Here is a 70,210-nt window from a genome sequence, read left to right on the forward strand (position 1 = left end):
GAGGTATAACTCATTTGTCTTTATAGATAAATAGCACTGATTCGCATGGGTATTCCAGAGTTCATATAATCATTAACAAACTAAAGTGTATTTTATATTCTTCTCGATTTTGGATATTAGAAATAACCATACCATAAACATACGCTCATAAATTGTGTAAGGACATATAATTCTTTCAGCCAGATAAATTCCCAGTTGTGTAAATATTGGATCATGTGGTAAGGTAACTTTAAGTTTTCCTTAAAAGCATATTTTGCTTTAAAAGTTTGTCCTGGTGATATAACTAATAGGCTAATGTTATGCCTGTGCCCCCCCCCCCATATGTGAGGAGATGCGTGTTTGTCCACTTTTGATCCGACTCCCTGTTTTGGCCTAAGGCAGAGAAGGACGTCCCAGGTCCTTGGGTCCCTGAACCCACATGGGAAATGGAAAGAAGCTCCAGGTTCTTGACTTCAGATTGGCTCAGCTCCTCCAATTGTGGATGTGAAGGGAGTGAGCCAATAGATGAAAGATATCTCTCTGTCTCTCCTTTCCATAAATCTGTCTTTCAAACAAAAGTAAACCAAATCTTAAAAAAAAAAGCAACATCAATTTGTCTTTCAAAGTGACTGTAACATTTTGCATGTTCACTGACAAGGATTGAAAACTTCCTTTGCTCCCCATTTTCATCTGCATCAGAATACACACACACATATACACATACACACATACCACATACACATATACACATATACATACACACATACATACATGCATATATACATATACACATGTATGCATGGATATACACATACATATTTACCAACCATTCTAGAAAATATACAGTAGTAAGATTGTGATTAATATTACGATTCTGTGATGCCAAGAGATGATTAAGAACTTGTTGTTTGTACTTTTTTTATAGGAATCTGGTGAAATTATTTTACTGTATTTAAGTGGGATGTTTGTTTCTATTTGTTGAATCTTAAGAATTTCTGCTACTTTGAGGCAATGGCAAATATTCAATTGAATTTCACTGTACTTAAACACTGATTTTACTCAAAAGTCACTGTTAAGCAAATTAAAGGTCATTCATTGAATCTAGATGGCCATTTGTTAACCTGCGCAGTACTGTCATTACTGGACTATACGATAAGTGGGAAGCTGAGCAGTATGACTTCTCATCCCTTTTATCATTGTTGCTCTTTGTGTCAGGCCTTTCCATTTCAATTTAGAATCTTGTTATTGATAACTACACAACAATCACTCATATTCCTGTTTGGGAATGTTCTATTGACATTTAAATTGCTAAACTTGAGCTGTGGTTATGCAACAAGGTGGAGGAATCCACCATGGTGGGAGGGTTTGGGGAGGGGCGGGGAGAACCCAAGTACCTATGAAACTGTGTCACATAATACAATGTAATTAATGAATTAAAAATAATAAATAATGAAAAAAAAGAAAACAGTACATAAGTAATCTCATAGGCAAAAGGGAAGACATATATTAGATAAAACCGACCAGAGTACTAATGTTTACAGCAAATATTAGCACAGCTCCAGTTTTTATTATATGAATACATCAAACCATGTCAAATCTTCAACAAGAAGTTCAAAAGCATGCTAAAGACATGAAAAATACTGCGTGACAAGATGAAGAAAGCATGAGAACCAGCCTCAGAAATATCTTATGTTTTTGAATGGTGAGACTTTTTGTTAAATGCACTTATGATTGGTATGTGAAATCCTATAGGGGACAGGGTGTATCATGTAAGAACCCCTCTGTGGTCTTCTGATAGAAGACAAGTCAGCACACATTAGAATCCTTTCAGAAAAGAGGAAGGATTTAGTCAGATCATGGATTTTCCTGTCACGCCTGTCAAATGAGATGGTTTCCTGTGATGTCATGGATGATTCAGAGATGGCATGAGGCAGGTGTACAGGTGTTCAAACTCTTCCGTGCTGTAGGTGTGGCCCAGTCATCGCCACCTGGAATAACAGGAAAGTCACAATGTTGAGAATGAGAATTCTCTAAGAGGATGGTGATTGGTGGGATGGGGAAACGACACTCAGGGTAGAGGGCCCTAGAAAATTGTGTATGTTTGTAGGAATTAATTTCAGTCTTGAATTGACTCTTCCTGTAAAAGCCCTCATCTCTGTATGTGTGATGTATGGGTGTGTGTGTGTGTGTGTATGTTTATATTCATCACATTTTAAAGTCAGTCAAATTGATCTTCCATGTGTTGGCCCATTGTCCAAATGCCCTTAATAGCCAAGACTAGGCAAGATCAAAGCCAGGAGCTGGAAATTCGGTCTGAATCTCCCATGTGGGTGTTAGTGACCTGAGTGCTTGAACCATCATCTGCCGCTTCCCAGGGAACATATTAGAAGGAAACAGAAGTGGAAAACAGCTGGGATGCAAACCCTCAGATGTATACTCTAATTTGGGATGTGGGCTTCCAAGTAGTTTGACTTCTGTGACAATCAGCAGCCTCAGTTGAGTATGTATACTAATAATAATTCTTAGTCATAATATATCCACCTATAGAATTTTAGTACACATTTCCAGTGTGTTATCAATTTATACTCTCCTTTGTACTCTCATTTATACATGGGGCTACAGTTTGAAATTTATAATGGTGCTATACTTTATTTTTTTATTATTACTTTTTATTGTCATTTTATGATACAGTGCCGTAGGCCTTGGGATTTCCCTCACCGCCTCCCTAACTTTCTGCTCCCCACTGAGTTCCAGTATATTCATTACTATAGAATAGTTCTTCATAAACGGTCATGTCTCCATCATAGTGGGCATGGACAATGGCAAAGAGTCCAGCATCCTGTTGTCGAGATATAGTAAACAGTTTCATTGGGAGTGTATCTTTGATCTGGAAGTAGAGATGTGTAGTGCATTGAATCCTCACATCTGGATATGATAGTCTGCATTACACAGTTACTGTACATCCCCTTAAATGAAAAGCCACAATACAAAATCAACAACAGGAAGAAAGGAAGAAATTAAAAATGCCATGAAGTTAAATAAGATGCTACTGAATGACTAATGGGTCACTGAAGAAATGAAAATGAAATCAAGAACCTTCTTGAAGAAAATGATGCTACTGTATGATCTATGAGTCAGTGAAAAATTTAATGAGGAAAAAAGTGTTTTGAAAAGATGAAACTAAATTTAAAAACCCATCAGAAACCACGAGGTATGGTTTCCACTGATCTTTGTTGGTGAGATATGTTTCCTGCAGACAACAAATAGATGGCTTTTGTTATTTTAATCCAATCTACTAATCTATGATGTTTGATTGATGAGTTTACATCATTTACATTAAAGGTTAATATGAATAGGTGGTAATTTTGTCCTGTCATTTTTGCAGTGGGTTGTTCATTGATTTAGTCTTCTATTGTTATTTTACTGGGATGTTCTTCACATTTGGTTTGGTTTTGGTGGGCACTATTCCTTTTCTCTGTCAAGAGAATATCTTTAACTATCATTTCTAGGGCAGGTTTGGAAAAGGCATATTCTTTCAACTTTTCTTGATTGTGGAAGAATTTTATTTCATTTTCAAAGACAAAAGAAAGTTTTGCTGGATATGTTATTCTGGGCTGACAGTTTTTTGCTTTTAGAATCTGGAATATATCACTCCATTTTCTTCTGGTCTGTAGAATTTCCTGTGAGAGGTCTCCTGTGAGTTTAGTTGGCATTCCTTTATATGTCAGTTGATTTTTTTTTCACATGCACATTTAAGGATCTTTTCCTTATGTTCAGTTGAAGAGAGCTTGGTAATCATGTGTCTTGGTGAAGATCGCATTTGGTCAAGCCTGTTAGGAGTTCTGTGCCCCTCCTGGATGTTGTTTCCCAGTTCTTTCTCTAGATTAGGGAAATTTTCCTTTATTATTTCATTGAATACACCTTTAATCCCAGTTTCTCTCTTGTACCTTCTGGGACTCCCATAGCTCTTGTGTTTGGCCCTTTAATATTGTCTTTCAGTTCTTGATTTTTTTTTTTTTTTTTTTTTTTTGCTTGATCCAGCTCTGCTTCCAGCTTTTTGTTTGTTTCCCCCTGGTGACAGGAAATATCTTCAGAGATTCTTTTTCTGCCTCCTTCATTCTGTTTTGGAGACTCTCCACTGTGCTTTTAATTTGCTCCATTGTGTTCTTCATTTCTGATATATCAGCTTTGATTTGATTCATTTCCTGTGTGACATGTTCCTTAAACCCTTTGAATGACTGTATTATGTGCTTCTCGTTGTTGATAAGAAGGTTTATAACAAGTGTTTTGAATTCTGTATTCCCCATTTTCTCAATGTCTTCCTCAGTGAACTCTGAGGTTGGTATAGGATTTTGCTCCTTTGCAGGGGAGTCTTCAGTAATATTCATTGTGCCTTTGTCTCTTCTTTTGCTCTTGTCATTGTACTTCTGGTTATCAGATTCTTCTCCTTGGGGCAGGTTTCTTAGCACTGTCACCCACAGGTCTACCATTTGAGTTTACTTATTGCAGTAGGTACATGGCTCTTTGTTTCCAGCTGCTTGTGCTACTACCTCCAGCGAGTTCCAGGTCTGGGTTCTTATATTAGATTTCCACCATGGTCTGTAGCCCCAGCTCTTGGCTCACCAGTCTCCACCTCCTGTGATACTGTGCTGAGGTTGCACCATTGTCTGTACAACCTTTCTCTCACTTTCTATTAGAGCAGTCAAGGATTAGGGACACGTCAGGAGTCCTATATAACTATATTGTTGGTGGTGCTGATCTTGCCTGGAGCTGTTGGATGTTAAGTCTGAGGGCCACCTGGACCTATTTTGACCTGTAGGATGCCACAGTTGGTATGATTTTCCCTGTGGGACCAGTGCAATACATTGAGCTCAGTGAGTTAGCTCCCAGATCAGTGCATGAGCAGCTCACAGTTGTCCCTACAGTCTTTTTTTTTTTTTTTTTTTTTAAAGATTTATTCATTTTATTACAGCCAGATATATACAGAGGAGAGACAGAGAGGAAGATCTTCCGTCTGATGATTCACTCCCCAAGTGAGCCGCAACGGGCCGATGCGCGCCGATCCGAAGCCGGGAACCTGGAACCTCTTCTGGGTCTCCCACGCGGGTGCAGTGTCCCAATGCATTGGGCCGTCCTCAACTGCTTTCCCAGGCCACAAGCAGGGAGCTGGATGGGAAGTGGAGCTGCCGGGATTAGAACCGGTGCCCATATGGGATCCCGGGGCTTTCAAGGCGAGGACTTTAGCCGCTAGGCCACGCCGCCGGGCCCATCCCTACAGTCTTGAAGTTTTTCTACACTATACAAAATGACACCTGATGTGCCATACTAGAATTCTTGATTTGCTGGCTGTCAGGTCTGAGGGTTACTTGGACCTATCTTGGGCAGAACCTGTAGGATGCCACATTGTTGCAGTTTACTGAACCAGAAATGAGTTCACTCCCAGCCTAGTGCATGTGCAGTACTGTCCATAGCCTTTGCCTCCCTATAGGAAATGACACCTGATTCAGTTCTAAAGGGTGGAGTGGGCTGTCAAATCTACCCTGTTCCCGTACCACCTGTCTGGGACCTGCTACTCTGTCTCTGCTCCTGGTGAAATTAAACAGACCAGCAGGACAGGCAGTTCTTTGTCAGGGTTCACCTCCTGAGCTCCCCGTCAATGCTCCTTCCCACCTTGATGCTGGTGGAGTTTCAGGTGCTGGTGTAATTCAGATAGCTACTTGCTGAATGCTGCTGGGGTATCAGTCACTGTACTGTTGTTGTCTCTGCTGCTTTCCTGTGCCTTTTGGTCTCCAGGTAGTCCTCTGCTGTTGTTCTGTCCTCTCCTATTTCCCGGAATGTGTCCTCTCTGCTTCAATTGGCTAATGTTTCTCCATCTGTTTAAACATGTCCTTATCTTATTCCGTCATCTTGATTATCCCAGTGGCGCTGTACATTAAAATGCATCAAGCCTCTAGAATCTCCTGTCTGATCAGATTGTTTAGTTAGCTGAGTTTGTGAGCTGAATGTATGTATCCTAAGGCCACGTATGGCCTATTGTCAGCAAAATGGTTGCTTTATCCAGTGATTCTTTCCTTTTCCCACCCCTTGTTACTTCCTGAATCACTGCTGAAGTTACTGAGACTGATTCTCAAAGGATTAGAATTATAAATGAATTAAAATTGATATGAAACAGATTAAAAGCTGCTGGGGAACTCCATTCATTAACTTGTCTACATAACAGTTTTTCCTCAGGGAATGAGGGTACAATTTCTGAGAAATGTATTGACATATGGGTGACAAAAGTTACAAATAGTACTTGTTAATTTGTTCTTCAAAGAAATAGAATGCCCACAGGCAAACAAAGACGATTTTGCTACTGTTGCTGTTTTTTTTATATGATTTTAAACATAAAATACTGAAAGAATAGCATTTTAAAAAGTTAATATTTTTATTCTGAAATGATTATTTTAATTTTCCCCAAAACCATAGTCAAAGAATTATGAAACCTGTAGAAATTAGAAAATTGTTCTTTTCATACATGTCTAAGTAGATCAGGATGATAATACTATCCATTATATTTATTGGATTTTTAAAATTTACTAAGTTGCTTATATAGGCAATGTCTTATTCAATCCCAGAACATCCCTTGTTTGCTATCGCATTTTGAGTACTTAACAATCCTTTGCGTATGATAGGGACTCAAATACATTGGCTGAATTAACAAGTGAAAGCAGTATGTTCAAGGTTCTCGAGCTCATGGACTCAGTATGAAATTCAGAGCATGTATTCTTCATCTCTGTGCTTTAAGGAGAAATACCCTGTCAAGTCCTTCTGCTAATTGATGAGGTTCCAGGAATAGTGATCCAGAGAGAACTGTTGACACCAGAGATGAAAAAAGATTGTAAGCAAATGAGATTTATTAAAAGGAAATCCAAATATTTTCTGGGCTCTTTGAATGTCTGATATGTTAGCATAAATGCATTATGGGCCATCATTCAACCAAAAGCATTTGGCCTCACATTTCATATCCTTCTATACTATAAAAGTAACACAGCTCTGAGTCTAAGGTGAACAAGCAATCAGAAGAAACATTCAGGGTCACTGAGTTATCCCATCCAAGGCTGGTCCCTTCTGCAAACCAGCCTACCTGCTTCTTCAGTCTGGAGAGCACATATGAAGTGCATTTTATTAGTTTGGGTTTTCCCTGTAATATCAGGAGAGGTCATAACTATTCAGGAAAAAAAAAACTTTAAATACATATACTACAGTTTACTTCTCTGGGGAAGAAAAGGAAGACAGAGAAATCTAGGGACCTGTCATCATTTTGTCTTTGGGCATCCTACAGTGTTACTGGATCTCAAGAGAGGGTGAAGAATTTGACAGGTTTCTTAAGGTTTGGGTGCAGAACAGGCACATCTTACCTTTTGCACATCCAAGTGGTCAAAGCAAATAAAAAGGCTATGCCACATTTGTGCAACAGCAGCCTGCAGGCACAGGAATGGGAGAGATGTTTCATGATTTGTCTGGACAGTTCTCAACACTCTTCATAACCTAGCCACTTCAAATCTTTAGTTACATCATTTTGATGACTGTTCTTTCACTTTTGAGAAGGACAAACTGGTCATCAGAGATTCACAGATGAGGGTCAAGTGTTTGTTACAGCAGTTAAAAATCCTCTTGGGATGCTTGTGCCCCTAGCACGTTGCCTGAATTTGAGTCCTGGTTCTGCTCCTAATTGCTAATGATGCATACCCTGGGAGGCAGCAGGTGATGGGTGAGTTGGTTGCATCCCTGTCCCGCCCATGAGGGATGAGATTGAGTTTCCGGTATTCCTGCCTCGGGCCTGATGTCGTTGCAGGCATTTGAGGGAGTCATCAACAGATGAAAGATCTGTCTGCCTTCTGTGTTTCTCTGTTGCCATCTCTCTGCCTTTTGAGTAAAATAAATGTTTTTAAAAACAAAATTTAAAAAGAGATTGATGGATTGATTGTCCAGAGTCTTCAAACTTGTAACAACAAAACCAAGGAAGATTTTTTTTCTTGCTGTTTTTGAAGATAGTGTTCTTTGTAGCTAAGCCGCAGCATTTGTTTATTTTGAAATATTTGATTAGGGTCCAGTTTAGATGTGAATTGAAACAACTTTGAAACCAGCAGCCTGCCATCCCACACATAATGAAAGTGAACCCTAAAAAAAAAATTTAAGTTCACACAGGAAGCCAGATCAGGAACTTGAAACCTTGTGTTCTAAAACTTACTGTCTGGACCAAGATTTAAGGTTTGACCCAGAACTATGATTCCCCAGACAAACATGTGCTACTGGAGCTCCTAGCCATTCAGCATCCATGCCTGTGCCTTCATGGATTTCTCCATTGTTCTCTCTGAGTGTTGGGACCTGCCAGGTGCTAGCTCCCTTGGGTGTGCTCAGCTATCTAGAGACAGGATCAAGTAGTAAGTGGTTTCTAACTGTGCTTTGTAATCATTAGCAAGGGTTTTGGGGTGGGGAGAACAACCAGGAGGTGAGGGGCTGGGAAAGCACACAGGAAACCTACCATCAGCACCTGCTAATTAGGCCTTGATATTGGAACATCTGCAAAGGATGTGGCCTCCTGCTGGTTGACTCCAGGCTAGTGTCTGGAGTGCTTTGCTCTGAGAGTGAAAACTCTTAAGAATTAGAGATCTATCTACTGTGCTATTTATGTGGTTAGAGTTAACAATCCCAGTGTTACCATACAGCAGGACAATATAGCTAGTCCAATTGGGATTTAAGGTCAGGGAGGTCAAGATCACAATGAAAAATACTTATACAAATATAGTTTTTCAAAACTTTGTTTTGTACCTTTGTTAAGCCAAAGGTTAACAATGTTACACTATTGTAGTTTTAATTATCAATGATTAATTTAAAATGTACTGTATATTGGTGAAAGTCATTTTCCACTCAGTTTTTGTTTATAGTTGCTTAAACTAATTCCTTTTGCCTCTTTTTAAAGCTCTTTTTATTTTAAAGGCAGAATTACAGAGAGAGAAAGAAGGAAAGAGAGACATGTTCCATCTGCTGGTTCACTCTCCAGATGGATGCAACAAATGGAGTTAGGCTGGTCCAAAACCAGGAGCCAGGAGCTTCTTCCTTGTCTTCTGTGTAAGTGCAGGTGAAGGACTTTCTTAGGCTATTAGCAGGGACCTGGATTGCAAGTACAGCATTCCAGACTTGAACCAGTGCCCATATGGCATATTGGTGTTGCAGATAGAGGCTTAACTTGCAACACCATAGCTCAAGCCCCAGTTGTTTTTTTTTTTTTTGCTTTTTACATCTTAAACTTTTTTTTAAAAAAAAAGATGATTTGTTTATTTTTATTGCCAAGTCAGATATACAGAGAGGAGGAGAGACATAAAGGAAGGTTTTCCTTCTGCCGAATCACTCCCCAAGTGACTGCAACAGCCAGAGCTGAACCAATCCAAAGCCAGGAGCCAGGAACCTCATCCAGGTCTCCCATGTGGATACAGGGTCCCAAGGCTTTAGGCCATACTCTACTGCTTTCCCAGGCAACAGACAGGGAGCTGTATGGAAAACAGGGCCACCGGGATTAGAACTAGTGCCCATATGGGATCCTGGCACATTCAAGGCGAGGACTTTAGGTATTAGAGTACCATGCTGGGCCCACGTGTTCAACTGTTTATTCAGTGAAATATTAAGCCTTTTTGCTGTAATACAAATTTATAATATGGTATCTTGAGTCATGGTGTAATGGATAAAGCTACCACCTCTGATGCTGGGATCCCATATGGGCATCCGTTTGAGTTCTGGCTGCTCCATTTCCAATCCATCTCCCTGCTCATGTGCCTGAGAAAACAGCAAATGGTTTAAATCCTGGGCTCCAACCCGCATGTAGGAGACCTAGTTGAAGCTTTTGGCTCCCAGTCTCTGCCAAGCCACCCCTGATTGTTGCAGCCATTTGAGAGTGAACCAGTAGATAGAAGATTTCACCTTCTCCCTCTAACCATCTCTGTAATGTTTCCTTCCAAATAAATATATCTTTGAAATTAAATATGTTATCTCTAGAAATAAAAATATAAAAGGAGAGGAAAAGAGGATGGGAAGGAGATAGGAAGGGAGGAAGAGAATATTTTATTCTTACAGTTGTATCTATGAATTCTATAAAATCTGTTAAAAACTAATTAAACTTCAGATAAAGAATATTGAAACATGGGACACCAGATATCTAAAGATGCTTAGGTGACCCTAGCGAACCAAGATCTGGAAACAGTGAAACCATGTGACAGCAAGAAATCTACCTGTCTCTAAGGACCACAGTGCTTTACAGTGAAAAAGCCTGCAGTTTCTTGGTGATAATAGGAGTATACAATAGTGTAGAAAAGGGTTTAGTACAGTAGTGTACTAATAGTGTACAATGGTGTAGTTTAATCCAGACTAACCTGGGTTAAACTTTAGGCTTTGGCACTCGGCCCCTACCATAGAGAATTGCTGGCTGTATTGAAGATGTTAACACATGTAAAACTCTTGGCATATTCCCTGGCTCAATAAACACACTGTGTATGTCTGAGGATGTCATTTGTGTATATATATTGTGTGTGTATAGCAGAATTTTGGGCATATTTTTTCATTTTCCAAGTATTAAAGTTTTTATTCTGAAGATGAAAAAATCAGTTGAAATCAGTTGAAACTAAATCCTTTGCGTTGCACCTTTCTCTGGAACCTTTGTGGCAGTTTTTCCTAACTGTCCCCCATGAAATTTAACTATCACAGATATTCTGTTTACCTTTTATGTCCTTGAAGTGAATCAGAATATTCTACCCCAATTGGGACAAAGATTATTTTAGTGTGAAGACATGTGAGATTTAACCAATCCAGGAAAGAATGAGGGGGCAGACTGCTTGGGGTTTCACATTTCTCACTAAAATAGCAACCTCTGGAAAATTAAGACTCTGTAAAGTCTCTTCAGGGAGTATCTACTCCCAGAATGGAGAAATAAATAAAATCTACCCAAATCTCTTCAGGGGAGTTTCGTGGTCTTGAAAGAAGTGGAAAGACCACCTATGTCTCTATGGAAAAATATTTTAGAAAATTTCCTTATCTCCTGGTTGTTCTTTTGAGAACTGATTGATCCTCCTCAAAAGTTCTTGCTCCTTTTAGCTGTTCAAATGGTCTGTAAGCTGCAAATTCGCTCTGCTTTGAGTTACTCGTCCTTCTGCGCCCCCTTGTGTGCACACGTGGGATGTGTAAACAAATTTTTTCTATCCTGTTAAATCTGTCCTTTCGCGGTTGGATGTGCAAGCCCTGGGACTCAATAGAAGTAGATTGAGGAAATGTTTTTTTCCCTGTCCTATGTGCTTTGTATCGATGTGTGCTATCTTCCTAAATGTTGTAAAACTCTTTTCCTCCCCTTTAAAACAGTTGTCATATCTTGGGGTAAAAATATCACCCTTCAGAGAATGCAGGATGCATCAGTTGAAGGAGGAGACTCATCCAAGTGCTGATCTAAGGAAGAAAGATGGAGTGCTGATGAAATTTGATAGATCAAAATTGTGATGCCAGAAAGCAAGCATTAACCTTTACTTCATGATTTATTTGGCATACAAACAAATAGGCCTCTCCCCAAGTATCCAGACTGAAACGTAGGCATAGCTCTTTCAAGGTGTTAAGGAGAGGGAAACTACTCCTTGTACACCTCATGAACTCACGTAAAGGTTTTAAAAAGTCTCAAAAGCACAAGAACACTTAAACATAAATGTAAAATTGCATTGATGGGCAGATAAAAATAGTCATCGTCTTTTCCATGCTTTGTGTTGGAAAAATAAATCTCCTTTTATCAAAATGACCCTGTATCTCCTGCTTCAGAATCATCTGGAATGCTGTTTAAATGCAGCTCCCAAACTCTTAGCCTGGATATTTGGTGCTTTACCTCTGATGTGGGTGTGGGGTGTGGAGAATTTATGTTCAGTAAGCTCCCAAGTTAGTAATAGCGCCTAGAAGGGAGTGAGACTAATTGCAACACCAGGGAATATGCTTAGAGGGATTCCTGGGTGTCAGGCACCAAGAATTCTTGGCTATTCCAAGGAATAGGAAATTCCAGGGAATTTGACCAATACCTAATTTCTTCAGACTGTGAAAAGTAAGGGTCATACTACATGCAATTTTATTTTAGAAAGGAAAATGTGTGGCATTTCTTATTCTCTAAATGCAATGCAGAATTCTTATCTGTTACTTTCACTAGTTTTTTTTCAAACATTACGTCACATGACAGAGCATAATTTATAGGGCAAGACAAGTAAAAGAGGAGAAAGAGGTAAAAGAACATTGGAAAAAAATCTCCTAATAGTGTGCCCGGTGGCCTCTGTCAAGTGCAGCTGTCTTAGGATTTCTACATCTTTTTGATGATGCATGAGTACTTTTGAAGTAATTTTCAGAGTTACATGGCATAATATTTTATTTCAGTTCAGTGAATTGGTCTGTTCCCTTGTTTTGGTAGGTCTGTGATCTAGGAAGAGGGAGATCTTTTGATTTGATAGTGTGGTAGATGTTACTACTTCTTTCAGGTCCTGCCTTTATTCCATGATAAATGGATGACTGCAGAGTTCTGGGCATTATCAAGAACTGGGGAACTAGGTTAGTTCCTAAAAAACAAAGGGTGTGACTCTGGTCAATAGAAGCTGCCAGCCGTGACCTTAACAACATTTTAGTTTAAAAACTAGAAAAAGGAAACAAGCCCTTCCCTCTCAACCTAATTCTTTACTGTTCCCAGAAATGCCCGGTGGGTTCTTTCCTCAGTTTAGTATAGAAATAAAAAGCTGGGAATCTGTTGCGGACAGAAAAGTTTATTTGCAAAAGGACCAGGTGACCAGGGAAGGGGAAAGCACCTCCCGAGAGAAAGGCAGGAGGTGGGGTGCCTCTCAGGGAGAGAGACACCAAAGGTTTGAGGAAGGGTCTTGGGATTTTAAGCATTCCCTGACCCCTCCTTGTTGGGCGGTGAGCCTACAGGTAAGATGTTCCCCATTGGTGGTCGCTTAATCAGTTAGTAAGTGGGCGGGCAGTGCTGGTGCTGCCTACCTGAAGGTGTGGCCAAGACCTCAGGAGGCCTGGATGGTCTCCTTACTACAGAATCCTTAAATACAAATGCTTGAGACAGCGTTTCACAGGCTCGATGTTCTGTTGTGGGCTTCAGTGATCATCACAGATGATGGTCCACAGGAAACTAGGATATATCATCTCTTTATTTAACACTAGGGTGCGAGGAAGAAGAGAAACCTGTAGTGAAAAATTTGAAGTAGCGGCACCCTCCATTCCAGGTCAGAGTTTTTAACTCAATGTAATCTATGGGGTGGGATTTTAGCTTGGTGATGAAGTTGCTGGTTAAGTGCATGTCCCTTTGTGGAGTGTCTGGATTCAAGGTCTGACTCTAGGTTCCTGCTAACACAGAGCCTAGAAGGCAGTGATAACAGCTCAAGTAGGATCTTGCCACTGCAGGAGGTATCTGGCATGTGCTGCTTGTGGCTGCTGAGTTTGGCCCAACCCAGTCCTCTTTATTGGCTTTTGGGAACTGAGCAAGTGAGAGAGAGCTCTCTCATCTATCCACCTGCCTGTGCAGTGCAACACAATTCTTCAAGAATAGAGTTCTTTTCCTTCTTATGTATTTTTCCCTGAAGAAATATAAATAGACTCCCTTTTCTCAAAATTGTTAGGAGTCCCAAAAGTTAGGAAAAACAAGTCACAGCCTTCTAATGACTTTGGGACCTTGAGCATGAGTTGTACTCCTTACGCTGTCATTAAATAACATGGGGATAATTAGTATTGCAAGTACATGGTAGCGATTGGCACAGAAATAAAACACACCATGAAATTAACCATTGCATAAGTGCTAAGTGATTAAATGACCTATTTCACATTTAAATTGACAGTGTGTGCATTTTTAGTAAGGGGTGACTAACACCATTTCCTCCAAGTTACCACAAATTTTTTTTTCTGGGAAATGCAAAGTTGATTTGAATTTGATAAAAGTTTTTTATGTCTTCTGAGTATGATAGTAAATTTAATTGAGAATCCCTGAGCAGATAAAGCCCAGTTCGGCTTCTTACATAATCCTAACCTTGCTTGATTTGCAGACATACACAAAGTTGGAGAGGATTAATTGTGAGTTCATCAGTTTAAAAAAATGAAACATAGGGCAAGCAATTAGGCAGTGCCTGCTAGCTCATACACCTAGGGACTTTCCCGCATGGTCAACCGTGTAAGGCTACTGGGTAAGTGTAAAAGTCCTTTTCTTAGCTTTGCTTCTGTGTTCACCCTATACTTTGAAGAGTCATTGAACTGCTTTTGGTTGATGCTGCCTAATTCTTGAGTCATTGTTTGCTTAAAAAAAACCATTCTGAAATCTTGCTGTGTCTCATTTTTCCTTTTAAAAGGAGGAATGTGAAAACAATGGTCTTACCCACTTTCTCGTAGCCCTTGACCCTTTGCATCCTAATCAACTATGTAAAGATCATCAAAATAAAATAATAATAAAAGAGAAAAAAAGGTCTCCAACAGCAATTTTACATATCTTTTTTTCTAGTCATTTTTACCTGTTTTTTTTTTTTTTATGATGTTTATGTAGTTAAGAAGATGCATGCCCTTGTGGACCACTGATTAGGGTCCTTTCGCCTTTAATTCCCCTGTTGGTTTAGGCCAGGATTTCCCTTTTTCAGCCTTTTTTTTTTTTCTGCTTTTTTCTGGGCAGAGGATTCTCTATTGTGAGAGGCCCTGCTGTACCCCAAAGGGTGTTTGGCAGTGTTCCTGGACTTCTTCCCCCAGATATAGCAGCATGCTCCCATGCCTGATAGTGACTGCCAAAAATGTCTCCATTATCACCAAATGTCTTTAATTTTCAGTTAAATAGCTCTCAGCTTTTTAGTGTATGGATGTCCCTGAAATAGTTCAGAAATGTACTTGAAATCTGAATTTAATTGAATGTCTTGCATTTTTGTTAGCTAAATCTGGAGGTGTTCCTGGGGTTGAGATGAACTCTGAAGAGACCCATTGGCCTAATATTGTTTTGCCAATTGTAATGTGTCAATTGTCGTTAGTATTGGTTTAACAATCAACTTTACATGGAAACAATCCACTTTTTACAGTTACAATAAGTACTCTGTTTCTATTACCTGGTGCCACCAGGAAAGAAATGAAGAGTCCAATTAAAGAGTTCAGCCAGGGTATGGGGAAAGAACTTGCAGGAAGTTGGCAGCATCTTTAGCTAACAGGCAGTGAAATAAAGGGCTGTATCCCTACAAATAAGTAAAAGCAGTTTACAAAAAGAGGCTGGAATGGTTTACTAAAGATTTGCTTAAGTACCTAAGGTAGATAGCTTTGTTTTTCTAAGTCATTTGGAAGGCAATCAAATCCTTCAGAGGCAAAACTCATGCAAAATCAAACCTAGTGGAAGAGCAAGTGAGCTGCTGCAATCTGGTTGGGTATTACAGACTTCCCTTTGCTCCAACAGAGTTAGCTAATTCTTAAACTTTTGAGTTCAGTGCTAAGTCCTTACTAGAGTACGCCATCCTGGGTTACAAAGCACAGTATGTCTGTCTATCGGTGAAGCAGGAGGAATTTCCCTCTGTGTGTCTAGGCACAGGCATCAGATCCTAGTCTCTAACCTTTGGTCACTAAAGAATCTTAATTTATTGGGAGCATATCAATTTGCTTGGGTTGTTTGTTTCATGGGTGGACATGTGTATATGAATGAAGAAGTGAATAGATTAATTGTGGGAAACTTTTTAAAAATTATTATTATTATTATTATTACTTACATTGCATTATGTGACACAGTTTAATAGGCAGTGGGATTCCCCCCACCCCTCCCCAAACCCCCCAGACCCCCCATGGTGGACTCCTCCACCCTGTTGTGTTACCACAGTTCAAATTCAGCTGAGATTCTTTCATTGGAAGCATCTATCAGGCATAAAGTCCAGCATCATATTGTCCAGATAAGTTCATCAGTTCCTTGGGGAGACCATCTCTGGTCTGAAGGTAGAGCTGGCCGAGTGTTTTTGACATTTCAAAGGATCTGAATCGCTGCCCTTCTCACCACTCCAAGCACAGTGCGGTCTCTGGGGAATCCACTGATTGACATAATCCATCATAGAGTCTCCATTTGCCCAGCACTTACATTGCCAACTCATAGCTGAGGTGGTTGATCGACTTGCTCTGTCCTCCGTCAACTGATGGTTAGCGTGCTGAGTCTGAAAGCTCTACTGGGGAACTCCCCATAGAGCCTTTCTCCGAGATGTTCCCGGACCAAACTCCTCTATGTACCGGCAAGAACCAGGCCCGTCACAGCCCATCGCCCCGATCAGCTGGCGGTTGCAGTTGCTGGGCTGGTTCTGTCTTCAGCGCCGCCTTCCACTGGAACCAGTAGGCATCCGCAGTCCAGACTGGCTCTACCCAGCACATACTCGGCTCTAGCCCAAGCCAGCGGGGGCTGCTGTCCAGTTGGAGCAACAATTGTGGGAAACTTTTAAACTTACTAAGTTCAGATACAATGTAGAAGTGGTATTATATAAAGTATACAAAATGTTTATATTGTTTAAAAGATTTGGTGTATTGCCTGGCCAGGTTTGGTCGCGATAAAAAAAAAAATGCCAAGGTGAAATGGCCTGTGTCAGTAGGGAATGCAACACCCGACCAACACACCTCCCACTGGTTTAGGTGAGGGACAAGAGTGTGATGGGCAGAGCCGGGAAGAGCTGCGATACTCATTGGTTCCAATGGAGGTCGGGGCTCAGAATAGAACCAACCCAGGGGGTAAAACCACCAGCTGATCGGAGTGATGGACGGTGGCGGGCACTGTGCTTACTAGTAGTACATGTAGGAGCCTGGACTGGGAATGCCTCAAAGTTTTTTTAGGGGATTCCCCTGAACAAAATGGAGGAATCAACACATTAACCAAGAAAAGATGGAAAATGGAGTAGATCAATCAACCACCTCAGCTATAGGCTTCCAGCGGAAAACTGGACAAGGGGAAACTCTAAGATGGACTATGTCAATCAGTGGACTCTGCACCAGCCTCATCATACCTGGACTGTTGCTGATGATATGTTGGAGCTTCTAATTGATTGAGGTGACGCTCTGCTGTCTCTGCCTTCAAACCTGAGAGGGCCTCCCTAAGAGGCCGTTGAACTTGAACTGGACAAGTGGGATGCTGGACTCTGTATGGTGTGAACTTTTAATTAGGGAATCTCAACGGAACTTGAGCTGTGGTTATGCATCAAAGTGAAGGAATTCACCATGGGGGAAGGGTTTGGGGTGAAGGGGGTGGGGGGAATCCCAGTACCTATGAAATTGTGTCATGTAATACAATGTACTTAATGAATAAATGAATATATATTTAAAAAAAAAATAAAAGATTTGGTGTATTAGCATGATTAACCAAATCAATTGTTCATTCAATTTAAACACCAGAATGACTCCTTTTAGATAGTGAATGTTGGTTTTAGACAGTGCATGATTTTTACTGCAGTGGAATGATTGATTTTAGACATTTTTAAAAGTTTTTTTAAGTTTTTTTTATTGGAAAGGCTGATATACAGAGAGAAAGATCCAAGTGGCCGTAGCAGCTGGAGCTGAGCCGATCCGAAGCCAGGAGCCAGGAGCTTCCTCCAGGTCTCCCACACAGGCACAGGGTCCCAATGCTTTGGGCTATTATCGATTGTTTTTCCAGGCCACAGGCAGGGAGCTGGATGGGAAATGGAGCAGCCAGGATTAGAACCAGTGCCCATATGGAATCCCAGCATGTGCAAGGCGAGGACTTTAGTCACTAAGCTACTGCAGCGGGCCCAGACATTTCTCTTGAAGATTTATGTTTATTTGAAAGGCAAATTTTCTAAAGAGTAGAGACATATTGAAGGTCTTCCATCTGCTAATTCACTCTCCAAATGGCCTCAATGGCCAGAGCTGAGATGATCCCAATCTGGGAGCCAGACCTCTTCCAGTTCTCAAGGACTTAGGCCATCCTCCACTGCTTTCCCTGTCTCTTTGCAGGGAGCTAGATTGGAAGTGGAGCAGCCGGAACACAAATGGATGCTCACATTGGAAGGTCAGTGCCACAGGAAAGAAGGATTAACTTGCTGTGTGACCGTACCACCCAGACACATTTTTATATATACTCACAAAGGGAGAGTGAGAGAGAAAGAGCAAGGGAGGATAGTAGAGGAGAAATGCTCTTGGTTACTCCAACAAATACCTACAAAAGCCAGGACTTGGGCCAGGCCAATTTCTTATATGAGTGACAGGACCAATCACCCAGGGCATCATCTTCTTCTTCCCAGGAGTATTAGTAGGAATAGGAATCAGAAATGGGGAACCAGGACTTGAACCAGCATTCCAACTGAGGATGCTGATATTGAAAGTGGCGACTTGATCTTATGTGCCACAACACTTGCTCCAAGACTTACACTTTTTAAATGTAAGGATACAGAATACTTTGGCTTAATTTATACACCATATTGTAATATTTCAGACAACTTCAGGCTTATTATATTTTTAGCTGGAGAGTAAAATCGTGCTCATTAGGAACCAGGAAGAGCAAGGAGGAGGGGTTAAAGGCTATTCTGTGGTTAGCAGAATTCTCATGTTTTGTGACCCAGTAGGGTGAATGCAGTTTACAGCAATTTATGATGCATTTTATAAAGGAATAGAAGACAGAAGTCTCACTTCACAACACGAAATTCTCATTTTTAGTGACTTGGAGAAAATACCTATTCTGATGCTTTCACCTCACACTTTGTACTTGTGTGTTTTGAATTAACATATTGTATCCCATGAACAGATGTAGTTATTATGTGCCAATTAAGAGTTTAAAATATTTCATTGGTTTACAGGGATTTTTGTAAATGGCAGGGAAAGTATTACTTGTTGGGCTGAGAATTTTGAAAACTCTTTGCCAGATATATATGGGCTCTAGCCTTTCTCAGTGGCACAGAAAACTGTATTTCAATTAAGAAATATCCTGAGCATAGTATCCTATTTTGAACCGGAGTCTTTCTCCCTTCCCCCAGTATTACTTCCCTGTTTTGTGCATGCTGCCACTGGCAGGGTAAACATGAGTCAGAAACCGGCTCCTTGGGGCTGTAACATTAGATGATACACCTCTTGGGTCATTACTGAGTAAACCAATGCCTTCGTTTGGGCTGGGCCCTCTAAAAGGTGTTGCTGCTGCCTGTGTAGCTGAAAGAGCGCTCACAAGGAAAGAGACGGTTGGTTTGGGCTGTTGGGACCTTTGTCAACCAGGAAGGAATTTGACGTTCATTAGAAATAAACTCTGAAAGATTCTAGAAGCTCTAGAAATCAAGTCAGCCTGTGAAGGACCAGCATGGGAATCCTGTACTCTGAGGTATGTCCCCTCTCTGGGAGTAGGAGTCCCAAGGTGTTAGCTGTTCAGACTTTTCAAAAAGCAATTTCCTCTACCTGTGTCCTTTTCCTCTGCTTAACTTTCTGTGTTAGAGATAAGTTATTAAAAAAAAGAAGCAGCAGCAGAGACTTGAGTGTTAATTTTTTCGATGGGGAAAGAGAAAATTGTCACTAACCAGATTTTCTAATCATTTCAAAGACCAACAGGTTCCTCTGTTGGACCATGTGAACAGAGTAACCAGCTTTCTGGTGATGGTTAAAAAGGAAAATGACCTCTAGCAATGGTCAAGCTATCACTGTAGAGAAATGGGCTAAAACAATATGTTTGCAATATGTTGAGTTTTTTTTCACCTTTGATGTGTTCAAAAATAGTTGAAATAACTTCTTGGAATCAAGTAGATTTTTAGTAGTTTTCAAAAGCGTGTAAGAGAGTAACATCTAGCCTAAGTAAGTGCAAGAGACTTAGCTGCTTTGTTACTCATTACTCAATCTGCCGCCTCTGTGGCATAAGAACTTGTTAGTCTGCATTCCACTGCAGCTGTCCAAGGGCACCTCCATGGGTGAGTCTGAACTTCCAGTGTTAAAGGCAATATATTCCCAGTCATTTCCATAGGAAATACACTGCTTGGCTTATCATTTTTAAGGTCTTGCTCAGTGCCTTTGGTATCAGGAAGAGATCCTATTATGAAAATGACAAAAACGAGTAATGTTGTAAACTGCTGCTCCCGTAATTCTTGCAGTTGAGATTGCTCAAGTGTCAGGGAGAGGAACTTGTGTAAAATGCAGCTTCAAGAATCTTTACCTGGAGAGTCTGTGTCACTTGTCTTATGTAGGATCCAGAAATACTATACTAGCCTGGTGCTTTCAAGTTGTAGTGTGCACGTGGATTGCCTGAAGATCTTGTCAAGTATAGACTGTGTTTTTGTGGGTGTGAGTAAGGCAGATTATGTATTTGAGTTCCCTGATGCTTTTACTGGTGGTCTATGGACTCCATAGTGAGTAGCCAGGCAGCCTTGGAAACAGCTTCATTGTACAGCAGTCTCAGGGTGGGTGTTTGGCTCAGCCATTGAACTGCTACGCAGGATGCGCATTGCCCATCCTGGAGTACCTGGGTGTGAGACTAGCTGCTCTCTCCAATCCGTCTTCCTAATAATGCACACCCTGAGAGGTAGCAGATAACAGCTCAAGTCCATGGATCTTAGTCACCTATGTGAGACATCAAGAAGGAGTTCTGGGTTCCTGGCTTTGCCCTGGCCCAATTCTCGGTATTAGGGGAAATTGGGGGTGGTGGTGGCAGTGAATTAGTGTATAGGAGATTTTCTGTCTCTCTCTGTCTGTGCCCTTCAGATAAATAAAATGATTTCTTATAAAGAAAAGTTTGGTAGAAGTAGTGCAGTTATATATTGGTTGGTTGTTGCTTCATCAAATGATTAAGTTGAGCCAAGGGAAAGCAAGGCAATTGAAAGAATATTGAATTCCTTCCAAGTATCAATGAAATTATTTACACAAATTTAAGGTGTGTTTAACTTTTTAGATATATTAATAACTGAGTAACTTGGAAATTTTAAAATTAAGTTCAAGAATGCAGCAACTACATACACATACATATACCCACGCTTCTCTTAAAATGCTGTAACTTACCTAGAAGCTCATAGGTAATTATTTAAAACATGTAATTAATAGTGGATCAAGGATAGTGGAAGATAATTGTTGAAATATATGCCATTGCCACGAAACCCAGCATCACAAGTGGAATCAGTCTTGGCTATGTAATTTCATTCTGCTCAACTTGTCCATTTACTGTAATATTAACCATATTCATGTGAAACACCTGGAAAGTCTTAGTCATTTCCAGTCATTTCTCCTTTGGCAAATTATTTCTTAACTGCAGAATTGTCAAATTTTTGATACTCACATTGTCAAATGTTTTATACCTAGACTGACATTGTTCATTGAGATAGGGATGTAAAATGCTAGAGATGAGTTCCTGTAGATTAAAAGAAATTTTTGTTTTTGTTTTTCTGTTGCATGTGGGAGTTATATGTAAATTGGAAAAAAAGTATGTAGTGTCATCTCCAGGTTCAGATGCAGAAAGTGTTGAGTAGGAACCCTTGCATCTGTGCTTTTAAAGTGATTAAAAGCTCTGGAATTATCTCTTAAATACTTGAACAGGGCTTACTCAGATATTGTAGGCCAGTCCCTTAGTGTTTCCTGTGTGTGAGGACTGTGACCCACTGGCCAACGAGGGAAAAGGAGCCTGCACATCCCTGTCCTGTGCTGCCTTGGAGAACTTGTTTGCCATCAATCTTAGTGAAATTCTGATTTCCACTTCTTGGAAATATCATCTAGACTGGACTCCTAGTCTTATTTTTCCTTAGAGCCTTGCATTGTTGACCATTATACAATCTCTGTCTCTCTAAATAAATACATGTATTTATTTCAAAGAAAACCAGCTTTGGAGGCATTAGTTCTAGGGATAGTCCAGCTACAGCAAACCGGAGTTTTTAACAAAACTGATTCGTTTAAGCTGTTATTAGGCACATTTGTTCATGTTTGTCCTTTCCCAAATGTTCATAGGAGCTGAAATCAGGAACCCAGGGCACGGTCTTGTTCCCTCTTGAAGGTGGCAGAGCCTCAGGATTTGAGCTGTCTCTGCTGTTCCCCAGGATGTTTGTTAGTAGGAACTCATATTGGAAGTGGAACTAGGACTGAAACCAAAATCTCCATTGTGGGATGCAGGAATTCCAAGCAATTGCTTGCTCCTCAAATGGAGCATTTCATAAAAAATAATATAATAATAATTTAAACTTTTGGAAGATTAGTGGGAAGAGTCTAGTTGTGAGAAGGACACACAAGAAGACAAATACATTGAATCATACAACCTGATCCTTTGGTAATGGATCCATTATCAGGTAGCAGATTTAACACAGAGAAAAGGGCATGTGTCTCTGAGAGGACTATTAAGAAATACACAAGATCTAGAGACAGCAGCCAGGGTGAGCAGAGCTTCCTTGGAAAGCTGGGGCATCAGAGGAGGAAGGCAAGAACTGAGATGTGACTAAACGGGAAGCATTACACTAAGAGGGAGGAATGCCTGAAATTTAGTTCTGATTGTTCCAGGAGCTCTGTAGGACTTTTCAGGATATCATTTAAGTTCTTGAGTCAGCTTGAAAATATTAAATAAGAGACCTGATGTGGATCTGGTACAGCACTTAACATTGTGCCGTTCTTGATAGTGAAACAATGAAAGGCGAGGAGATTGAGAAAAAGGCCTCTCATAAAATCTTACCAGTTCTGTCTTCCTTGTTCATATATTTAACTCTTGCACTCATTTGGCATTCTAAATGTAAAGAGTACCCAAGAATCTCTATTCCAGTTGATTTGCTAATTTGTTCTTGCTTATTGTAGTTAATTTTAGGAGGAAATGACTATTATATGAAAAGAAATCAGGACTGAAAACTGATATACATTTGTCCATTCGTTCACCCACCCATTTATTTGATCAGCAATATTTATTGAGCAAATACCATAGAGCAGGCATGTGCTAGTTCCTGATATATAATGTTAAATAAAAGAGTGGTCCCTGGCCTCTTGGAGTTAATAATGTAAGCGTATACATATCGATGTATATAGTAATTATACATGTAGTATACAGTCTATATATAAGTAGAGACTGTATGCATATATGTATATATTTTAAATAATAATTATCAACAGTGAAAGAATCAAGGCAGCATCATGAAAATGAGGCACATGTAAGAGGGATGAGGAAGAGTGTTTCTATTTCACTAGATTTGACCCGGAAGGCTCCTGTTGAGTAGTGTCATTTGAACTGAGTCTGGTGAACTGAGTCTAGTCTTGGGAATCTTGGGGAAGCAGTGTCCCAGACCGAGAGATTGTGTGTGTGTGTGTGTGTGTGTGTGGAAAGTCTAACACAAGTAAAGCTGGGCTTGAATAATTTAGGGAGTGGTGTATGAAGTTTGTCTGGGGTAAGATCAGTTTATGTAGGTGCAGAAAATAAGGGGCAGTATGGTCTCTATGGAATTTAAAGACTAATAAATCTTACGAAAATTTGTTGATACCCAGGGTTCTGCCTTACCCTAGCCATTACAGGCGGTGTTAATTAGATGAGGAGACATAGTGGACAGATGGATGGATAACATTTCAAGCTCCACTGCACGTGCTATGTTAGCGAAATACATGAGACTACTGGGCAGTGATGGAAGGGAGATAGAGAAAGATAGCTCCAAGGAGAGGCGAGAAGTAATAATTAGGAGGTATCTGCATGTAGATGTAATTAAACCATGGGAGAAGGTGTGGTTTTCCAAGAGAAATAGGAGAATATTATAGGACAGCCTCTGTTGGAAGTCCTTCCTTGTTCTAGAAATGGAAACTTCTGTCTATGAAGTTAGCTAATCAGCGCTAAGTGCATTTAGAGAGAAGAAATATGAATTTCCCTGGGTCTTTGCAATGATAGGAGTGGACAGAATAGTTTGTTCCCTAGAAATTGGGCTTTTCTAAGAAACTAAGAGAGGTATTATGTGGTAGTTAAGAAGCCAGCCTTTGGGGTAGGGCAGACAGGGCTTCAGATTTCTTTCTTTCTTTATTGGAAAGTCAGATATATAGAGAGGACGAGACACAGAGAGGAAGATCTGTCCACTGAATTACTCCCCAAGTGGTCGCAACAGCCGGAGCTGAGTTGATCCTCTGCCAGGTCTCCCACATGGGTGCAGGGTCAAGGCTTTGGGTTTTCCCAGGCCATAAGCAGGGAGTTAGAAGGAAAGCAGGGCTGCTGGGATTAGAAGTGACACCTGTATGGGATCCCGGAATGTGCAACAGGAGGACTTTAGCCACCAGGCTATTGCACCAGGCCCCAAATTTCATCTTCACTAGCATCAGGGAGAAAGAGGAAGGGAAAAACACCACTTGTCCTTCCACCCACAAGAAGCTTGTTTTCAAGGAAGAGAAAGTAACTTTATTTTAATATACCTCCTGGCAGCTAAAATAAGGCTTCCTTTCATGCATGTATGCATGCGTATCATGCAATAGTAAACCTTGTAAGTTAAATTAATCTAGGGTTTAATAGGTTCAAGAAATTCCACTTGGTTTTTCTTTCCCTACTTGTTTTTTTTTTTCCCCACTTGGTTTTACAAAGGGCCATCAGACTATTTGGACAAGAAAAGGCACAAAGATATTCCTTTCAACATTCTATAAAATCTAAGCAGTCATATTTAATTAAAATCTGTGCTCTTGTTTTGAAAATCTCTTAATACATAGTTGCCCTACTCTTAAAAGCATTAAGGTCACAAAGCCCTTTTATTATTATTATTTTTTAAGAAAAACATCTTAGGAGAGGAGAAGGGGAGATATTTCCTACTTTGGAGCCTGGAATGTACTACAACAAAATGGTTTGCATACTAACTAACCCAAAACTGAATTTCTAGGCTTAAGGTAAGTGAGGATGAGAGCAAGAAACCCATGGCTTCAGAACTGCTCTCCGTGGACACCAGGCTCCGACTGAGAAGTTGTGGTCCTTATACATTGGGATGAAGGACTAGAATGAGAAAAATTAACCTCAGTGTAAGACATAATAAAAACGACTTATCTGTATGTTATTGAAAGTACAAGTAAAAATAAGACCTATGAAATTTCCTGTAAACAGGGATTGGTAAATGAGTATTCATATATTCATATATATATGAAATATATGCATACATATATGTTATACTACTTTTCAATGTGTGAAATGTGTATGGTTGTCTTTATAAGTTTACTTATATGCTGGTCTGCTAGCAGATTTTTTAGATAAGATTTAGGGGATTTCAATGATTTTGCCAGCTTGACTAAAGGCTGGGAAGGACTGTTACTGATTATCATGTAGAATGTGGTGTGTACTATAGTGTTACTCATGTGGGTATAAGCAGGTTTTCTCCATCTTTGTAGCCCTAGAGTCTATCACAGTCTTCACAAGTCCTGAGGATTCAAAATCTGTTCAGTTGAACTGAAAAAAAAAAATTAGCCAAGGACTGTAGAAACTTCTAGTGCTTTTGTGAATAAAATTTACTATGGCTTAGTTCATAGAGTTGCATGAAGGCTCAGAAAACCATAATGGATTAAAATATTGACTCTTGAGTCAGATAGATCAGAGCATGAATTCTAGTTCTACTTACTGGCTAAAAATAGTTTTCAGCCTCAGTGCCCTCATCTGTCTGATGTGGTAACACTAGCCTTGCTTCAAGATAGCTAGGAAGCTTAAATGAAGTGTTGCTGAGGTGCTTAGCCTTGTAGCTGGCTATACACGGGGGATGTTAGTCCCATTATTTATTATTTCTCTCCAAATCAGCCTTACACATTGATACTTAGTGCGAAAAAAGGTCAGTTGTGCCCACTGAGTGTTTGGAGACATAGGCTTCCTGAGAGTTCAAGTTTTGTACTCTTCCCCAGCTGAGTCTGTTCAAAGCTGGGAAGGGCAGTGTGCAGAAATCTTGGGATAGTGCTGACAGCAAGAAGAAGCTTCTTCCCTCTCTCTGGCCCTGCAGACCCAGGAGAAAAACAAAACACTGAAACCTTTATCCCATCCACCATGCTTCATACCTTGACCCTCCTTATGCTAATCAGAGCCCCACATGGGCATGCATCCCTCTCAACTCTGTAAGCAATATTAGATACAAAATTAAAAAATTTTGAAAAAGAAATCTTGGTGTGTTGAAAAGTAAACAGAAGCACAATAAAACTCTGCAAAGTGTTTACCGAGCACACAGTAGTTCACACATTGGAGATCAACAAAGCAGAGATGGTTCGGGGACTGCTTGGAGGGAAACCGCAAAAGGAAGAGCAGAAAACGCTTGATTGTTCCAATCACATGGTTACCTTCTTTGGTTCATCCCACTGGAGAGTCACTAAGAATAGAGATTGGCATGAAGTTTAAGATTTTTTACCCTTATGCTTCATTTTTATTTGGATATTTACAAGTGACAGCTCAAGTTTTGCTTCGGTTTGTAAATCAAGCTATGTTATGGTCACTGGCTGGCTCTGTATACTCTGCAATTCTTCAAGCCTGGTCTCTGTTGCCCCTTCGGGAATGCATGTCAGTTTCTCTTGAACTGGATGAAACTGGTTTCAGTCAGCTGGATTTGATGTGTGAAAGCTGGTTTTGCCTAATTGTTATTTCCACGACTTCTACATAGCAGCTTGAAATTAGCAGAGTTGGAGCAATTCCATCAGTGAAACTGAAGCATGCCACACGAAAGGTTTCTTCATCTCCCCTGCTTCAAGAGAACTCAATGTTGTTCCATTTGGGAGCCTAGCACTACTTCCTTTCTTCTCAGTGCTCAAGTTACCTGTGGGCTGATGTGGTCAGGGAACATCAGCTGTAATTTACTGGTTTCCAGCAGCCAGAAGCCAACCTTCCTCTACCCTGTCTCTCTATCACAAAAGTGAAAGCTTTCTTAACTTCTGGTTTTCATCACCCTGACTTCAGAATGTGGGATGTTCTGGAGTCTGAGGGGTGTCAACAAGCTTCTTAAGTCAGCGGTTATGGCTTGAGTTATGGAACAGACTGGTTGGCCCCTGGTCGTCGTCTTGATTTGGAGAACCTAGATCTGTGTCAAAGATTTCCCCAAATGATAGCCATTAAAGAACAACAAAAATGAGGGAAAACTGCTGCGCCACATTATTACTGCTGCTCTCATCAATCATTGCTGTACCACCACCACCCTGTTGGTCCATAGGAGTCACTGAGACAGCTCAGCACTGAAGCATTTATTTGCCTACATGTTCAGGGTCTAGGCACAGCAGCAGGCTTCAGGGAGGTGGGAACTGTAGAGCATGCCAGGTCCTTCTCCTTGCTGGATGACAGCTGAAAGACAGCAGTGTTGGTGGAAGAGTTGCAGAGCTTGCAGTGTCTGTGAGTTTCAGGAGGCATAACAGAACATGGAAGCCAAGTGACAAGGTGAAGACCAGCAACCCAACTTCTGCTCTGATTGATGGAGTTGAGGTTTTCATGCATGGGCACCTTCAGATCACGCAGATTGATTATACTGCACTTGGAGTCCAATTTTGATATTGTACATTCTTTTAAAGATTTATTTTTATTGCAAAGTCAGATGTATATATAGAGGAGGAGAGACAGTGAGAAATATCTTCCATCTGATGATTCACTCCCCAAATGACTGCAATGGCTGGTGCTGTGCCAATCCGAAGCTAGGAGCCAGGAGCTTCTTCCAGGTCTCGTGTGCAGGTGCAGGGTCCCAAAGCTTTGGGCCGTCCTCAACTGCTTTCCCAGGCTACAAGCAGGGAGCTGGGTGGGAAGTGGAGCAGCCGGGATTAGAACCGGTGCCCATATGGGATCCTGGCGCGTTCAAGGCGAGGACTTTAAACGCTAGGCCACGGTGCTGGGCCCAACATTATTGATTTTTAAGAACTGGTCACTACTGGTATTCATTTTTGTGAGGTTAATTTGGATTTCCTGCTATACACAGATTGTTCACAACATGTGGTCTAAGTAATAATAATTGGTGACAATGAGAAACCCAACAGTCTTTTTGGTAGTACGGTAGATGCATTAAATCCCATCCTGGCCACTTTGTTTTTTTCTGTCAGTTCTCTTCCAATAGCAGCTTCTGTCTTTTGCTTTCCATTTTCTTCTTCCGGCGACCCTCGTTTTTGAGATGTTGCAGTCATGATGTCCAGGGAGCCAGTGAAAATAGTAATCCTTTCTTAGGTTGGAGTCGTGTCCAGTGGATCCGGTGTGTAAAAGCTCAAAGCTGAGCTGGAAAACATTCATGAGCACTCGTTATTGCTGTAATCAGAATCCTGTGGGCTCTGTGATGGCTTTGTGTTACACTTTTCATGGGAATCATACGGTCTGAACCAGTATCTCTGCAAGTGGTTTCTTCTCCCACTCTTCCAGTTGCTTCTATTCATGTATTTGTTTGGAAGCTCCTTTCTGGCTCCCATTACACTCATCTTGGCAAGAGGTAACTCTCAGAAAATTTTACAGGATGTTTTGGGCAGGTCCGGCAGAGTAGAAAGCACAGTATGAAGGACATAAGGGCAACAAGCAGGTAGCCCAGATACAGAAGTGAGATGTGAGAGCAGGGAGCACTCCATGGTTAGCATACATTTAGCCCATCAAGAGGGGCTGTGACAGTCAAACACTGCAGACAGTTTACTCTCTAAGACATGAGGAACATTAGATGCAATTTCCATAGTGAGAAGTGCAGTTTAAAATGTTAAAGCCAAGTGCTGTGATAGAATGTAGCTGGGCTGGGAGACAGTTACGTTAGGCTGTGGTATGGGAAGACCTCTCTGAAGTGATTACAGGTGTGCTGCTACGTAAAGTGGCCTTAGCCAAAAGTTATCCATGTAGCTCAACAAGCAATTGCAAAGATCGAAAGGTAGAAATGAACGTGGAATGCTCCAGAAATAGCTCTTATAGTATGAGCAAAGAGGAGAGGGATAGTTGAGATTGGAGTTCTCCACTGGGCTATGTTGATCAATCCTGTGTTGACATTGCACAGAGCACAGATTTCGCAAGGATTGTTTGCAGGCTAGTCCGTGTGAACACAGGCATACTGATGAAAAATATTCTCAGTCTTTCCCCTCCTACCAATCTGTCCTCCTCTCGATCTTCACTGCAATTTGGCTTTTGCCAGGCATCATCATACCTCCCTTATGGTGGCCGTGTTCTCACGCCACTGCCATATTATGATCATGACTTAATTTATTAATTAAAATTTTTGCTTATGATCTTTTTTCTACCTTCTCACTTCTATCTGGCCCTCTGTGCTCCACTTCCATTTCCCTAAAGTGCAATTTCTCATCCCTGTCCGCTTTCAGTGACCTCAATATCCACCAGACTTCATTCTGTTTTCTTGAAACCAATCTCTGTCCTAAATGAGCCCCTCCACACAGCCACTCTTGACCCTCATCCCTGACAAAGTTCATCTGTGACGTCTCTCATCACAGCTTTGTGGCCAGCCACATAGCCTCTGAACCCATGTATGCTGACTCTGTTTTGTTCCTCTCAGGCTTTCTGTTTGCTCATTTCTTTTTCTAACTCCATTTGTCTTCCTCTGCTTTCCACATGGTGTTCAATAAGCCCTATTTCCACAGTAAGCCACTCACTCTTCCTTAACTGACAGATATTTCTTAACCCTTTTTCTTTGCCCCTCAACACTTTCTGCATTTTCCAACCATAGATTTGTTGAAGAAACCCATAAACCTGTGCTGTATGCTGAGCCAACTGCAGAGTTTTACTGTATCTCTACAAGCTGATGCCTGAAGGTACTTATTTAAAAAAAAAAAAGCAAGGCTTATTTATTTATTTGAAGGCCAGAGTTGCAGACAGAGGGAAAAACAAAGAGGGAGAGAGATCTTTTTATCCATTGGTTTACTCCTCAAATCTCCACAGGGCTGTGACTAGGACAAACCATAGCCAGGAGGTTCATCCTCATCCCACAGGCAGGTACAAGTCCCATGCGTTCTATCCCCTGTTGCTTTTCCAGCCGTGTTAGCAGTGACCTGGATTGGAAGTGTACAGTTGCGCCTTGAACAGGTGCCCATCTCAGGTGCCAGTGCTGCAGACCATGACTTAAACCACTGTGCCACAGTGCAGACCCCAAGACATTTCACATTTTGATTCATCTCACACTTTTAATTTTGACGGCCCCAGGTCTTCCCCCACGTTGAGGGAGAGGTAGAGCCTCATCTACCCTTAATCAGGTCTGATTTGTCATTCACTTATTCATCTATTTAAACACCAATGCTATTGACTTATCTGTCTAGCTGTGTGCATCAACCCATGAAGTGTGATGACAAATGCAAACATTACTTAAAATGTATATACAATGACATTATAAATAATAACATATATATTAACATGAAGCATGAAGATCTAAGTTCAAATTTTCTGATCAGACTTTTAGCCAGTGTGATATACTCCCCATCCCACATGTCTGTTCTTTCTTTTTTGCATTATCATTTAGGTCAGAATTGTCCTTCTGTGTGGTAATGCAGATATTTCCATTTCTTTCTATACTGTCACTCTCTTTGAGCAATTATCTAATTTTTTATAACCACCCTCGCCAGCTTCATTGGCTCCTGACACTTTAATAATTATATGATTGAGGGCTTCTTATTATGAGTCAGATCTAAGCTGAGTGCTTCCTCTATCCAGTCACATTTAGTTCTTACTGTAACTGAACAAGAAAGGAGTGATTTTTAAATGAAGAAGAAAGCTGATACCAAGAGTTTAGATAAATTGAGCAAACAGGATAGCTGTTAGGTGGTGGAATATAAAATGGAATGTGGAAAGTTTGCCTCAGCAACCGGCATGTATAACCACCTGAGAACAACATCTCATTTGGCAGGACCTCATTCCTTCCTGACATGTACCCACCAGCCTTCACTGCTGAACTTAGGACCAATTCCTCTCCAATCCCTCAGCTGCTACATTTTCACAGAGAATGTATTCAGACCGTTGTCTTTGTATCCTACTTTCTGTCCTTTGCATTTGGGTCACATCTTGATTTAGCTTCTCCTCTAGCCTCTCTTCCCATGACTTTTTAAAAACCTATTGGCAGATATTGCTGATACTTGAAGCCAGTTTAGGTGGAAAGAATCTGCGTATGTAAGAGGCAGCCACAGGACTGTGCTAGAAGAGGACTGCTGAGTATCCAAGGAGTGTGGACTGTAACATAATGTGAGTGCAGGTCTCAAACACAGAATCTTGTATCCAGAAGGGTTTTTTTTTTAAAGATTTATTCATTTTTATATGAGAGTCAAATTTTACAGAGAAAGAAGGAAAACAGAGAGAAACTCTTGGATCCATCGGGTCACTCTCCAAATGGCCATTATGGCCAGAAGGACTTGAGTTATCCTCCACTGCTTTCTCAGATCACAAGTGAAGAGCTGGATCAGAAGTGGAGAAGCCAGTTCATGAATAGGCACCCCAATGGGATGCTGGTGCCACAGGGCAGAGGGTTAGCTCTCTGTGCCAGCATGACAGCCCCTCTGCCCCCAGAGATATTTTGAAGGCTGAAGTAGAGGCAGAACATATACATTCAGAAGCAATGCCATTGATGTGACTCCTACTAGTTATGAGTTGAGTGACTTTGGGCAAGAAGAACAGTAGTACAGTCTGGTATGATCTCTCTTTTTTTTTTTTGCGAAATAGGTATAATCATATTACACAATTTACAGAATTATGATGCCAAATGAAATAACTTAGTCCTCAGTAAATGCCAGCAGAACTTTGAATTTATTGATTGACGTAGCAAATGTGTATTGAATGCCTGCTCTATGTCGGGCACTATGCTAGGTGCTGTGACAAACACAGCGATGGACAAGAACAGATGTAATTCCTGTCCTCTTGTAGATTACTGTCTTGTTGGAGGGATGATTGCTGATGATATTGTCTTAGTTCATGTTTTGCTGCTAGACCTGAGTAACACTGACCAGGTAATTTATGATGAAAAAGAGTTTATCAGCTGACAGTTCTGAAGAGTGGAAGAACACAAATGAAAGGCTAGCATCCGGGGAGAGCCTTCCTGTAGTGTCAATCTATGGTGAGAGGTGCAAAGGAGGATGGGAAGGGAAGAAAGAGGAGGCCAAACTGAAGGAAAAGGAGGCAGAGGAACAGGGCTAAGAAGAGAGAGAAAGACTAAGTGTGGAGTGGGAGACAAAAAAAAAAAAAAAAAAAAGTACTTCCATCTGCTCATTCACCCGCAAATGCTTACCAGAGTCTGGGGTGGATCAAGATGAGGCCAGGAACCTGGAACTCCTTCAGGGTCTCACAGATGGGTGGCTGGGACCTGAATACCTGAGCCATCATCTCCCACTTCCCAGGGTATACACTAGTAGGAAGCTAGACTTGGAAGCAGAGTCAGCACTTGAACTCAAGCATTCTAATATGGGATGAAGGTGTCATAAGTGGCATCTTAACCACTGCATAATAAACCAGCGGGGACCCGATTTACATCTCGTGAATTTGGGGGGAATATATTCAAACCATAACAGACACACATGTATTTGGATACAGCTTGTGACCAAGGAAGTAGCAGAAGTTTCATTTGGGCACCAAAGAAGTTTCCAGCAGGGAAGTCACATGGGAGGTTGTGTTTTGTGGATGGACTGGAGCCTGATGGACGAGGCCAGGAGAGGTAAGACCAGTTAGGGATGCATCAGGATACAGTTTTCTTGATGTAAGAAGGAACTGAGTTAAGGCGTTAACAGTGACGAGGGTCAGGGCGTCCTGAGAATTAGAGGATGATATCATCTTAATGTCCCCAATGCATTTTTTCTAAGCCAGGATGCCTGTAAGTTATAGGAATTTCAGAGGATCAGAAAGGTTCATAATAATTTTATGAACAAATGGAGAGCCCTTTTCCTCCTTTCTGTTATTTTGCCAGGGGCCCCTTTCTCTCAAGCTCTCCTTATCTGTTGCTGGTGCTTTCCTGACACTGAGTTTCCCCCTAGTGGAAACAATTTGTAATTGCAGGCTTTTTTAGCTGAGAAATTCATGCATGGAGGGAGCTTACATATTTGACTGAGACAATATGCTTTTCTGTGTTTGGATCTAAGAAGCCTAGGCATGATGAAAGAAAATAGGCAAATATTTTAGGTAATATTGATCAAATAAAATTAAGACATTCTTAAAAGCTCCAAGTGATTCTTGCTGGAAAATATTCCGCTTTTGCCTTTTCTCTCTTCAATTCAATTTCAGTAAAGTGTTCGAACATCCACAAAAGGCAAGGTAGGCAGCATATTTAAGGAAAATGGCATGTGTGATGTGTGGAGTGGCAGGACAGTGGAGAACTTTAACCTCTGCCACTAACAGTTAATTGCTGTGGGGATGTGGGCTCGTGTTGTCAAAAATCTCTATTTTTAAAGATAATCTTGAAAGCTAGAGTATTGTATAAACTACTGCAGTGTTCCAAATGTAATTCAGGCAACTGAGAAAAAATAACAGTGTTATCAGAGTAATCGGTCTGCTCCCAAATACATCATCAATAGTAATCATTACAAATACATTCATGATTACAATTTCACTGAAAGTCAATGAAATCTTTTAAATTAGTATAATGAAACTAGTCTTTCATGTAAAGATAAACATATCTAAGATGAAGGCTTGTATTCCTCCCCTATAATTTTACTATTTGATCAAAATATTCTTGTTTTATCTTCATTTGTGTTAAAATATCTTTTATAAAATGACAGTATTCCTGCTAATGAATTTAATTGGCAAACATGAAGAGTTGATGAATGTTCTTTTGTTGCATTTACTTTTGTCTTACTTGTTATTAAGATCCAAATGATGATCATTCTGCTGAGACAATAGTAGTTCATTGAAGGGTTTTAGGCACTTTTTGTGCTGAAACAGCCCTAGGCCTGAAGAGGAATGTGAAGACTTGTTGGTTGAGATTAGAGTAGCAGGAGTTCTAGAAAGTTCTCCTCACTGGCTTATTTCATGATTGAGAATGCTGAGACACACTGGGTGCAGTGAGTTGAGCATAGCCAGCCAGAGTTACCAACAGAGCTGCAATTCTGCTTCCTCTTTCTGATACCAGCTACCTGTCTGTTCAAGTGCCCTGGTTCTTTCTACATCAGCCGGACTGTACCCTGCCCAGTTGATGAACATCCTATAAAAGGGAAATACTTCAGGGCAATAAGAGAGGTGATTTGTCTAATTTTGCTGTTTAAGTAAAGTTTGAAACCTGTGTATCAGGTTTCATTTTGGGGTATGAAAGTCTGCCTCTGAGATGCTATAAGGTAGGTTGTCCTTTAGTATGTTGTTTTCATGTATATGATAGCTCACTTATTGTGCAATGTAGAAATACTTGCATTTTAAGTTATTATGCAATGATTTTTAAAATTTTTTGTCATTTAATTATACATAAATTTCTTTTTAAAATTTTAGTTTTCTTTATTTGAAAGGCGGAGAAACGTGATAAGAGAAGGATAGACAGGTATCTGTCACCCAGGGCTTCACTTCACAAATTCCTGCCAACCAGACAGAGCTGGTTCAGGCTGAGAGCAAAAGCCGGAGCTCCATTTGAGTTTCCAGTGTGGGTGGAAGGGAGGAAGGGACACAGACACTCGAGACATCACCTACTGCTTGCCATCAGCACTAGCAGGAAACTGGATAGGAAACAGAGGGAGAAGTCCAGGCACTTCTGCATGGGACATGGCTGTCCCAAGAGGTAGTTTGACCTGTTGCACCATACGCTCGTTCTACAATTATGACTACATTTCAGAACTTGTTTGTTTTTTCTCTACCCAGCCCATCTGCCAGGCAGCCTATCAGAATGACTTTGGTCAAGTGTGGCGGTGGGTGAAGGAGGACAACGGCTATGTCAATGTTCAAGATGGCTTTAATGGAGACACTCCCCTGATCTGTGCTTGCAGACGTGGGCACACGAGAATTGTTTCCTTCCTCTTAAAAAGAAATGCTGATGTGAACCTCAGAAATCAGGTAAGGCTGTTACATGTGTTGTGTGTGCAATAGTTCAGAATGATTCCTTTCTTTTTGATCACTGAAAGTAATGAATTCCATTTTTCATTGATTGTAGCTACTACTATTGACAATTTCTTTTTTAAAATCTTGTTTTAGAGAGCCTGACACATTTCCTTAAGTCAAAATGCAAAATAAAGCATCATTTCCTACAGATATATTTTATGATGAATTTTGTCTGTGCATCTGAGGAGGAAGGAAAGGTCCACTCATTTGGGGGATAAAACTTTCTTGTCCTCTTTCTTCTCCTTCCTCTCTCCTCTTTCTTGCTATTTCAAAAGTAATGGGAAAGATTTCCATAAAAAGAAATAGTGACTTTGTGATGCTATCCCATCGGTTAGATCTTTTATTGGCTATGTTAATGTCCTGATCTTCAGAGAGTCCTGTAATAGGATAGTAGAATGCTAATGAGACATTTACCAAGGACAAGTAAGATCATGAATTGAGGCTTCTTAAATCTTCATGGGAAAGAATAAAGAATATGTTTTAAAGATGCGATAAGGGCTTGCTCTACAGCCTTCAGGATCAAGAAAGAGCAAACTATGTATGTATTGTCCTAAATATCCTTGCAGAATCCCTTCTCAAGACCTTTCATCTACATCATAGCAAAAGCAAATATTTAAATAGTAGACATCAATTGTTGCAGTTATTAGGAATTCCCTCTAACCATTCCTGTGCATTGGATGAGAAAGACAGCATGAAGAGCCCCACTTGTCCCTTCCAAATCACTTTAAAGATGGCACATTGCACGTAACAATAATTATCAGAAAATTGGTCACTGCTGGACTTTCTTGCGCATGTTTACTGTTTTCAGCTTTGTTGAGCTTTCATACATACCCTTCCTGTTCTGAATTTAATGTATAGGTATATTAGTAGAATATGTCTATATTCCTGGAAAGTAGCAGAGGAGCCAGGGATGTAGAGATATCCTGAGCAGTAGTGCCTGCCTGTGACTATGGAGTGGGTGCTGATGATCACTGTGCACATACTGTTGAGGAGGGGGATAAAGAGGGAGATGGGAGAAGTAGGGGAGTGAGGGAAGTGTGGGTGTCTTCTTGAAGATATGCCTATGCAGCACATGAAATCTGTTCTTTATATTAATCTAATTTTTAAGTGTTCTTTTACTGGAGCACAACTTGGCAGCACAATAGGAAAAGCATTAGTATTTTTTTATACCTGGGATTTTAGTTTTAGAGACATAAGCAAAAGACAGATTTAAGGATGTCGATAAAACTTTGTGGGTGCAGATGTTCAGGCAACATTATTCATAAAAGTGGGATGTTACAAATGTGAAATATCCTACTGGTAAGGTTTAACTAAGTCAATTAGGACGGCTCCATTCAGTAGACATCAATGTGGCCACTATGCTCACAGGGAGAAAGAACTTCAACAACTTCTATTACTCTTATTTTTAGTTTTATTTTTCCACAGACTCTTGGAAGTGCCCTGGTATATTTAAAAATAGTGAACAACATGAGACATGTACATGTTCTAAATGTGCATTTCTTAGCTGAAAGAAAAAAGACAAGGTATAATTTTGGATGTATACAGTGGTCCTGCATTTTAAATATTCCACAGGTATAAATTTAAGAAGAAAAAAAAGCAAAATGTCAGCAGTTAACCCAGTCCTGTTTGATAATGGTTGATATCTCATTATATTTTTGGCTAGTTTTCAAAATATACTTCAATATTTGGAAACATAAAGCATGTTCAATAGAAGAACAGTGTGTGACCCAAGGAGGGAATTAATCTCTCTTTTTCTCTCTTCCCTGCCCTCTCTTCCTACTGATTTGGCGGATGTTCCAATTATACCGTAACCTGGTTTGCATTATATTTATTTGTACAAGATTCTCTCTACCTTTGATTATGAAGTTGTGGCAAACCCTTAAAATCTTCCACTTGATAGCTAGTCACATATTTGAAAAATTTAATTATTTATGTTCTTCTAAGACTGCCTATGTGTATGTAGGAATATGGGAAAAGTGCCGCATGGATTAGATTTTCCTCTAAACATAGCACAACATGGATAATTGTGTACCATATATGATTAATGCATAAGTATAGCTTTTCATACTCACTTCAATACTGAGCCTATGTCTTAGTATACTGTTTTCCCCCCAAACTGAGTGTGAGAATCAGTCTTTTGATGACTCAGAATGTCTGTCTCATGTGTCATTTTTCAGTGGCTCTTCCTCAGTTTTTCTCTCTTACATTAAGTTGTGTTCAGTATTTGATCACTAGGTACATGAATTATTATTTAAGGATACCCCACAGAAGGAAGTACTATGAGGAGCAAAATGTGTTTACCCTGACTTGAAAATTATGGAATACATACATATATACATCAAGAAAATACATGATACCTAAATACTATACAATTTTTATGTGTCCATTAAAATGAAAAAAAATTAGGAAAGCATAAACTTTACTTTCCAGTTTATATTCTGACATATGGAACCTGAAATGCAATGTCCTATTAATAAAAATCCTTTTCTTCGTTTTTAGAAAGAGAGAACCTGCTTGCATTATGCAGTGAAGAAAAGGTTTACGTTTTTTGATTACCTGCTCATCATCCTCCTGATGCCTGTTCTGCTGATTGGGTACTTCCTCATGGTGAGTGGAGCCGTGGAGCACAGGGGAAATGCGTGGGGAAAGCCATGCATGACTCGTGACTGCTTGCCGGGGGAGTAAGATGTGAAGAAACAGTAGAGATTCCCAGAATGCGTACAGATGTCACGATTGAAATAAAACAAGAAGAAAGGTAGCAAAAGCAGTTCACCAATGATAAAATCAGCTTTGCAATGTTTATTTTCAAAGTAATTTACATTGCTTCTCAGCCTTTTGGCTAAGATCAAGTATAAAAGCAATCTAGAGTTCAAAAATGCTACACGTAAAAAGAAAAGGTAGAGAGATGGAGATGCTAATAATTCTGAATTGATCAGCACTTGCTGTGTACTTTTATTGAAATACCACCCTACACCCATAAGGATGGACAGTTTTACCGGGTAGTTAAAAATCAAAGGAAAAAAGAAGTCATAAAAAATTATTGTTCACTGAAAAAATCACCTGAAGGAAGACAAAGTTCTGTGTTAAAAAAAAAAATTCTCTTCCTCCTATGTCTCTCCTATATAAGGTAGAGGAGTTTATTTTTTCATATATTTCTCCGCGTGTCTGATTTTTAATTCACACCTTTTGTGAATTAAAAACATATTTCAAGAGTCACTTCTAGAAGCAAACACAAAAGATACTGAGATGTGAAGCCCATCTTTCATCTTGATTGATTTATTCATGCTTGATAGCATCTTGCAGGCAATAATTTTCCTGAATAAAGAAATAAGGAGTTGATGTAGCAATGCAGTCAGTTTATTTTTTATCTACTCCAGAGTGACCAAGCATTTGAGCCATCATCTACTGCCTCCCAGGCAGGAGGTATTAGTAAAGGCGACAGGAAGTAGAGTATCCTGCACTTGAACTCCAACATGGGATGTCTGCGTTCCAGATTTAACCCGCTGGGCCACAATGTCTGCTTCTGGCCACTTCCACTTTGGGGATGACTCACCAGGTGCCTAATTTACTCTGGCTGAATGACTCCAGCCTTTTTTGTGCTGATAGGAAGTAGACATTAGTTGACTTTTTTAGCATGAACTTTGGAACAAAGTCCGCAAGTCAGAAATGCTACCTCTTTGGGTAGTAAATGTTACAGTTTTGGGGAATTATAATCAAATGTGAAAATGCTGATTTTAATGATTGATTTTATGGGAGTGATGAAAATTTTAAATTCACTAATAAATACATGATCTGCTTATAACTGTGAAGCGTTCTTAAAAATGTTCTAAGTATATATGGCACGTGTTCAGCCTAGCAGTTAAGAAACCAATGAAGATTCTCCCACCTTGTATCAGAGTACATGGATTGAGTTCCTGGCTCCATCTACTGACTCTGGTTTCATGTTAATGCAGACCTTGGGAAGCAGAGGTAATGGTTCAAGTGACTGATCTCCTGCCATTCATGTAGGGTATATGAATTCAGTTCCTGCCATGGTCCAGACCCAACCCCAGCTACTGGGAGTATTTGGAAAGTAAAATGGTAAATGGGTGATCTCTCCCACTCTCTCTACCTACTTCCCTCCCTCATTCCCTCTCTCTCCTTCTTTTGCCCTCTTTGTGTGTGTGTACATGCCTTTCAAAATGAGAGAGATTAACTTTAAAACCAAAATAATTTGTGGTGTCTTTAATAATACACAACACTTGAGTATCTGAGGAGAGAAGGAATCTGTCATCCATTTTTCAAGGAAAAAAAATACAGCTGTGATTAGAAAAGCCCACTCAGCATTTGTTGGCACACGATCTGTCAGAAGGTGGGAGCTTGGGGAAAACAACTGACTGCAATGAAGAAGCCATCTGAGATGGCACAGATACCTCACGTATTGCCAGAGCCGGGGATTGTGAAGCTGTGAAAAATGACGCAAAGGTGACATGAGAGGAACTATCAGCGAAAGAGCCAGCAATGATTGAATTGCTTCTGAGAAGGGGATAGGAGAGACAGTTTGGAAGTTTACCCAAGGAGGATGCATAAAGAGAGAAGACACTTGAATGAGGCCTCCTGGGTGAGGAGGGGGCTGAACTTCAGGCCTGTGCCCATGAGCAAGGAGAGCTTTGCTTCCTCCACTAATATTGGTGGAAAACTTCAACTGGCACTTGTTCAGAATCTCAAGGGATTTGAAAGAATAAGTGCATTTTGCAGGTGTCCTAGCTTAAGTCATTTATTGGTTTAATCCATCAGCTTACTATTTTTTTTTTTAAAGATAGTTTTTGAGAATGTGGGCATTTCCAGTACAGTCCATTTGCCCACTTTCCTCTTCATTAAGTATGCATTTTTTTAAAGATTTATTCATTTTATTATAGCCAGATATACACAGAGGAGGAGAGACAGAGAGGAAGATCTTCCGTCCGATGATTCACTCCCCAAGTGAGCCGCAACAGGCCGATGCGCGCCGATCCGAAGCCGGGAACCTGGAACCTCCTCCAGGTCTCCCACGCGGGTGCAGTGTCCCAATGCATTGGGCCGTCCTCAACTGCCCTCCCAGGCCACAAGCAGGGACATCAGCTTACTATTAACGGGACTATTATGTGCCAGACACTATGCTAAGAGTCAAGGATGCAGTTATGCTTGAAATACCCATAGTCCTTGCTCGTGTAAAAGTTAGGAATGGTGGGAAGAGTCATTAATCAAATGACAGCACCACATGTAGAACGACCATGAAGCAGATGATACACAGAGAGGTGAGGGGTGAAGAAAGCCTGGAGAAAGGAAGTATCTTGACAGTGATTCTCTGGTACTGGAGAGCCTGATGGAAGTGTAAATCTTTTAAGGGCCTGTGTAGCTAACGCCAGGGGAGCAGATGTGGACAGAGAGAGAGGGTGAGGGCTAGGGCCCGAGTAGGGGTTTGTGGGCCTTGATGAAGAGTTTATATTTGTCCCCAGAGGAATTGGAGGTTACTGAAGAGTTTTGAGGCAAGAAGGGATAGGCAAATACTGTGACAACTGTCAACAATGTTTGATTGGTCTAAGTTGGGGCCTGAGAACATGTATTTCTAACAAGTGCCCAGATACTGTTCTGTAAACATACCCTGAGGATTACAGCTTTCACTGGTATGAACAGGGACTGAGGAGGTGGAGAGAATTTTTAAAAGATGCACAGAAATGTCAGAATTAAAATTCAGTTTGTGACACAAAATGAAGGAGAGGCTTACAAGTAAACTTCTCTTTCGCTCCCTGTTTGTAACAGGTGTCAAAGACTAAGCAGAATGAGGCTCTGGTACGGATGCTACTTGATGCTGGTGTTGACGTTAACGCTACTGACTGTGTAAGTCTGTGTTTTTAGCCATTTTTAGTAAAAGTCCCTGATGTGATCCTTGAAGGTGATATTTTTGGTCATCAGTAAGTTTGCATTTATTTTACATTTAGTTTTGTTTTTCACTGCCTTCAGGTGACCTTGAGATTCTTCATGTTTTTCCACTAAATTTACAAGAAAATCATTGATGATAGGACATAGCTCATAAAACCAGGCTTTACTGTTGGTGAGAAGTAACGTCCAATACAAACTCTTGACAACAAAATGCCATTCTTATCACATAAGAAACTGAAGTCACCACACCCAAATGTAACTGTAGGCATTCCAGTACTTATATGAGTTTGGCAAGTTATAAGCTTTTTCAGCACTGTTTTCTCATCTATAAAATGGCAGTACTAATAGTATTCACTTTAGAGGCCTGGCTTATTTGAAGCACTGTGCAGAGTGACTGGCAAACACTATGACTGAATGTTAACAGCTGCTGCTGAAGCTAGATCCCAATCTGAGATTAGGTTGTAACTCACTGATAAAAGATGCTTCTTTTATTAGCTAAAGACAGATAAGATAGGGAGCTAAAAAAAAAACCAAAACAACAACAACAACAAAAAAAAACCCACCAATAGCAACAACAACAACAAAATGCCAGAACAGTGATAGTGTCAGCTGGCTTCCTGTATGCACTTCTCAAGCTTTGTTACACCTGAATTCCTGCACTCTCATGCTCATCTTCCCCACTTCCATGACTATAATGGGGTAGAAGTTTATTTCCTTTTCTTGTGATGTTTTCTTTTATTAGGCTGATTGAATAAAATTTTAGATGACCAGTTCTTTGTTTGAAAAGTGGGCATGCTGAAATTTGATTCCAAGAAAGAAGCATGGTATTTGTGATCCCTAATTTCTGTGTATACTTGCCTTGGTGTGTGTAATGCCATTGTTCTGTAACAGGGAATATGTCCCCATCCCTGTTCATTCACTACATCATTTTATTTTGTTTGGATTATCCCACGCAAATACAGGAAAATAGTGGTATTTGTGCCTGTGTGTGTGAGTGAGCAAGGGAGACCATGAGAACACGTTTATGAAATTGCAAATAGTACTGTTAGATTGACATGGACAGACTACCAGTATACATCATTATTCTTCTTGATACTTTTGGAAGATATTCACAGATTAATAAAGACAAAAGATTCAAAATGCATTTTCTTAATCTTTGCCTTTAACTTTGTGGATTTGAGATTATATCAATAACTAAAATTTCTCTAGTACATTTTCCCAGTTATTTGTGTCTTTATCTTTAGGTAGAGATCTTACATTCCTATGCACACACACATGTGAACAAGTGGTGACACCATTTCTTCCAAAAAACACTTCTCAAATAAGAAGTATTGAGATTTAACTCTAAGTAATGCAGTGTTTTTTTCTTTTTTACTTTTTTTATTACCTTTTTCTTATTCATTAATTACATTGTATTATGTGACACAGTTTCATAGGTACTGGGATTCTCCCCACCCCTCCCCAAACCCTCCCCCCATGGTGGATTACTCCACCTTGTTGCATAACCATAGTTCAAGTTCAGTTGAGATTCCCTCTTTGCAAGCATATACTAAACATTGAGTCCAGCATCTTATAGACCAGTCAAGTTCCTCAGCTTCTTAGGGAGACCCTGTCTGCTCTGAGGGCAGAACCAGCAGAGTACCATCCTGGTCAATTAAAAACTCCAACATACCGTCACTTCGTTGTGGAATTATGTATTTTTTGTAATTGTGTGTTTTTTATTTCACATGGAAAAGGTCAAGGCCATATTTTCCAATTACTGTTCTGTCATTGAATAAAAATATGATCCCAGCTTTGTCTTACATGATGTTAGAAGACTGTTAATTTTGTTAGTGTTTTAATTCTTTTAGTGCTTTTCAAAAAGACTTTATTTATTTGAAAGACAGAGTTACACAGAGAAAGGGACAGTCAGAAATCTTCCCTCCACTGGTTCATACGTCCAATGGCTGCAAAGGCTAGGGCTGGGCCACGCCAAATCCAGGACTTAGGAGATTTTTCTGGGTCTCCCACTTGGCTCAGAGGCCTAAGGACTACTTTCCAAATGTGTATTAACAGGGAGCCAGATTGGGAGTAGAACAGTGGGAACACAAACTAGTGCCCATGTAGGATGCTGCTCAGCTGGCAACTTGACATACTACACAATAGTACCCAATTCTGTTAGTCTTGACAGTCAGGGATGTTATCTCTTCATTTAATGAAGCCATTCATTCTTGGCTGATTTTTTAAAGGCAAAAACAAAAACAAAAAACCTCTAACAAATGTTCCAGCTATCAAGTTTTGAACTATAATAAGTAAGTGCCTAAATTAATGTCAGAAGATTATATCTGCTACTTATAAATCATAATATGGACTCTAACAAACCAAAAGTGAGTTTCTCAAGATGCTGTGAGTGTAGCAATGTTCTCTACTGAAATAAACATTTGCCTCTTCAGACTGTGAGGATTTTAATCAAGAACATCAGAGAATAAAGTTTGCAGAAAGTTCCATGTGGAAAAGAAAGTAACATCATGTAGGCTATGATTGCCTGTGTGCACAGAGTTCTACAGAGAAGCATGGCATAATTCAACATCAAACTTTTTATGAGTTGCATTCTCCAGTTTGGAACAGAAAATGATAAATGAAGATATTGACAGCTCATAGAGTATTAGTTCACATAAACCCCTAGGCAAAAAAGTGTGGAAGCAGTAAGAGGAGGGCTCCCATCGACTCTTGAGATGTCAACATGGATCAGGACTGTAGTCAGAAGCCAGGAATTCTGTCCAGGTCTCTTGCATGCATGACAGGAGTCTAATTACCTGAGCCATCACCACCTTGTCTAGGTGTGCATTGGTAGGAATCTGGAGTCAAGAACCAGATCTGGAATCAAACCCAGGCCCCTGGATATGGGACACAAGGATCTTCCTGCAAGGCAAGTGCCCACTTCGAAGAGGAAAGCTTTTTAAGTCTAGGAAATAGAGGTGCTCATTGATGGTTCGCAGATTGTCTTGTTTGTCTATCTGTACACTACAAAGTGAAAAAACAAATGTGAGCTTGAGAAGCCACAGGCTGTGGTTGCAGAGATCCTGACTGATGAGGTTTGAGGTTGGCCTTTTCTGTTTCAGTACGGCTACACTGCATTGCATTATGCCTGTGAAATGAAAAACCAGACTCTTATCCCTCTGCTCCTGGGAGCCCATGCAGACCCCACAATAAAGAATAAGGTAAGTTAATAAATCTGCAGAAAAACAAAAACAAAGGAAGCATTTGGGAGGCCCCAGGCTGGTGTCCTGCTGGCAGCATAGTTTTCTGGTTTAGGCCTTACAAACAAATTAATTGTCTCTGATATTAATTACAGTAAAATTGTCCCCATTGAAGTTATCAGATTGATTCTGTTATTAGAATTGAATGGCATTTAAAGCCTTTACAAACCTGAAGATTAATCAGTCTTGACAGTTGACCAGACCTTTCACATTGGCATTTGACCCTATTGGAAATAAACAGTTGTAATTTCTTCTTTTGTACTTAGCACAGTGAGAGCTCATTGGACATTGCACGGAGATTAAAATTTTCCCAGATCGAATTCATGCTAAGGAAAACATCATGATCCCTGTGAACTCAAGAATGGGTCATAGGCAGAGCTGAAGAACTGGATTCTAACTCCACCTTGGACTGTTGGTCTCTGAGCTTCCCCACCTGGACACCGCAATTTTATAGGAATGATGATGGTTGCCATGGTTGTCTTTGAAGAGCTTTTTATTTATCATGTGGTTTGCTCACTGGAGGTCACCACGGCCGTAGTATTTCTAGAGGAGACATGGAACTTGTCGGAATCTCCATGCAGTCAAAAAGCAGATGTTTCAAAGTCGGTCACTTCTGAAGAAGAGGTTCAGAGTTACCTGAGAGACCCTGCCTTCTTCTGGCTTTATCACATTATCAAGGACTGTCTGTCTCTGCCACACTTTAGCAGGCAAGCTGTCCTTCTCAGGGCCCTTGGAATACTAAGAGGAAGAATCAGTGTGTACATTTGTGTAGAAACATGTATGTTTGTGACTTTAGCGATTCACATGTAAATATTCTTTGCTGGAACAACTTCAATAAAAAATGTCTCTCAGATGTTAGTGGTGGGTTGTTTGTGTACCACACAATGTGCAAATATTACAGAATTCTTACTTTTTTTTCACTTTTCAGAAAGCTTGTTTACCAGCAAATCAGTAGATATATTGATACCAGTTTACACATAAAGAGCCATCTTGATTTGAGTAAGACCTTGTAAGTATCAAAACACTTTTTAAAGGATATATTTATGATCCTTTATAAAGGAGTTGGTAAACAAGTGTTTTGCATCTTTTCACTGATAACATTTAAGATAGTATTGTGGCGTAATTGGTTAAGCCACTACTTGTGATGCTGGTATCCCATGTCAAAGTGCTAGTTTGAGTCTCAGCCACTCTACTTCCGATTCACATTCCTGCAAAAGGTTGCCCAATCCCTTGGGCTCCAGCTATCCATGTGCCAGAAAATGATAGTGCTTTGCTTCAGCCTGACCTGGCCCTGGCCATAGCAGCCATTTGGGAAGTGAACCACAGGATGGAAGATTGCCCTCTGTTTGTAAACTAAGCTACACAATATACGATAGCAAATATAGTCTAAGAATGAAATATTTACTGTCTTTAAACAAAAGTCTAGTAAACAGCAAAACCAGGAATATACTTTTAATTATATGCAGGCTCTCAAGGCACCTATTTTGTGAAGGAAGTAGTAGACTTATATTCTGATGACATTAAATGTATCTTTATAATTTATGTAAGCATTACCATTGAACTGAGTTTCTAGGTGACTTTGGGGAGCCAAAAAAGAAAACACACACCTGTGTATCTTCAACAGTATTTCTTCAACTTAAGCAAATATATCTCTTATTTTGTTTCAGAGCAAATTATGCAAAATAATATGAAAATCACAGCTATTATTTTTGACCAATTGCAAAAATTGAACAATTTTCTAAAGAAATAAGTCAGCATTTGTAAATGAATTGAAAGGATTGCCTAACAGTAACTGTGAAGATCAAAGGATAAGCTGCATGATAATTTGCTTAATTGTATTCATGGCTTTTAATTTGGGAAGCATGAAAGAGAACCAGAAATGTCTAGTTATTAGTTTCCTAGCAACAGGCTGTATATAGACTCTCAAACAAGACCGAACTGGAGTCTAGGTACTGACATGCACATCTGTGAATAATGCACTTAGGGGACAACTCACAAATAACCCACAAAATTCTCTCAGTTAAGATCCAACTGTGAAACTCAGTACTTTTTAGGATTTCATCCGTAATACACATTGCTTTTTATGGCTATGTTTAAAGCAGCTTGGTTTCCTGACATAAAATTACATCTGTATGGCAACAAGTAATATCTAGTTTGTTGTCAAAGTCAGCAACAACCCAGAGATTCAAGATCTTGCAGTCTGTGCCAATTTGTCATTTTATTTTATTGCTACAAACATGGAAGTTTATGTGAACAACATAGAGAATCTCTACATACTTTCTGGCTACCAGGTAAAATCTCTTCAAGATGGTGGACTATAACATAGCACAAGGCATCTGTGTTCATCCATTGAATGCTTCCACACCAATGAGGTAAATGTTGGTTGAGTCCCAAATGCAGAAATTTGAAGAAATACTTCTGTCCTCTTTTTCAGCAGCGTGGTGGGCTTCCAGTGTTAGAAATCCTCCTTGCAATCTTCTAATTATGACCCTGGTCCTGTCTACCCTGAGGTTATGCTGAAGACTTGTCAGCATCAGGTTGTTTCACGGTGTGACCTTGCATGTTCCCTGGGAAAGGTTGCTTTCTTCCTGCAGCATCAGATCTATGATTTCATTGTACATCCTGTCAGGAGCATCCAACCCCCAGATAAAGTCTATGTGAGCCCATTCAGGGATGTTCTTGTGGTAGATGAGGTTGGTTACTTCCGAGAGCAGTGTTTTCACATCCTCTGGGTTTGAGAGCCAATCCTGACCACCTGTCCACATTGCTGTAGGGACCGTCATATCGCTGACTTTGTATCGAATAGGAGTTGGCTGGAGAAATAGAACAGCTTTTAGTTCTGGGTAATTGTTGGACTTCCAAACTCATAATGGGCATTATAAGCTCATAATGGGCAAATAAAGATAAGGATTTTGATGGATATAGAAGTAGAACTACCTATATATAGAATTAGCTGACAGCAACAATTGAATTTAATCTGCAAGGTTGTTGTATAATGTGTCCTATTTCCTAGCATTTTATATCTAGAATTACGTGCAGGAGTGGATGTTAAGACTTATGGAATACTCTTTAAAGACAATTAGGCTGCATCTAGTCCACTCCCTCTCGTTTTGTTGATATGGTCAGTGGTTATTTACTCACATATGTGCTAATTAATAATATTCAATAAAAATTTTACACTCAAAAGAGTGTACTTGTCCAAAAGAGGATACTTGTCCATTTCCCATTCTATACACTTCTAACTTTATTACGTATTATTTTTCTGCAACTTAGAAATCACAGACTACCTGAATGTGTGGTCAGGGGAAAAATCTCTCAATAATCACATGATCCAATCATTTTTAAGTTTTATGGATATAATCTGAGGCCTGGAGAATCAGTGCCGCCAACTCACTCAAGTTTATAGTGCAGAAGCAAGACTGGCACAGTCATCCTCATCCACTATCCCCTGTCCTTTATATGGCACTGTGAAACAACTGCCTCTCCACCGTCTCCCTTTGTTTCTTTTAATACTAAAAGGATCCTTCTGAAATGCACCGTGGACCACTGGCTTCCCCAGATGGAATCTTGCCTGTTTTGCTTCTGAGAAGCTGGTGCCTGTTCACAGAGCAGTGTCAGCTAGGGGAACAAAAGCCCCCTACTCCGTCATAGAAGCAGAGAAACCTCTTAACTAAGCTATGAAGCTCCCATTTTCAAAGAGACTTTAATCTGAATTATCACTTTCTGCTTGATCACTCATGTTTTTTCACTCTAGAATGTGTGTTTCTCAGACATTTCCGAAGAATATATTCTCAGCAGTTGATAGTTGAGCTTCTCACCTGGTTGCCTTTCTCCAGATTCTTGGTCTCACTTCCCCAGTCAAATGCCCGGAGTTCTCCAGAACTCACTGCCTAAAAGGAAGCAAACATCTATGAGATAGTCAAAGATGTACCTAATTAAGAGTGTTGGTGGTAGACATGCTCATCAGGTCTGCCCTTGTGAGGGGTGCAGAGAGAAAAACTATTGAAGCTTCTGTTTCATCTTGGGATGATATTTAAAATGGTAGAAAAGTAAGGATGGGGGTCATTGAAGGAGAAAGATCACCGAAATAATTTTCTACCACATCATCAACTCCAGGAAGTTCACCTATTTGGTACAATTAAAAGATTATAAAAGGAGAGCACCTCTGAAATTGTTCAATATGAAGATACTTGGTATTGGAGATCAAAGTTTAATCCAACTAAGAATCCTTTAGTTTTGATCATACAATCTCAGTCTCTCTACAGCCATCACCCTACGTATGCCTTTTTTCTCCTAAGACTGCTGGCATAAAGAACTGCTGTGGAAATCCCTTTGGCCAATTAGGCCTACCCTAGCATTCTGGTTTCCACTTGATCAGGCTGCTGAAAAAACTAGAGTAGGTTGTTGAAATACTGTCTCCTCCTGCCAACCCCCCTCAGGTGACCAGTGACGGATTGGGACTGTCTTAATGCACACATTTAAGAAGTCCCTTCCTCTCAATTCCTGAGAAGTTTCAATGAGCTAGATTAAATTCAGTTGAAACAGCATTCACCAGATTATATTTAGTTTTAGCATAGATGCAAACGAACTCTTGGTTTGCCAAAGAGTATCCTTTTGTATTTTAGCAAAATGTACATGTCTTTCACCAACACTGCTTCATGCTTACCTGGCTCCAGTGAAGAATATTCTGTACAGATGTTCCAGCAGGAGAATGGGCAACATACACATTTGCTCGACTCTGTAACAAAGTACGAGTGGTTTTTTGGGAAAGCTCATAATATGTGCACCTTATCAAGGCCAAATCTCCAGGGTGGCAGACTAAGAAAATGGACCATTACTAAATTATCAGAAATTTTTAATGAAATGTTAATGTACAAGTAAATAACACTAAATATCACCCTATGTTTTAGAATAGCTTCTCGTTGAAGATCTGACTACTTCTTTTAAAAAAGCTTACTAAGATGGGTTCTAGAGATGGGTCTGTATTAAAATCCTAGAACTACTGTGTAATTTTTAGATGATTTTGGACTGTTTATTCCACCAACTCTCAGTGAACTAAAATGTAAAGTGGGGGTATGAGCATTGTTATCTCATCTACTTGTTATAAGGAACAGCAGCCTGTCACATAGTAAATGGTTATCAGATCGTGCCTATAAATAAAATTATTGACTGAAAAAGGAAGGAAAAAGTCTTCAGAAATGAGTGGTACATTACCCTAGCTGCTGAGAGTGATGCTGGCCGGCCGACTACCCTCCTCTGTCAGCCTTCTGTAGGGTTTGTCCCAGCTGCGGAAAGATCTCACCTAATGCCTGCCCTCTTGGTGATGTGGTCTGCATGAAGTGGTTAGTTGATGTGGGGATAGAAAGATCATCTTCTTTCACCCTCCCAACTTGAAACAACTCTGAAGGACAGCCTATCCTCACACATTTTTGTAGGTTCGACTGAGGTTCCTACTGAGACTGCATCACAAGTTGAATTTTACATTTCCCAAAACCTGTTTCCTCCCATTCTTTAGGTATCATTCCAAGAATGGAACCCCAAATCACTCTGCATTTTAAACTCCATTCCCGATGGAGTGGTTTTCTCGGAACTCACTTAAGTCACCTCAGCTGTCAGTTAAGTCTGAGCCCAGTTGAAGCTCCCAAGAGATTTCGTCAAGGAACTTAAACTTCAAACCTGCAGGGCTTGTGTATACAAGGGATTAAAGACACATGCATAATAGTCTTTGTTGACAGCCATGTTCTGGTCACTTTTTTTAAACCTCTTTAAAAATCTGATTTCAGATCTATTTTATTTTCTTCACTGCCACGAATACAGGAGTTTCTAAAACATCTGTGGAAAATGAGTCTTATGAATCAGCTATGTATGGACTTCAAGTTTTTGTTTTAATTCCATTTTTCCACAAATGTTTTCAAGTACCCTCGTGTAAGCTGTGACATTTAGTGCCATAATATTAACCTCGCCTCATGCTCATTCACTCATTTCCTTACCATTTTGAAACCAGGGAGTACATCATTTCTCTATTTCACTGATATCAGCATAGCTGTAAGGGGTGGCATTCATAATCCTTGGCTTTGCTTTAGAGTCTTGAGGAATCAGTAGATTCCCACTTACCATGTTCATGTTATTGGTGTTGAATCCTCCCAGAAGTAGGATGATATTGCTACAAATCTGGTCAAGAATCATCTGACCACAGAGGTAAATAACAAGTTGCCTGAGAAACCTGGTCTGATACAGAAATTCTTTTTTACCAAACAATCCCTGTAAAATACAAGGTGAAATGACAGACATGACATGATAGGCAGAAAATAAAAGTGACTCATTTATAAGTGTATGTTTAGGATATAGACCTGGAAGACTCTTCTATATATGCAGAGAATGATCTGAGGGACCCCATACCTTGATCATCATATCTGGCAGCAACAAAAATTTGGTCCCAGGGCTTTTTGAATATTTGACAGTGGCTATGGGTGCTAAAGCAAAATACATTTTTATTTTCTTAGCCAGCTCTGGCATAGTGGAGAATGCAATAAATCCTACAAGAGAAGAAATATGTCAATATGGATATTGAATATACGAGAACTTGTAAATCGTGCAATTAACTGTTACCAAGATTATTCAATAACTATGTGTGATTATGTCTTAGTTCTCCTGTAAAATTTGATGGAGGGGCAATGGTGAAAAACTGTTCTGTGTTTCCTATGAAACCTAGCCATTTGCTTTTTTAAAATTATTATTTTATTTTAATAATCTTTACATAATTGATTAGGGCACAAAGGGTCTAGGGCTACAGGAAAGTGGGTAAGACCATTGTTTCCGCAGCCATTTGCTTTTAAGTAGTAGATACTCATTGAACTAAATCATTGGATGAAATAATGCTGACTTTAGAGAAAAATATGTTGAGAAATAATTGCCTGCTGGATACTTTGCTGGAATCCTTTCAAGAATATCGTACATTAAAAAGATAGGAATCCACTTTTTAGTGAAAAAAAAAACCTCAAAATTAAGGAAATTGTCTAGTTTGATAGTAAGTTTGTTGAGATAACAAGGCTTTTGTTGTTTCTTGACTCCCAACTCTTGAAGAACCCAAACTGTAATAGTTTAGCAGGCAGATTGTCTAATGAACTTTTTTTTAAATTTCTGTTGCACATTTGATATGAGACCTTGGTTAGACAAGGGTGCACCTAATGTGTATACCTAAAGTATTTCTTGAAATGTCACTCTTTGCAGGTGATGTATGTAGGACATAGTAGAGAAAACGTCTGTTGCACAAAGGTGTGGCCATTAGCTTTGAAACATTGTATGCCTGTTTCACAGGAGTGTGTGTGCTTTTTACCTAGTCTAACATTTGCAGTTTCATGGGTGGAGAGGAGAGTTAAGCAGAGAAAACTGGAATTACACAGTCTTGGTTGAGTTCCCTAGAGATGAGTGGGTTCTGAGAAGGCGCCTTTCCTGCCTTTGATTAGTTTGGTAGCCACATGCAAAGTTGGGCCTCAAGATGATTTGTGTCCGCTTGTCCTCCCAATTATTGCACTGTAGGACTGAGCTAGTAATATATGAAGCTAGGTCCATCTTGATTCCAAACATAATACAAATTCCCTCAAATGTCAAGATCTGAAAACTCTAGATCATTTTCCCATTACTTCTAGCACAAAGAGTACTGCAGGTACTCCCTATTACCAGCTCCATGGTTTATCAACAGAAGAATCCAAGAATCCTACTGGATTTTTTGCTTTTGTTTGTTTGTTTTGTTTTGCCTTTTCCCTCCTCTGAAATACTATCTAGCCTCATTGTTAACAGTTTAGTTTTCATCTCTGATGAAATGGTTTGAGGAGAGACAAAATATTTTAAAGGGCCTCTGAATATCATTAGAGTTGGACAGCCATATAACACTGTAACTATCTGTAAAAGGTAAAGTGAGAGTTTGACTAGAATTTGCTAATATTATTGAAAAAATAAGGAAATGAAAATGTAGACATTAAACTTCATTTATTCTCTAGAAAAAAATGCATAAAAATAAGCCAGCTAAACTGACCCTTAGTTCCAACAGTCCTTCAGTACCTGGAGTTCCTGATTCATAACTCAGTTTTATTTTTCACATAATGGGATTGTGACTGTTGGGAAAGTTCCATAGGAAATGAATCTTACCCAAGTGGCTCCAATGAGTTGGGGAGGCTAGTTTCATATGGTAATCTACATGAGCTTGCTGCAAAACAGAAGTCAGTGGTTCCAGGCCATATATAATTGAGTGTTTGCTAAGCATGTGTGCTTTGCATCTCCAGTGTGTTTGCTAGCAGCGTGTAACTTGCAGAAGACTATCAACTTTGAACACAGGAAGCTTCATTAGAAGATCTTACGCAAATAGGAGTTTTCTTGTTAAAATTATGACTTTCTTTTCTCTTGAAATTTCTCAGAATGAATACTCTTTTCCTTACTTCCTTGAGGATAGAACCTAAACCTCAGTTAGTTCAGGCACGTGGCCATTCTTCCTGGAGATGAAAAGCTAACAAACCATTAACTCAGTTTGAGGATAGCCTCTAGTCATCATTGTCGACTTCTGCAGACTCAGATTACCTGAAAGTCAGTAACTAAGACCAAATTGGCTGGGCAGTTTGTGTGTTGAGTAAATGAAAAAAAAAGTTCTTTGAATTAGCTAAAGCTGGACTCTAGAAAACATAAGAAGCTCTTCTCAATCCTGGAGAGCTATCTTCTCATGGTACACTCTGTGTCTCTCATGACCTTCCTTCATCCCAATCTAAATCAAGCACCTTTTTTTTTTCTAATGATTTTGGTCTGATACAGGGCCAGGAAAGCCATGGTCTACACTCTCACCTCCCCATGAAAGTGCTCTGTATTCTGCAGGGACCATGCGTTAAGATCTCTCACAAATTCATCAAAAGCAAAAGGACTTCAGCATATAATTCCAGACACTGCTGTTAGAATGTAAAGAGGAAGAACTGAGCGATATTTATATCAGATCTTTTTTGTATGATAGTGCTATTTGTTGATCACTTGTCATGAGGCAGACACTAAACTTGCATTCATTCATACTTTGTGCTGGGAACTGCTCTTAAAACTCTGTTCGGATTTCTACCATTGTAGAGCTCACATACATCATCATACGGGTTAGACCAAACACCTGCACCACTTCTAAGAGGGCATTATGATGCCCATGTTGAAGATGAGGAAACTGAGACAAGGGAGGTAAATAATTCCACAGGAATAATTATCTTGTGTACTGCATAGGTCAAGGCAAGGCTCTTGCTCTTTCTACCATACCCCATGCTTCTCTCAATCCAGTTCCTGTTTCCTGTAGCCCCAACAGGGAAAAGGAAAGGGCCTGATCAGAGAGTAATGTGACATGAATGTTCTTAGGCATAAACTTGTGTTTCTTCTGAATATACAAACCTGCTTTCCTGTGAACCTACCCATGGTGGTTCCCTGTGAATAGCCAATATAATAGATATTTTCCTGGCCCGTTTTCTGTAAAATAAAGTTTATCACTGCAGGAAGGTCAAACCTAGCCATCTCATCATAACTACAAAGGGAAAAGAGAAAGTTAATGAACAATTATAATCAAGAACAGACAAAACCACCCTGAGGATTTACCTATAATCAATGCCTGAGTCAATCCTGATAGTGTGCTTCTGTACCCCTCACATCACTCAGAGCAAACTTGTTCCCACCCCGTAATGCTCACGGGGGTCTGAGGGCTCACAGGCTTTCAGCAAATGGTAGTTTCTGCAGATGTTACCTCAGAGTGATAGTCATCTTCAGTATTGATTGAGCACATGACCCACCTCCTGGTGGAAAGGCCCTGTTACACTGTTACCAGCAAAACTACAAGTCCATAAGATTCATTTACAGCAAAAGCACAAAGAGTACTGCAGGTACTCTTCTGTTATGGATATAAAAACAGGTTTAATGTCATTGGTAATTTAAAATACCAAAAATATTTTTTCTGAGACCACCATGTGTCCAGTTGAAGGTCCCCAAAGCTTAATCATTTAATTTGATTTAGTGCTGCCCGATCTCATCTCCTCTGGGGGTACTAGCCCTTATCACTCATGAAAGAGTTAGCTCCAGGATACCCACCTACAGGTTAGTGGAATACCCTTTTTGAATTCTAATACCAGTCACCCAAAACCACCCCCCATTCTCATCTCACTTTCCAGACCCAAGCTTCTGTATGGGGAACCCAACATCCCTTATTCCTTCCCCCAAAATGTAATTATTTAAAAAACCAAAGGAAACTGTCAGAATATTGATGATATGACCTAACTGAATTACTCATAAATCACAATTATTTACTCAATTCTCTCAAAGAGATTCCATTTCAACCTCTCTTCTCCAGATTTCATATACCTGAAAGCCCAGAACTCATCTTGGTCTATGGAGAGTGTCTTGTGCTTCCGAGACCATGTATTTCCCCTGCTGTTCCCCATCCACACATCAAAGCCAGCATCTGCCAGAATGAAGCCCAGGCTGTTGTTGGGTAGGTTGGAGATCCAATTGCTAGCATCTCCAAGTAGGCCATGCTGCAGTAATACCACAGGCCTGGCACCTGCAAAATTGATAACATTCCAACTATGTAAAAATGTTCTCTACCTTTCTTATTATCTCTTAATGTGCAGAGGCATTCCAGTCAAACAAACCTATGATCAGATCTCCATTAAGATGCTTGATAGCTTAATTATTGTGGCTGGTTGTTTAATCTTTTAACGCAAGAATTTCCTCAGAAGTAAAATGGCATTTTTGCTCTGCTTACCAAGATAGATTTTAAGAAATAGATGATAAAATGCCTAGCAAAGAAACACTCAATGAAATTCAACTTTACTTTTTAAAAAAAGATTTATTTATTCTTATTGTAAAGTCAGATGTACAGAGAGGAGGAGAGACAGAGAGGAAGATCTTCCGTCCGATGATTCACTCCCCAAGCGACCGCAACGGCCAGTGCTGGGCCGATCCGAAGCCAGGAGCCAGGAACTTCCTTCCGGGTCTCCCACACGGGTGAAGGGTCCCAAAGCTTTGGGCCATCCTCTACTGCCTCCGCAGGCCACAAGCAGGGAGCTGGATGGGAAGTAGAGCCCTTATGGGACCCCGGCACGTTCAAAGCAAGGACTTTAGCCGGTAGGCCACCACCCTGGGCCCAACTTTACTAGTTTTTATGTGTGTATGTAATTATTATTACATTATTACATTATTATTGTTGTTTTTCTGGTTTTCTCATGAAATATTGGAAGTGCTCCAGGAGATGACATAGTATTACGATTAAGATGGATGAATATCTATGATTTACAATTAAGATTTGTGACTATATAAATGGCCTTCATGTTAAAAGAACTCGCAGCCAGATTGAATACATTCTAATTGTTCAAACACAAGCAAATCTGAACATCAAAATAAGTCATAATAGTAATGAATGCTATCGATTGAATGATTTAAGAATCACTTTCTTGAAGGCAATGGGAGCTGCAGGAACAATACCAGCCACAAGAGGGAAGTATTTTGTACCAATTAGATGAAAAAGGCTAGTGCTGCTATTTTGAATAAGTAACAACCAAGGAAAGTTGCATTAAATATCTGATGAAGATAGTGGTTCAAGTGGAGAAGGGTAAGTTGAGAGGCACTAAGTTGGAGACATTATGGAAATATAAGTCATAGATGTGTAAAAAAGGGTAAAAGACCTTACAACCAAAAAGCTATAGGAATACAGTGTGAAATAAAACAGAATCCTGAATCAATGGTTGTAAGATTTTTCTCTGTCTTTGCTCCTTTCTGTATATCTGACTTTATAATAAAAAAGAAAAGAAAAAGAAAAAAGAACATGGGATGTAATGGTGGGTAGAATCTAATCCAAGTGCAACATACTATCTAGAACTAACACAGTTTTCGTGGAGATGGCAAGTAAGCTATTTAACCTCTGTGAGTGGCAGGTTTTTTTTTTTTTGGTGTTATTGTAAAAATTAAACAAGATTGATGCAAGTAAAAGTATTCAACCTTTCACCCAGAATATAAAAAGAACACAGGAAATGATGGTGTGTGTACACATGGCAGATAATGTAGTGGCTAAACAGAACTGAAAAAGTAAAAGGAACACACTCAAATAGAAGATGGACACAATTTTAGTTAGTAATCAAGATTAATTTTTGAAACAACAGAAATAGCTGAAAAGTTTCATATGCAAAAGGTAGAATTATACAAATCAAGCAAACATGTACAAACGGATTTTTAAAATGTACAAATAGACTCTGATTCTTAAAGAATTAACATCTTAGGGGTCTGGGCAAGATAGTCTAATGGCTAAGGTCCTCACTTTGAATTTACTGGGATTTCCCAGCAGGGGTGCGGGTTCTAATCCTGGCAGTCCCGCTTCCCATCCAGCTCCCTGCTTGTGGCCTGGGAAAGCAGTTGAGGACGGACCAAAGCCTTGGGACCTTGCACCCACGAGGGAGACCCGGTAGAGGCTCTTGGCTCCTGGCTTTGGATCAGCGCAGCTCTGGCTTTTGTGGCCGCTTGGGGAGTGAATCAGCGGACAGAAGGATGGAAGATCTTCCTCTCTGTCTCTCCTCCTCTCTGTATACCTGAGTTTCCAATAAGAATAAATAAATCTTAAACAAAAAGATTTAACATCTTAAATCTTGAATGTTGGGGTGTGCAGGGATGGGCACCAGGTACTATACTTGAGTTTGCATTCTTCAGGACAAGTGATTGGTGTAGTTCACCCCAAAACTAGTAACTGAATGTTCTGGAGGATTTATGTTGGAAGGGTTTAGGGTAATGTCTTAAATGTTAGAAAGAGCCAAGAAATGGGCATTATTTTATGAAAATCAAGCACTTATGTTGACTTGAGATGAAGAAGGCTGTGGGGTGGTTTAGGACCATACTGATGTAGACTTTGTAGAACTGGCAGCATCCTTTGACATGATAAGTGGAATCCAGTGTATACTAAATACATAGGTCTGTCCTGCATAGTCAAGCCACAGTGGAGATATAACAACAGGGAAAATTGCCATATTGGCATGACGTGAGATTAACATACCTGCCTTCTTTGCTTGCAGTAAACCTTGAGGGATTCTGTTGACAGAAAGGATATATCCATCTTCAGTTGTGACTTCGTACTCCTCACAGGGATACCCTTTATGTTGGATGATCTCACTCTATGGAAAAAATAAAAACATAAAATTTCCTTTGCATTCAGTTCTAAAAGTCTGTATTTTCATTGATCCAGAAGTAAGCATAGATTTCTGGAGACTATAGACAAGAAATTTCTTGATTTTCATTAGCTAATCATGCTACCTTAGAAAAAAATCAGTGAATGTCTCCAGAGCTCACTTCCATAATTTTAAATATGGAATCTGAACAACAACCATGATTCTCCAAGTTTGGGCCCTGGGGTCAAATAATTAGTATTATTTGGGTATTTGTAAGAGGTGAATATCATCATTGTCTTGGCAAACCTGCTGAATCAGAAGATGTGAATACAAACCAACAATTTGTGATTCAACAAACTCTTCAGGAGATCCTGATGGAATATTTGAGAGCCTCAAACCAGAAAGGTTATTTTGAAAACTGAGTATGCATCAGGATCATCCATGTCGTGTAAGCATATAAATTCCTGCACCCTGTTTCAAGCTAGAGATCAAGTGGTTGTAATGCAACCAGTGGGGTGCCTGTTCCAGGATAACTTACGACAGTCGTGGAATCATGCATTCTCCAAGCCACAGACTGAAGAGCAGTGATTATTGTCATTTTCTAGGGTAAATATCCTTAAATAAATTTGAGGAAAACTACAAAAATCTACCAAAATAAACTTATCTTTTAATTCTATTTCCCACAAAAGTTTAAAGTTCCTTCATATAATCTTTTTTGCCTTTTGAAAATGGTACGTTCTTAGCTACTTGTGCTATTCCATATACTGACCTATTTGCTCTTTCCGTAAGTAACTCCGATTCATTTTGTAGACTTCAGAAAAACCTTCTTAAGTGAATTAGTTTTCATTATTTTATGCTGTCTTATTTCAAATCTAATTACTCTTGCATGAAGTAATGAGTGCCTACCTTTAAGCTCCATGAAATCATGGTCTTTGATATTTTTAGCTCTTCCTGTAATATCAGTGCACAGCACAGTATCGGGTTTTGTAGGTGCTCAATAAATACTTGATAGTAAAAATCCATGAATCCAGTTATATATCAAAGTATGGGCTAGAGCATAATTAATATTTGTCAGTACATACAGTAAAACAAATTCAGACTCTGAGCCAGTTTTATTACCATGTTACTGAATTTACACCACTAGTTACATGAATTTTCTATTTTATTTTGGCTTTCCATGCTTAATTGCTCAACAGCAGAATCCAATTCTATGGGACTTAGTGTTTGGGTTCCTGAAATCCCGAAAGTGTAGTGTTAGGAATTCCCAGTGCATGGGACCTGGGAAATTTTCTTTCTATCTGTCTACAGATAAAGTGATTCCCTCACCAAAACAAATTAAAAAAAAAAAAAACATAGCGATGAGTGTGGGACATTTTCAAGATCAGGAGAATAGTTCCCAAGTATCAACATCAATGAGATAGCTGTCTGGAGAAACCATCAAAGACAGTCAATAAATGAAATGGTCAAAGGAATGCTGCTTTTTTAATACTATGCAGGTACAAAATGTTTTTTAATGGCTTATAAGAATTTTTAGACCTATACAAGGGAGTTTCTGTGAAAATCTGTATGCGTGAGTGTTGAAGTTCTCCTTTCTGTGAGAAACTCAGTCTATGGAACGTGGACAGTACACACATTGTCTTACTTTTGTGGAGTTTGTCTCTCTTCCTTCTCTGTCAGATTTTACTGCCTCATACTTATAATTATACACAGTGTGTATGTAAGCAGACCTGAATTTAAATTGTAACTCCACTGTGTACCAATGGTGTGGCATTGTTTAACTTGCTTGACCTCTTTAATTCCAGTTCCTTGGTTGGAAAATGTTGAGTGATCCTATCCACTGCCTAGGGTACAAAACATGAAGAAATGAAACTAAATGAAATGAAACAAAATTAAATAGATTATTTTCATCTTTTATCAAAATCACTACTTTGGTACAAGTGCTACCATGTGATGGTCGTTACTATAACCTAATTTAGAATTTGAAAATAATATCCTTTTCTGGAATACACCATTCTCAAGGATACCTACCGAGGCATAGCATCATGCCTTCATTTTACTATTAAGAGTGTCTTTCTAAGACAGAAGAAAGAACAAGTCAGTCAACCACCTCAGCTATATGTTGGCAGCGAAATACTAGGCAAATGAAGACTCTATGATGGACTATGTCAATCAGTGGATTCTTCAACAACTTCATCGAGCTGGGAGTGGCAAAACTGGCAGCAATTCATAACTGGTGGACTATTAAAACCACTTGAGCAAGTATCTCAGAGCATGCCCCACATCTGGGACGTGGGGTGGGTGGGAAACTGGGTGGGGCTTCTCGCTCAATATCCCCCTTTACCTCAGGTACAAGAAGCAAACAATATGGACATAATAGTCTTACCCACTTTCCTATAGCCCCTGAACCTTTTTTTTTTTTACCGTAATTAACTATGTAAAGATTGTCAACAATATAATAAAAAAAAAATCTAAAAAAAAAAAAGTGTCTTTCTAGTCCCGCTCAGGGTTCTTTAACTATGAATCAACAGTTACTAGTCTGAAACACCATGAAAAATATAGATTGGAAGGTATAGGATGATAGTTATTTGTGGATGATCTAATAGCAAGAAGTGAGATTGACATCTTCACAACATTGAAGAAAAAGCAACAAGCACAGGCAAAAATGGAAATAATCATCATCTGGGGCTAAAAGTTTTTCAACTGTTTTTCTGCTCATACAGTGAGTTCAAGTGCTCAAGAAGAAAACGCATTGAAGTACAAAAGGATTACATCATGTTTCCAAGGTTACCGAATTTGTTTGAGGTGTCCAGGTCACCTAACAGCTAGTTTAGCATTCTTTCTAGTAAAGTAAATTGCTTCCTCATTACACTTTTCTAAACATCACAACTATGTATAAATATAATACCTAATGCAAATAAAACATATATGAAAACATTAACATGTAAGGCACTTCTTTCCCCCCAAATAGTATGGAAAATACTGACTTACAACATTCATGAAAGCTTCTGGGTCCACAGCTTTAGTTGGCATATGTCCCGAATTCACATTGCTTTGAAAGAAATACGCCACCAGAATCAGAAGCCACATCTCCACTCTGTGTGAAACAATCCATGCTCTTAAGATTTCTGACATGGTCCAACATGCACATTTACTTTTTCTTGGCACGATAACAACTACGTCTAAAGTCAGAGAAGGATTTGTGGGTTTAAAAACCCTTTCCTATGTTTTTCAGCTGTAATCCCTTCTCCAAATGTTCAAGAGAATTAATTCTGTAAACTTGGTTGACAGGTACAGAAGGAAACCAAGTAGACTGGAAACACTGTCCAGGATGTCCCAATATCTTCTGGCTCCTCCTACTCCTCCCTCACACAACTTATAATCACCCATCCTTTAGCTTTAAGGTGTGTAGAGTTTTCTCTGATGCAACCTGGAGTTTCATGAGTGTTTCACAGCTCGTAAAGCCTCTGCTCTTCCACCAGCAGGTAGTTAGAACCACAGAAAATGTCTTTCCCTTCCCCCAACTCTAGTTTTTATCATTCTTTGACAAGCGCACCATACAGAAGCTGCAGAAAGCATGACAAATTTCTGTTGTTACCAAGGACTTCAATAATCACTGTTCTTTGGAGTGAAGAACAAATACAGTGATACGTACTTTAACATAAAATGTTAACAGTGTTAAAAAGATTTGTATTGTAGAACAGTTCTTCCATATTTAGCCCATTTCTGCTAGTTCAATCAAACAGAGGTACATAAAGCTTCTATTGTGGATTATATCAATTAGTTAATTTGAGAAAATGGTTAGGTGGATACCTGGTAATTCATCTGCATTAGCTAAGCTGGAGAGTTGGTGAGTGGCAATCTAGTTGTTTTCAAGAACTGAAGGCTCCAGTTTAATTGACTTTGAAGTGATGTTAGCAATTCTTTAGTCTACTAATAATAGAGCAGGCCAAGAGGGTATTTTTTTCTGTCATTCTTAGTAAAGGATGTGTTAAACATAACTAAAAAAATTAAACTGTTTCTCTTCTTCTACATTGACTCTTCAGAGCTGAACTAACAGCAGCCATCACGAGTTCAGATTTTGGAATGTGGTGGGTGAAGGACCTGAAACTGGAAAGATGAGTCTGTGAGAATGGATCTTCCTACATGACTCAGGCTCATCCACCTTGGCTGGTTGGACAGGTGTGGAGCGTTACACCCACAGTTCTTATCTGGACCAATCTGAATAGCCGCACTACTGTTGATGCTGCTGGAGAGGAGGGGTTTGACCTAATTAGAAGAGCAGGGAGAGCCCTGGTCTAACTACTGGGCTCACTCTGTAGTTACACAAATGGGATTTCAGAAACAACCTTGCCACCCACCCACTGTTGACCTTTCAGGATTTTAAATTGTTACATAAATAGTTGGAAAAAGATAACTTCTCGTTCAATTTCATTGTCAGAAGTAGGAAGATGTGTTAAATGACTTGCCCAACAAGGTGGAGCTGAATTGTCATTGGGCCAGAACTAAAATTCAGGGACTTTTATTCATTGCATAGCATTATAACCACATGGGAAAATGTAATATTTCAATGTCCTCAATGCGGTACCTACCCTCAGAAAGCACTTATACTGGTCTCTGCAAATTGTCTTTAGATCAAAGAGCTACATTTTGAATCAACATTAAATAAGCATAATGTTCTCCACTGCAGAATTTTAGCAATGACATTAGCAACCAACAGCCCGTGGAAAGATCAGAAGCATTGTACACAAAAGACAGTGCCCTTTTCAGACTTCCAGCTTTGAGCAGTGCATCTGCAGAATTTTGTCTCTCTTTGTCTTTTAAAAAATTTATACAAAGTTGGCAAATTTACTAATTTCCGGATACAGAATTTAGAGCATAGTGATTGCTTCTTCCCCTTCTTCCAGTATGCATTCTGCACCCACCTTTCTTCTTTCTTATTTTTTTTCCTCCCTTATTTCTGCAATGGTATATTTTCATTTCACTTTGCAGTCACTGGCTTGATACTCCATTAGGTAAAGTTATCAACACGTAGCAAAGAGAAAGAACAACTTACTATTCCTCAGGAATATAGGCAAAGACTGTAAATAGTAATTGAATCCCAGGTTTATCAGTATTACTCCTATAGATTACATGATTTTGTACTCTGTATTAGTTAACACAGGTGAGTGGAAGCATATTATGGTTTTTTGGGGGGACTGGCTTTATTTTCAAGTGAGTTATATCAAGGAATTCTGTGACCTGTTAAAATGAGTTTTTACCATTCCTATGCATAAATAAGTGTGATCTGAATACCCTTGTTCTTGAAGCTAAAAAAAGAATGTGGGGGGGGGTGGGGCGGAAGGGAAGGAAGTCAATTAGAAATGAAAACACAAAAATCCAACAGGTCAGTAAGGAGAAACTGAAAAAGAAATCAAACAGAAAATGAACCTCTGGCCCTAACATTGCATGTAAAAATTGTAAAAACTGAAACCATGATGAAGTACTGTCTTCATCAATTTTCTGTTGATATAGCAGAATCCCTGATTCTGGATCACGTACAAATAAATGAAGTTTATTTAGCTTGCTGTCCTGGAGCTTTGTCTGAGGTTGGATGGCCCCGTTTCTTCAGCCCTGCTGAGCGCCTCATGGGGGATGGCATCTCAGTGATGGGAGTTTGTGTGACAGCAATCACATGGCAAGTAGAAAGCCAGGGAGACTCAAGGGCCAACTTTGCCCTTCCTACCGTCACTCCTCCTTGTGACGCCTGAGTTCCCACGAACTTAATTACTTAGCACTGGGCCCCACCTCTTCTTGAGGAAATTTGTGGCACAGACACAGCTATGGTGATTTAAAGTTTCAAACTTATTTCTACAGTAGGTTTAAGTAATTCATAATGTGGTTTAATGCTTTAGTTATAGGCTTTACAGATTATTTAGTTCAGTGTCACTTTTGCTTATTCATTTAAGATTATAAAATAAAATTATTTAATGAAGTTATAAAATGCATATTTGTGGCAAAATTTCAGAGTGAATCCATATAGACTGAGCTACACATTCTACTTTTCTTCTGAAATATTCCTGTGAACAATTTGATGTTTATTTTTCAAGGCATTTTTCTGTATTTATATAATTACATAACTCTAGAAAAAATATGTGGTATTACTTATGTAGTAGATTATGAAATTGATAGGTTATAAAATCTGTAGCTTTCTCTCTTTCATGCCAATTTATCTCATTTCATTTAACTGCTGCATATATACAGTTACCTTATATGGATGTGTGAAGAAATGGTGCTGTGCCAAACCTGGTCCCTAACCTACTTGCAGTATTTCATCATTAAAAGCAACACTGGACTTGGGTGTTTGACTCAGTGGTTAAATCGCTGCTTGGGATATTTGCATCCTGTCTTGGGATGCCTGGTTTGGAGTCCCAGCTTTCCTGCTGATGAACAGCCTGGGAGGCAGTAAGTGTTGGCCCTAGCAGTCACGACCCTGGCATCCCTATGGGCGGCTCAGATGGAGTCCATGGCCCCTGATGTCTGCTGACCCAGGCCCGTTTACTGAGGCCATTTTGGGATTACTGGTGGATAGGAATCTCTCTGCTTTCCAATGCAAACAAATGAACAAAAAAATTAGACAAAACTCCACAATTCTACAGCAAATATTGGGAAGAAAACATGTAGTATTTTGACAGGGAAGATTTGTAGCTGTGGAAATCTAGGAAAGATGATGTATAGTCTGCATTTTGACAGTTATTAATAGCTTACCTCCTCAAAGAACCAACTTAACTTCTCATGTTAGGGCATGAACAAGCTATTTATCCCCAACTTCCTTAAACAATTTTACAGTTTCCAAGTCTTTTTAATGTTGCCAATATGACGGGTTCAGGATGACATCTTACTGTAATTTTCATGTCCTTTTTTTGAATTACAAGGAAATTGTTTTTTTTTATGTGCTTTGATCATTTCTTCTAGCTTTATAGATTGCCTTTTCGAATTGTTAGCCTGCTTTCTGATTTTCTACAAAGTTAATCAGTTCTTTTCAAAAAAATTGTGAATGCTGATCTTCAGTTTGATTTATGGGTTGCAAATACTTTCTTTTCCTTTTTGAAATTTGGCTTGCAGTGCCATTCTTCAGGTATTAGAGAAGTGTTTAGATATTACAGAGCCGCCTTTTGAGATTTTCATTTTCAGCTTCTAAGTTTTCTGGTTTTTTAAAAATTTTTTCAGATCTTTACCCCAAGGTTATAAAGTACAGTCTATATTTCTTTTCAGTTTTTTAATAGTTTTATTTTCTTCTTGAACCCTAGATCATTTGAAATTTATTTTAGTATGCGATAGCATTGTATTTTAATTGCCTTTTCCAACTATTTATTTATTTATTTATTTTTACCAGTATCACTTAGAGTCTTTTCTGATTCCACTGTGCTAAATGCCATCTTTTACTCTCTCATCTTTAGAACAGAAATTGGCAGCCCACTGAGAGAACCTGGTCTTTTTTCTTTGAGCAAAATTCTTCTCAACAAAGAGGAATTCACATTTTGGGATACATTTGGCAATGTCCACAGAAATGTCCTTGCCATTATGGGGGGAGTACTTCCGACTTGTTGTGGCAGGATCCAGCGGTACTGCTACACATCCTGAAATGGATACCACAAACCTCTCACAAGCCTGTATCTGGCCCCAAATGTCAGTAGTGCTGTGGCTGAGGTATCTTGGAGTCACAGGTTGTATGAATATAGGTCTGAAGAAAGAAAAGTAAATCATGGGCACATCATTTGTTTTTTAAATCAGTATTTTAAATCATTGCCTTTTGGTATCTGCTGACAAATTTCCAAAAAGTTATTTGCATAAGATTTAGGAGTTGCTGTCTCTTTTCTAAGCAAGGAAAAAAAAAATACCAACTGTCCTCAATATCTTAGGAACGAAGCTAGTTTGCTTCTACGAGATGCTTGCTGTTCTCAAGGACACTGAAACATTTTATTCCTATCAGCATTCAAACAGATGATTTGTTTCCCGGGACAACAAATACGTTTACTACACTAATGTACCGTTCTTTAACAGGCCAGGTGGAACTGCAATTTTCAAACCTGACTTTACCTGTCACCATCAAGAACCTAATTGATAATGAGTTCAAGTCTGCCCAACTTAGACTGTAGATGCAATGTCTCCAGATTTGGAATCCAGAAATCCATACTTTTACTAGGATAGCTGATTAATTCTGAGGGAGAGCTGCACTGGGTCCATTGCTGTCCGTCCCCCCCCCCCCCCAACGCGCCCTACTGTTCCTGTAGGGTGAGATAGCTGAATAACTCAGAGTCAGATTCTCCCAGATTTGCTCTTTCCTGAAGAGGGAATTGGTCCCAGAAAGTGAAGACAGAAAATCCTTCATGTTACAGATTCCCCTGTGTGCACCAGCATTAACAATGTAGTGAAATGATGATTCATAATAATATGACCCTTTCAGGCTTAAAATTTATAAGGGGAAATTAGGAGAATTGAAAGCCCACACATGCCGGTTACTAATTTCCATGATGATGGTTTATGCTGATTCAATTTTCTTTCATCTCAAAGTGGATTTAAACATTCATTAAGCGTCATAAAACCAGTTTGACTTTCAGCAGCAAAGATAGCAAAGTGTAGAGAATAAGGTCACTTCAATTGGTCTGTCTGAGGCCAATCTGTACTGTTTTTGGAGGTATTTGCCTGCACCTATCATTTCCTATGTACACATTATACATCAAATTGGAAAACATTAGTCCCCATATTTTCTCTAGCTTCTGCTGGAGACTTACATTACACATTCCTTCTCTGTCCTGTATAATTGAAGCTAATTGGAGTTGTTTAAAACTTTTGATTGTGTAAAAATGATTATGACTTCAGCTACTTTTCTAGGATGATTTTACCATATCATGTGTGCCAAGTAAGAATGAAACACTAAAAAGTGTTGTTGCAGTGCATGTCACCAAATTGTGTTTTTTTTGTAACCCATTTCTGCTTTTGGGGATCATCAGAAGTGCTTCGTCCTTAGTACTTTACTTCATAATGTATGAAGACTAAATTTGCATTTCATATGATAAACTTATACTGCTACTCATTTATTTTATGCAGGTTAGAGACTAAGCTATTACTTGTTTAAATTTTTTTTTGTTTCTAAAAATGTTCAAAAATCCCTGGGTAAGATGATTTCTATTATCTCTTCCTCCTGTGACAGTTTATCCATGTCCTTACAAAGAAAATTGGATAATATCTGCTTACATCATTACCTTTTGTGGTTTTTGAAATTTTGGTGTACATCATAGAGAAACTGCTGAACATTTTGATCTGGGAATACTCAGAGGACAGTCAGGCATGTTTGTCTTCTACACTGCGGGTTTAGAGTCTGTCAGACAACAACATGAAATACTCCAGGCCTTTGTGAAGTGGATTGACTGATGGAAGGTGTCTGCCGAAGACACTGAAATGCAGATGCTGTATCTGCCCTGGTTAATCGGGGACAGAAGTGTATAGAAGTTTAATTCTGCTTTTGTCCTGCCCTGATTTTTAAAATGATTGCATGATAGGGCTCTAACATGTCAAGGCTGGCAAAACTTGGCAGATGATCTAGATATTTTACAAATGTGAGAGCTCAGGCACCGGTTAGGAAAACAACCTGCCCAAATGTGTATGAGCACCTTTGCATGTTGGTGGCAAAGGTAAGCAAGAGGCAGTAGAGAATGAGAAGAAAATAGAGAACAGAAAGGAAGTAGGAGAAAGAGATACTTTCTGTCACATCACTAGGATTCGGAGAGTATCCCAGTAACATTCATCTGGCCTTTTAAAGATTAAATAAGTGGCACAGTATTCAGAAATGCCACTGGTTTCAGTACATTTTGGCATTTGGATTGAGGTCTTGAGCTGTCTTCTACTTTTTCAGAGTTTCTGCAGGCTCCCCCTTTCATCTTGTAGTTAATTCTGACTTCTATCGTTCCAAGAAGCCACTCCCCAGAGGTTCCTGTTCTGGGTGTTGATTTATTATTCAGAGGAACTTTCCAATAGGAGAAAATACAGCTGATTCTTCATCATGTTAATATACTCCAACAAAACAATCTAAGCAAACAACAACAAACAAAATCCAAAAATTTTATGAGCAAGTTTTTAAAACAATATCCTTAGAGTTACAGAGGAAAATTATACCCCATCAAACTTGTAGTATACGAAATAAATAGGATAACAGATTAGAAAAGACTCCAGCTGCCATTGAGTTTTTAAAATGTTTTCCTAGAACTGTTAGAAAAATTCTAACTAACTGAACCTTAAAAACACAGTACCAGTCAAGGAGTCCCTCCTAGAAGAGATAATAGAGAAGAGTGGAATCAACAAACCTATGTTCTAATCCAGCTCTACCTTTCACCAGGTAGGGTCCCTTTTGAAACATTTGTTTCCATCTAAATATTAATACCATAACAACAGCTTCCTCGCAGATAGCTGTAGAGCCTGAAAGGTTATGCATGATAAGCATAGCATAGCAGAGTGACTGGTACATCCCAAGCTGATTAACAGGTTGTTGCCATTAATTGTTATTATTACTAGAATGACTGTAAGTTTGTAGGCTTGTAATAGGAAATATTACAAATTAACCTGGTTATTTAGGAATTTTCTACCTCATTTTTTTTTTCAGTAAAAATATATGAGGGGCCCGGGACAAATGATCTGAACATGAGATTATGTTTTTAGTAGTTACAGTTTGCTGGGCTAGGTTTACCTAAAGCTGCTAAGCCTAGGACTTGGCTGTTGTGATCATCATAGACTTTGCTGCGCCAATACTTACTGAATGATCTGGACGAGTAAAGCAGAAATTTACCCTGATGTTCTACATACTGTTTACCTGCATTGGTTCAAGCATCCAGTCTGTTACTAGCTGACTGTGCCATGAGACCTCTTTAAAACAGGCAGACTTTGAAATGACCACCTACCTTTTACCATGAGTATTGTCCATCTACTAACCCTTCCCACAATCTGAAAACAGAGACACGGGATTTTTTTTTTTTAACATTTATTTAAATATCCCTACGGGGAGTGAAATTCCAGAGTCACTTCTCCCCCATAAGAAATTCCATCATTTCCAGAGTGTAACTTTCTCTTGTCCTCTTTCTCTGTCAGATGGTCAAGTCAATTTAGGGGAACATGTTCTCTTTCTGATCCCAGAAAATACAAATACATATATTCATACATCTCTCCCACCCCAAATATTATCATCATCTTGCCTCATTTTGTTCAACCAAACTTAGAATTAATTTCTTTCAAATATTCTATGTGAATTTTTATAAATCTCTGGTAGAAAATGTGGTAACATATACAAAAGTTTATTCTTAACTCAAATTTATTTCAAAGAGTCACTTGTGCTTAACAAAAATAATTGCAGGGAAATATTGAAAAATTAGATATAACACTAATAGTCAAGTGAGTGAAAAGGTTACTCACTTTCTAAATTCATTTTTGCAGCAGAATATTATTCAGTCTTTACAAAGATATTGTTTGGAGTGATATAGACAATGAAAAAGTGTTTGTAATATGTTTTTAAGGAAAGTGAAGGTTGGAAATCAATATTAATTGAATGATTTTTGAGTTATAAGTGGATATGAGTAGAAATAGGAGAGGAGAAATCTATCTTAATATTAACAATGTAGGTTTCTCTGAATGGTGAATAAAACCTTTTGTGTTGGCTTCTACTGTATTAAACACTTTGGTTTTGGCAATTAGACAAAAGCATTATAGATAATTATGTTCTGTCCAGGAAACTACTCTAAACCAATTTTAGTCTAAGAAAAAAGCAGTTAATTTGAAAACAGAAGGAATCAGAAACATGACCCACCTCAGTGCAGAGTCCATTTTCTGAAGGACGGCTGCTTCAGGAATGGTGCCTGCTCAGATGTATGCTGGAGAATAAAGGTTTGGGCAGTTGAGGAAATGGGATGGTGTGAGCACGAAGAGCTTCCCCTATAATCAGCCATCACCGTAACAACCAGCTTTACTGCCCTGAGCCAGATGTCTTCAGCAGTTGCTTTAATTTCTGGAGATCATTTTTCTTGTTTGTCTAGTGGAGTTCATTGGGCTGCGTGTGTGAAAATGCACAGTGAGACTGAAACTATGGAAGATTTTAGCTGACACATGGGCATGGCATTAAATGATACTGAATCACATGGTCTAAGTTTTAGTCTCTGTATTAGGTTCCTAGTGCTGCCATACCACAAACTCAGTGGCTTAAAATAATTTATGGTTATTCTATTACATTTTATAGGTTATGGTACTATGGGCCAAGGTATCAGTGGTGCTGTATTCTGCCTGGTGATTTTATTAGGCAATCCATTTTCTTGTCTTTTCCAGGTTCTGGAGACTGCCTGCTTTCCACTCCCACTTCTGGTTTGATTATAATCTCTTGATTTTTGATTTTGTGATTACATTTAGCCTACTTAGTTAACGAGGCCAAACTCTCTATGCTAAGGCCTTTAACTTAATCATACGTATAAAGTTCTTTTGTGTATAAGATAGTATCCTCAGCTTTCCAAGGATAAGATATGCACACCCTTAAGAGACTGTTGTCCATCCTACTTTCTGAGTGTGCTGCATGGAAAGTCTAGCCAGGGCTTATGTGTTTCTTCCTAGATTTACTAATCTGACTTTCAAACAAGACAGGTGGTTCTAAAGGTCAGGTGGTCTGAAGAGTCAGTTATCTGCTTTTTAAAATTATGGTGTTATTATGACCTTCAAGTTTTGGCAAGTTGTATTTTCTTTCCTCTTCAATACTTGCAATTATGACATAAATTTTTAAGGGTTTATTTTTTTTTATTTGATGGGCAGAGTTAGAGAGGGAGCAAGAAAGAGAGAGAGAAATCTTTTATCCACTGATTCATACCCCAGATGGCTGCAAGGGCCACAGTGGGGCTGAGAAGCTGTAGCCAGAAGCTTCTTTTGGGATCTTAGATGTGGGCACAGTGGCCCAGGACTTGAGTCATTTTTCTCTGTTTTCCCAGTCCTTTAGCGGGGAGCTGGATCAGAAGGGGAGCAGCTGGAGGCTTAAACTAGTGCAC

The 70,210-nt window shown here is 39.5% G+C and overlaps 2 protein-coding genes across 3 annotated transcripts; one reads left to right on the forward strand and one right to left on the reverse strand.

The window, feature by feature from the left end:
- Window positions 1-19,035: 19,035 nt before the first annotated feature.
- Window positions 19,036-44,773, forward strand: ANKRD22 (ankyrin repeat domain 22). 2 transcript variants are annotated; one of them, XM_058671332.1, is made up of 7 exons: window positions 19,036-19,333; window positions 20,184-20,345; window positions 34,634-34,825; window positions 37,370-37,477; window positions 40,652-40,729; window positions 43,873-43,971; window positions 44,277-44,773. In XM_058671332.1, exons 2-7 carry the CDS (start codon window positions 20,334-20,336, stop codon window positions 44,352-44,354), a joined length of 567 nt encoding a protein of 188 aa, XP_058527315.1. In that variant the 5' UTR covers window positions 19,036-19,333; window positions 20,184-20,333; the 3' UTR covers window positions 44,355-44,773. The 2 variants fall into 2 exon arrangements, with proteins under 2 accessions (XP_058527315.1, XP_058527314.1); XM_058671331.1 differs by lacking the exon at window positions 20,184-20,345 and having other exon boundaries at window positions 19,044-19,333.
- A 1,744-nt stretch (window positions 44,774-46,517) lies between these two features.
- On the reverse strand, window positions 46,518-60,473 carry LIPM (lipase family member M). Its single transcript, XM_004583378.2, has 9 exons — window positions 60,153-60,473; window positions 57,053-57,170; window positions 54,376-54,574; window positions 53,439-53,548; window positions 50,410-50,546; window positions 50,125-50,271; window positions 48,677-48,748; window positions 47,829-47,900; window positions 46,518-46,823 (listed from the first exon to the last, which is right to left on the reverse strand). Exons 1-9 carry the CDS (start codon window positions 60,294-60,296, stop codon window positions 46,554-46,556), a joined length of 1,269 nt encoding a protein of 422 aa, XP_004583435.1. The 5' UTR covers window positions 60,297-60,473; the 3' UTR covers window positions 46,518-46,553.
- Between the last annotated feature and the right edge of the window lie 9,737 nt (window positions 60,474-70,210).

This window comes from Ochotona princeps, chromosome 13 (genome assembly GCF_030435755.1).
Source record: "Ochotona princeps isolate mOchPri1 chromosome 13, mOchPri1.hap1, whole genome shotgun sequence".
NCBI classification, from domain to species: domain Eukaryota; kingdom Metazoa; phylum Chordata; class Mammalia; order Lagomorpha; family Ochotonidae; genus Ochotona; species Ochotona princeps.

Excerpts from the sequence above, each read along its gene's own strand:
- ANKRD22 (XM_058671331.1), top strand. The coding sequence starts at position 19,313 with ATGGGAATCCTGTACTCTGAG. Across the intron at positions 19,334-34,633 it reads TGGGAATCCTGTACTCTGAG|CCCATCTGCCAGGCAGCCTA; the intron begins GTATGTCCCCTC and ends TTCTCTACCCAG. Across the intron at positions 40,730-43,872 it reads ACGTTAACGCTACTGACTGT|TACGGCTACACTGCATTGCA; the intron begins GTAAGTCTGTGT and ends TTTCTGTTTCAG.
- LIPM (XM_004583378.2), bottom strand. The coding sequence starts at position 60,296 with ATGTCAGAAATCTTAAGAGCATGGATTGTTTCACACAGAGTGGAGATG. Across the intron at positions 54,575-57,052 it reads ACTGCAAGCAAAGAAGGCAG|GTGCCAGGCCTGTGGTATTA; the intron begins GTATGTTAATCT and ends TCAATTTTGCAG. Across the intron at positions 53,549-54,375 it reads GATGAGTTCTGGGCTTTCAG|TTATGATGAGATGGCTAGGT; the intron begins GTATATGAAATC and ends TTCCCTTTGTAG.